This window comes from Sapajus apella, unplaced genomic scaffold (assembly GCF_009761245.1).
Source record: "Sapajus apella isolate SASKATOON/1434 unplaced genomic scaffold, GSC_monkey_1.0 scaffold34, whole genome shotgun sequence".
In the NCBI taxonomy this organism is placed as follows: Eukaryota; Metazoa; Chordata; class Mammalia; order Primates; family Cebidae; genus Sapajus; species Sapajus apella.
In genome coordinates, this window is record NW_022436974.1 from 15,154,889 (window position 1) to 15,226,977 (window position 72,089).

General features: G+C 41.6%; 1 long non-coding RNA gene and 2 other non-coding genes across 3 annotated transcripts; all 3 read right to left on the reverse strand.

The window, feature by feature from the left end:
- Window positions 1-12,741: 12,741 nt before the first annotated feature.
- LOC116563244 lies at window positions 12,742-29,335 on the reverse strand. Its single transcript, XR_004274299.1, has 3 exons — window positions 29,321-29,335; window positions 28,003-28,005; window positions 12,742-12,828 (listed from the first exon to the last, which is right to left on the reverse strand). It is a non-coding gene; the product is annotated as an uncharacterized LOC116563244 (long non-coding RNA).
- Window positions 29,301-29,407, reverse strand: LOC116563347. Its single transcript, XR_004274349.1, has one exon. It is a non-coding gene; the product is annotated as a U6 spliceosomal RNA (small nuclear RNA).
- A 40,844-nt stretch (window positions 29,408-70,251) lies between these two features.
- On the reverse strand, window positions 70,252-70,355 carry LOC116563349. The gene has a single exon (XR_004274350.1). It is a non-coding gene; the product is annotated as a U6 spliceosomal RNA (small nuclear RNA).
- Between the last annotated feature and the right edge of the window lie 1,734 nt (window positions 70,356-72,089).

The window sequence follows — 72,089 nt, forward strand, 5'->3', positions numbered from 1 at the left end:
AAGCCTTTTCCTAGAGAATAATGGTGAGCAAAACCAGATATAAGTCTCTATTTTCATAAGCCTTCTAGTGGAAACAGATGTCCATCAAAGAATTACATATACAGATACATTTACAACTATGTTAAATACTATGAATGAGAGGTATAGATGTGGTTGTTCTCAACAGAAAGATCATGACACACTTTCCTGAGGAAGCTGAAATGTGAAGAACCATAAAAGGTCAACTTGGTGAGAATATGGGAGTGAGTAAATTTAGATCTTGCATCTTGCAAAGACTTCTGGGACTGGAGTTTCTTATCTTTGCCCTCCTATCTCAGCATCCTTCTCTTGTAGATCCGCCCTTTCCCCCACAACATACAATTTCACTTCTATTAAGAGCCTCTCAGAATATACGCAGAACAGCATCAGAGGAAAACATTACAAAACATATTTTTGTCACAGATAATAGTATTAGATGCTTAATAAAGGCTCCTAGCTTCTTATAATTGAGTGCTTGTGTCCTGATCAGCTTCCTCCTCACATTCTACACTGATCCCCAACTGGGAGCACCTGGTGTTCACCCAGTGAGGGCCTCAGCGATTGTAAAAATAAGACGCTGTGCTGGGCGTGGTGGCTCATGCCTGTAATCCCAGCACTTTGAGAGGCTAAGGGGGGGTGGATCACCTGAGGCCAGGAGCTCAAGATCAGCCTGATCAACATAGCGAAACCCCATCTTACTGAAAAATAAAAAAATTAGCTTGGGATAGTGGTGGGTGCCTATAATCCCAGCTACTTGGAAGGCTAAGGCAGGAGAATTGCTTGAACTTGGGAGGCGGAGGTTGCAGTGAGCCCAGATTGCGCCATTGTACTCCAGTCTGGGTGACAGAGCAAGACTCCGTCTCAAAAAAAAAAAAAAGTGCTATGAGCCAAGACTGGTGGAGCAACTTACTTTGCTGACTGGAGTATAGTATGTCGTCACAGAGATTTAAAATAGGCTTTGAAGGGTAGAATAGGAGGGAAGATTTTCAGGAGGAGGAAACAGGACCCACGAAAGCACAGAGGAGTGAAAGAACACCATATTTTTACAGGAATGGCAGGTAGTTTAGACTTCTCTTAAATAAGTCAGAAAAACATCTTGATAAAATGGTGAAATTAAATCAGTTTTTAGAAATATAAAGAATTAAAGTTTAGTAAACACAAAAAGTTCCACAAATAGAACTCCTTGTTCCTTTAAAATCATTGATACGTAAGTTTTCCTACGCATATTAATGTGAACATCTGCAATTGTCATAGGCTCCAAAAACTTTAGTTTACTTCTCCAGAATCTGCTAATTTTCCTAACATATCTTATTTAAAGTGGTTTTTGTTTTTGATTGGCATCACCTGCTAGCTTTCTCCTTTCTCACAGTATTTAGGACAATCTTTGCCAAATGATTTTTGTGTCTTTCCAGACCATGACGTGGTTGACAAAGAATTTGTTGAAGCCTAACTATTTTTCAGTTCTTCATTTGACTCAAAAAGTAGTTTGAGGTATAATAGAAGCTTCTCCTTGAACTAGCATATGGCAAGACCTGGAGGAAAAAAAGACCCTGAAAAATTCTTCCATGAAATAAGAATAAACAAGTTGTACAATTCTTTTTTTACCATGTTATCAGACAAATATTCCTGTATATCTCCATCCTCAATGGATAAAGGTGAACTTTTCCCTTTCTTGAACTTGAGAATGTTGCAGAATATTTCCCTTATGTGTGAAGAAAAGAGGAACTAGCAATTATTAGCACACATATTATGCCAGTCTCTGTGACAGGTGCAATCTGAATGTTATCTTGTTTAATCAACTGCCACTATGCCTGAATAGAGAAATGGTCACACAATGTCAACACGGTAATAAACGTCAGAGGTCATATAACCAACTGCTTTCGTTCTTCAGAGGAAATGCTGAGGCCCAGAGAGTAGTTTAGTGATCATTTAGCTCATTAAAAACCAAATGGGAGCTGAGCTCAGTTTTCTGACACTTAGTTCAGTGCTCTTTCTATAACATACTGGTATTCTCAGGAGAGAATTTGTCGTGACCTATAGTTATATAGTCATAGTCACCATTATTTCCTGTGTCTCTGCCTGCCCCATCTCTTTTTTTCTCTCTATTTTTTTCTCCTTTATCAGTAACATTTTCTCTATGCTTAGAAAAGTGGGTGTTTGAAAACATCTTTCAACAACTTAATTCAACTTTTATCTAATGATTAGTAACTGCATACTGGATCTTAGACACCGTGCTGAGTAATTGGCTGGATACAGTAAGATAATATATAGAGAGAGAACTCAAATACAATGCAGCATATAATAAGAGCATTGTAAATAAGTTCTACATGATTTCAAAAGCAAGTGTGGGGAAGGTGGCTGGTGAACTGGGCTTTTAAAGAATGAAAAAGGTTTTCATAAGGATAAGGGCTGAAGGTAGGAAGATAATTTTACACAAACTGAAGAGCAGTAATAAGGATACAGAAGAAGGGAGCAATGCAAGTTGGAGAGATGCCAAGTAGAACTGCATGACTAACAAACTGTCTTAGAGGAGAAAATGGAGGACAAGGCTGAGAAACAAGCTGTTACTTCTGCAGCAGGGCAAGGGATGCTTCCCATTATAAAGGCTAGAATACAGAGAAGGTGGAAGCCCCAGTCAGCTATCATAAAAGTTGAAGACAGGTCACCTAGAGGCAGCACTGGAAACGGGCGAAAGTCAGCAATCCATGTAACAAAGTTACCAACGAACTGGTACAAAAGCTACTACAAACTGGTACAAGGAGAGCCACGGTGGACGGAGACGCTTACTGGCACACTCCTATCTCCAGGGGGCGCTCAAGGTTTCCGTCCTTCCAAAGAAAAAGGCTCTCGGAAGAGACTCCAGGACAAAATGGGGATTTCAGATTTAGATGGATGTTTTAGAGAAATGATTCTGCAGGGAATTCTGTTAAAGGAATAAAGTGATTATAAACAGAAGATGCCTAAGCTAAGACTTTCCCCGTCAGTGATCTCTGGCGACTCGGCTTTGATTAACTCTTGTAATGCTTTCATCTTTCCATCTCCTCCCTGCCTTGTAATTACTGTCTGGGACGTTCCTGAGTCAGAAGCGCAAAAGTGACCTCGGGGAGCCCACTTTGTTCAGTCCAGCTGCTGAGGAAAGAGACCTGATAGGGTTTGGAGCCCAGCACGAACTGGCAGCAAAGGATGGGCGTTTGTCCAGCGTCGGGTGAGAAGCTTGTGCAGCCGCATGCAGGATTCAGGATCCTGGCACATTGTTTCTGCCTCTTAATTGTACAAGATTGGCATCCGGTGTGGTCACGCGGGGGACTAGGATTTAGGAGGCAGGAAATTCATAGCAGGATTCTTGCTGCGAGGAAATCTTACCCAAACTTTAGTTAGTGATTACCAACAGGCAGAGATGGAGACCTATTTCTAGCACCAGAAAATGTACCCTTGAGAGGCTGAGACTGCAAAGGCACCTAGCTGCACCTTTGTGAGGCTCCATCCCTTATGGGAGGAACAGAATCTGGCCTTGCCAGGATTTACTTTTGGGACTAGAACAATTCTGCCAGCAAAAGTCTGGAATTTGGAGAACTGCAAAGCCAAATATGAAGCAGATACCTTCTCTACAAAATAAAGATTGTGTTCTCGGACAGAGCCAGCCCTCAGTTTAGGAGTGAGAAGCTGGAAATGCTAGGAGCGATGGTATGAATCTAGGATCCTGGAGAGGTGTTTAATTCATAGGAATGAAGCAGAACTGTGAATGACATAGGGAAGAAGGGTGCCAATATTGTAAATTCTTAGTTTTGTTAGTACACAGTGGTGTTCAGACAACTGTCTGGGAGCGAAGGCAGCATGCACAGGTGTTGAACTTACCCTAGTATGTGGATGTTAAAATGTCACAATTAAATCTTATTTTTTCTTTATACATTCAGGGAGCATTTTAAAAATTTTCTTCTATGTTCCAGTTATAGGAGTCACATTATTATTCTAGCATGCCGTCTGATATTAAAATATTTTAATATGAAGGCCTATGAATTCTAACACAATAATTTCTTATCCTGTCATTTACATGCTTCTAATTTCTAATCTTTCTTATTTTATTCTATTTATTTATTTATTTTGAGGCAGGGCCTTGCTCTGTCACACAGGCTGGAGTGCAGTAGCTATGATCATGGTTCACTGCAGCCTCGACCTCCCAGGCCCAAGTGATCTTTCCACTTCAGCCTTCCAAATAGCTAGGACTATGGACACATGCCACATGTCCAGCTAATTTTTTTTTTAATAATGTTTTTGTAGAGATGGAGTCTCACTATGTTGTCCAGGCTGGTCTCAGACTTCTGGGCTGAAGTGATCCTCCTGCCTGGGCCTGCCAAAGTGCTAGGAGTACAGGCATGAGCCACTATGCCTGGTCTCTCGTATTTTTAAAAAATAATACTTATTTTTTTATCTCATTATAAAATTCATGAGTAATTAATGTGGAAAATTTGAAAACACAAAAAATACAATGTAAAACAAAAATTAGCCATAATTCTACCAACTCAGAGGTAAGCACTGTTAACTTTTTTTTTTTTTTTTTTTTTTTTTACAGGGTCTGGCTCTGTTGCCCAGGCTGCAGTACCATGGCATAATCATGGCTCACTGTAGTGTCAACCTCCCAGGATCAAACAATCCTTCTACCTCAGCTTCCCGAGTACCTGAGACTATAGGCACACACCACCATGCCTGGCTAAATTTTTAAACTTTTTGTAGAGATAAGGTCTCCCTGTATTTCCCTGGCTGGTCTTGAATGCCTGGGCTCAAGCAGTCCTCCTGCCTCAGGCTCCCAGAGTGCTCGGATTACAGGTGTAAGCCACCATGCTAGGCCACTATTAACATTTTGATGTATGTACTTTCACTATTTTTTACTGTACGTGTGTGTGTTTTAAAACAAAAATCATCAAAATTTACATTGTTTTGTAGCTTTTTTTAAAATTTAGTGATTATGGAACTATTCCACTGCCAATAAATGGTCTACATCACATTTTTTTCCTTTATAATACCTTTTATTATACATGTATTACCTGTGCATTGCTGTGAGCTTAGAAAATGGAGGATAATTGTACAGAAAGAAATAATTTATCCAGAGATTAATTGCTTTCAATAATTTAGTCTATTTCTTTGAAAAGTTTCCCCCATCCCTGCTTACTATTAATCCACAGACCCTCCAGCTTAGCCAATGATAGCAGGTGTAGTCACCTGAGTAATGGCCACTCAAAGATATGCTTGGAGGTTGCAGGTGTTGCCTTATTTAGAAAAAAGGTCTTTGCAAATGTGATTATGTTTAAGGACCTTCCAAAGGTACCAACCTGGAAGTTGGTTTCATTTCCTGGAAAAATACTTGATAGCTAGGGTTAATACATCGGATCAGGAGATGAAAAGGGCAACTATACTGAGGGAACTGATGTGCAGATTTTGGACTTCCTGTAGGTTAAGATTTTGAATGTTCTGCATGTAAGCTGTGAGTTTCAAACTTTTTAAGTAGCTGAAAACTCAATTGAGAATGTCTGAGATGGCACAAGTGGAAGTAGAATCCACAGCAGAGGTCCAAGTCAAGCCCCAGAAGCACAAATGGATCAGAGGGGCCTGGTAGAGGCAGTAGACAGAAGCCTCAGCAGAAAGACACCTAACGTCATCATCAGTCATAAGCAAGGTAATGAAGGGCATTCAAAAGAAAGGGAGGGACTTTGGTGGCACAGGGAATTTTCAGTTTTCACAGTTCATCTGCTGATTTAATGTGTTATTGATTATATTCTACCAATTAACCTCTTTTTTTTCTTTTTATCCACTCCAGTATGCTAAGGAGGACCAATTACCCTCTTTAATAAGCTTTTTAATAACCTTTTTTTTGTTGTTGTTGAGACGGAGTCTTGCTCTGTTAACTAGGCCAGAATGCAGTGGTGCAGTCTCAGCTCACTGCAACCTCCACATCCCAGGTTCAAGCAATTCTCCTGCCTCTGCCTCTTGAGTAGCTGGGATTATAGGCACCTGCCACCATGCCTGGCTAATTTTTGTATTTTTTAGTAGAGATGGGGTTTCACCATGTTGGCCAGGTTGACCTCGAACTCCTGTCCTCAGGTGATTCCACTCACGTTAGCCTCCCAAAGTGCTGGGATTACAGGCGTGAGCTACCGCACCCAGCCAAATAACCTTGTTTTAAGTGGCGTAGTATAGGGTTGAGCCACAACCACCTTCCTCAGCAATTCACAGGAATGTGGAGGGTAAACCAGTAGAGGTGATCATCTTTAATATTGACTAGAGGACCTTATGGAAAAAGTATGAGAAATATAACTGCTCCATGTGTGAGTCTGTCATTCTGGCTAATTTGGGAGATTGTAGGCGTGGTCTTCCAAGAGGACAGAACATTTTGGAGGGTTTGAGTAGATGAGCATGAAGTGATGGTTGTGGGTGGGAACAGTCACTTCAGCCCGCGCTACCCACCCAAAGCAACCAGAGTAGAAGATCAAGCCCTGAGTTCAAAGGTCTTCAGAGATGACTGGGCTGGATTTCCCCAGCCACACCACAAGGGGAGTCCCAAGGAAGAGGAAAGAGGAAAACATTGTGGGTGACACTGAGGCTTTCTCCACATCCTCCCACTGCTCTGGGCATTTCCTCCAGTGAGGCCCTGCTCAGAGAGTGTGAGCACTGTGGGCTGTGCACCTGCTGCCCTTGATAGGGTTTAGCTATTTTCTGATTGAGATGGAGAGAGGTTGGATGATGAAGTGAAGGGGAGGGGGTTGTGCTGGAGCAGTGATGGGCCTCATGTCTGGACATTCCAGCCACAGAGTTAAGAGGAGGGGTGAGGAGAACCAGTGGGAGGGAAAAGGAGAGCGCATGAGATGTTGGGGGCAGCTTGGAAACTTGATGTAACATTAGATGCCAGAGCAAGGAGGAAGAAGGGACCTCTCATTCACCCGTCTCTTCACGTATTCTTCTACTTTCTCATCCCTAACTAGCATTGTATGTCAACACTAAATAATTCCAATGAGAAAATGCATGTGACAGTGCTTCGTGAACTTTAAAGCCCCAATAATAATAATCATCATAAAGAATCGTATTTATCAGGAGTTACTATATATAGTCACAGATCTAAGCACTTCACTTATATCCATCTTATTTAATCCTCATGATAATTTTGTGACATTTATTATTCTAATTTTAGTGATGGGAAAATTGAGTCGTAGGGAAATTAAGGTTAAGAAATTTGTCCATAGATATATAGATAGGAAATGGCAGAGTCAGAATGTGAAGTCTCCCTGCCCCAGAGTCCAAACTGTTAATCATTTTTACTCTATTGCCTTGTTAAAGGTCTGTTATTTATTTTCAATCTCACTAAATAAGAGTAAATGTAGGTAGAACACAGACACTAAGACAACTTCAGACTTGATAAAACAGCAACAGCAATAACAACCCAGTACATAATGAATGAGAATGAGTCAATGGCAAGTCACTTTAAAGAAGCGAAATGGTACCCAGGCCATTTTGAGCAGGAACACTAGTCCCTCAGGTGCCTCCTTTCTAGGCAGGTTCTAGGGTGGCTGCACATATCCCAGGTGTACATGAAGTGCCCAGAAGCTGGGAGTGCCCGTCTCTCAATTTCTGCCTCACAGGCTCTGTTCTGTTTTCCTACTGTTGCTCCCAGTGCTGGTCTCTGGCCTTGGGGTTCAACACTGTCCCATTGAGCTCCAGCTTCTTTTCTGTGACTACATTACCCTGCTTGCTGAGGCTATGCACCCTGAAGGGGTGGGGAGTACTTGGCAGGCAGAGTTAGAACTAATATTCTCCCTAGTGCACTAATCATGCGCTTGGGTTCTCAGAGTCTACCAACAGTTAAATTTTTATCAGACCCATTTCCTCAGTTTCCTGAAGAACTTTGTCAAGGACTTGGAGGAACTTCCCTACAGCTCGAGTTAGAGAACATGTGGGTTGTGCTACTCAGTGACTGACTAAAGACTACAGAGAATTCCTGTCCATTCACATGATTATGTTTAAGGATCTTCCAAAGGCACCAACCCAGAAGTTGGTTTCATTTCCTGAAAAAAAATCCACCTGCGTCAGCCTCCCAGAGTGCTGAGATTACTGTCCCAGGACTGAGCTAGAACATCTGACATCTTTCCTATCTTAAGGAGACTCCTATCTGGGTGGTTACCTAGAGGTTAGAGGAAGAGTCACTGTCCTGGACCTTCTGGTGCTTCCAGCATATCTTGTCACGGACTCCCCAAGACAGACAGTCAAGATTTCCTGCACATAGAGCCCTGGCACTAGATAGGAAATAGATCAAAGAGAAAGGATTAAAGAGTAAGGCCTGACGAAGAAGAGCCCATAAAAATTCCACATAGGGTCTGGAGTTTTGAGTCGTTTGGAGTCTGGTAGTATGGCCCAGCCAGTGCCACAGCATGGAAGTGCTCTGCATACCCTGTACAGAATAGGGTGTATCATAGGATCCTCTCATTCCTGACAAGGGTACCCTAACTAGTTCTCTATCCCATCCTCTTCCGCCCCCATATCGACCCATGATTGTGAACTACTTGGATAAATTTCTCAAGACTTTTGGCCTAGGGATGGTATGATCTAATTTTGAATTTCACCCTAGTTTACTTTCTGACGCCTTTGCCCATGCGTCATATGATCTTGGACCTTGCACCTTCTGAGTGTCGGTTCTCTTATCTATAAAAATGGTGGTGGAAGGGGGAAGATTATTTTCTGGTTGAATTTTACCCTAGTTTACTTTCCGACGCTTTTGCCCATGCGTCATATAATCTTGGACCTTGCACCTTCTGAGTGTCGGTTCTCTTATCTGTAAAAATGGTGGTGGGAGGCGGAAGATTATTTTCTGGTTGAATTTCACCCTAGTTTACTTTCTGGTTGTCAATTCAGTATTATTTTTATCCTTGCTGGATGTTCACACTGGTCAAATTAACCAGATAATTGCTAACACTCTAGTTTATGTTGTTTAGAAGTAACAGGAGTTGGAGGAAATGTCCTAAAAACAAGCAAAACCAGTTTAAAAAAAAAGTCAGCAAGAGTTATCCAGTTTTATTTAAAAACTGACAAACCTACCTTTCACTTCATACTCATAGATTCCATCATAAGTTGTATTTCCAAGACTGCTGAATTAGTGGTGAAAAGCCAATCAAGTTATGGCAATTATCTTTGGGATAATTTGCTACTTTTAAGTGAGCATTTTGATGCTGTGAGCTGTCTGGGCTCATTTTGATGAATAGTGAGTTTTTAATCATTCAGACCTGGCCTTGCTCACAGATTTAACCTAAGAGATGGCATAGTATGAGGAAAAGGACTTGGGCTTTGAAGGAGGACAAAACTAGGTCCAAACCCTTGTGCTTCTGCGGGTGCGTCATATGACCTTGGACTTTGCACCTTCTGAGTGTTGGTTCCCTTATTTGTAAAAATGGTGGTGGGAGAGGGAAGATTATTTTCAAGATTGATGTGAAGACTAAAAATTAAATGATATTTTATAGATCAGACATGGTGCTATATAAAGTACCAGACACACGGTTGGTAGTCAGAGTAAGTACAGAGGCTGAGGCATGAAAATCATATGAACCTGGGAAGTGGGGGCTACAGTGAGCCAAGATCACGCCACTGCACTTAGCCTGGGCGACAGAATGAGACTCTGTCTCAAAACAAACAAGCAAACAAAAAAAGAATAAGTACAAACTTCCCTTCTCTAATATTAACTTATAAATAATTTTTTAAAAATTATTTCATGTCACTTTGAGAACAAATATATAGAGAGGCAGGTATATAAGAGAAACTCAATAAATTCTTGTCAAATAAATGGATACATTTTGAGTATTTCTTTTCTTTTTTTGAGACAGGGTCTTGCTCTGTCACCCAGGCTTCACTGCTGTGGCATGATTACAGTTCACTGTAGCCTCAAACTTCTGGGTTCAAGCAATCCGCCCGCATCGGCCTCCCAAAGTGCTGAGATTATAGGCATGAGTCAACACGCCCAGCCTTTTTGAGTATTTCAAAACAGGGTCTCAACACAGACAAAAAAGAGGTGGTCGCTTAACCTGCTTTGCAAGTGGAATTGAAAGCTCGCGTTCAAATATCTCCTCTTTCACTTGACTTGAAATTCCCATTATTAAGAACATGACATAGTGACAATTATTCATTCCACACACATGGATTTAAAAAACTACTGTGTATCAGTTGTGGGGTTACAAATGATAAGTCACATGTGCTTCCTTTGAGAAGGTCTTAATATATAGAAGAAACTAAACATGAAAACAAATGGTTGCTGTAGTATGTGTCAACTGCACTGATGGATAAAAATAAGGGCATTTTGCTCAGAAGTTTTTAGTTAGTGTGCATAAATGTTATTCAACGATGGGTCTACTAATGCTCTTCAACTCGTATATTAGTAAAAATTATACTGATAAATTCAAAGGCCTTAGGTTTTGGCTTTATGCTTTTCCTTTTCCTAGAATGCTGTTCTTTCTCTGGAAAACCACACTTTCTTCATCATGCAATTCAGTGTCCCAACCTGAAGCTCATCCAACACCTCCTGATCCCCATGCTCTTTCTACTCGCAGCACATCCCGTAGTTCTTAACCCTGGGTGTTCAGTAAAATCCTTGAGGAAGGTTCAGAGATTTTATGTATCTGAGTCTGACCTAGATTTACTAAATTAGCTGGGATGTAAGCATTTGTAGTTTTAAAACTTTCACAGGTGGTTCTAATTCTGGGGATGCATTCACTAGTCCCAGCACTAACTGTATTATAGCATAAGCAAAACATGTGTTACTGGAGTGTAAAGATTGTAGCTCTTTCAGTTTATTTTCCCAGTTTGGAGAAGGCTGTAATCACTCAGCAAAAGTTTGTTGAATATAGTCAATGAATTAGTGAGCAGATAGGGCTGGAAAGGCAGAGTCAATTTTTTTTTTTTTTAATGAAATCTTGCTTTTGTCACCCAGGCAGGGGTGCAATGGCACGATCTTGGCTCACTGCAACCTCTGCCTCCTGGATTCAAGCAATTCTCATGCCTCAGCCTCCCGAGTAGCTGGGACTCCTGGCCTGTGCCACCATGCTTGGCTAATTTTTGTGTTTTTAGTAGAGATGGAGTTTCACCATGGTGGCCAGGCTGATCTCAAACTCCTGACCTTAGGTGATCTGCCCTCCTTGGCCTCCCAAAGTGCTGGGATTTCATGCGTGAGCCACCGTGCCCGGCCAGAGTCATTTTTAACGAGGGACTCATTCTAGGTGGACAGAAGAGTGGTGTGGGTGCATGGCACTGAGTGAGGTATGAGTCCAAAAGTGGAAGCCTAAAGTGATCCTAGTTTAAGGTTTCAGGGGCATGAAAAAGAAAGAACTGGATGTCAAAGACCACCTTGGCCTGGTCTACCTTCCTTTGGCATAAGGTTGCCCCAGAGTTGGAATGGGATGACATTTGAGTAACCTCCTAGTCAGGGCTGTAACAGGTCAGCCATGGACTAGAAGACCTGAATCGGATGGCATCTAGTCCGACAATGTATCAGGTGCCCTTAGTGGGAAGTAAAAGAGACAGATACTGACCAGAAGGAGTTTAAAATCCAGTTAAGACTCATGAAACAACAAGGAAAACATTCATAGAACAACACAGCAATTAACTTACTATTTGCTGAGTGCTTTCTACATGCCAATGTTTACATTAACCACTTTACAAACGTGACGTAATTGAAAATGATTTCTATTGCCCTTGAAGAAATGTAGCCTTGGAGAGAATGAGTAACTTGTTTAAGGTTATACAGCCAATAAGTGTTGAAAACCAGATGTGGATCCAGGTTTGGCTGACTCCAGGACTTGTGTTTTTTGTGCACTGCGCTACATAGCCTTCATCCCTGAGTTGCTTGTGTACAGTCTCTGGTCCAAGTGATTACCTAAAATCATATGGTAAATTTAACCACGTGCTCAAGGTTTAAAACCTTTCCACAGCTCTCCACTGCCTTAAAGAATGTGTTAAACACAGGAGTATCTGCAGAACCAAGTAGAGATAACTGAGATGAATGAGGTCGATGTTGGTGTCCAAAAGCAGTGAGTTTACTTAAAGTTTACCTGAAGGAAGTAAGGAATGTGGAATATGAAGGAGAAAGAACAAAGCAACAAGTAAACCTAGACCTGGAATGTTTCGGGGAAAAAACCCTAGACTGACTTACACACCCACTAAAGCCAAACCTCTGCACCCACCAAACCAAACTTCTCATGAATGCACACACACACACACACACACACCCCACAGAACCTGTGAGATTCTACTATATATACTTTTTTCCAGATAAATAGAATAGTAAAATTAGTAAGATACATTTTGCCAGAGGTAAGCTTTTTTTTACACACAACGCTTCTGACACAAACTATTTCGGTTGTTTTCTCATACCAACCGATTCTCCAACTCTCTGGAAATTGACTGGGTGTCCAACAATCCAATTCAATAGACACTAACTACTCTGAGTTGGCCTCCGACTCTTCAGGTTTAAGGGCTCAGAGTGACAAGGCTGCCCTCACTTCAGATTCCAGGTGCAATGTCAGGTCATGCATACTTCTCCACCCTCCCCTCCCTTTATTAAGCTGTAGTTGAAAAATAAAAATGGTATATATTCACAGTGTACAATGTGAGGTTTTGATATATGTATATGTGTTTAATCAAAGTAAGTAACATATCTGTCACTGCACATACAACATTTTTTGTAAAAAAAGTTTTGTTGTGAGAACATTTAAAATCTACTGTCTTAGCAATTTTCAAGAATACAATACAGTATTATTAACTACATTGCCATGCTGTACAATAGCTCTCCAGAGTTTATTCATCTTAACAGTTAGAAACTGTGTACCCTTTGACCAGTATCTTCCCATTCCTTTCTTCTAACCCCCAGGCCCTGTGAACCACAATTTTACTCCCTGTTTCTATGAGTTCTACATATAAGTGAGATCTGTAGTATCTGTAGTCTTTCAGTGCCTGGCTTATCTCACTTAGTATAATGTCCTTTAGGTTTATCCAGATTGTCATAAGTGACAGAACTTCCTTATTTTGAAAAGCTGAACAACATTACATTGTGTGTGTGTGTGTGTGTGTGTGTGTGTGCATGTGTGTGTGTGTGTGTATAAAACATTTTCTTTATCCATTCATCTATTGATGGACACTTAGGTTGATTTCCTATCTATCTTGGCTGTTGTGAATAATGCTGCAATGATCGTGGGAGTGCAGATACTTCTTCAATATAGTGATTTCCTTTCTTTTGTGTATATATTCAGAAGTGGGATTGCTGGGTCATAAGGTAGTTCTCTTTTTAATTTCTAAGGAACCTCTATATGGTCTTCCACAGTGACTATACCAATTTACATTCTGACCCACATTGTACAAGGGTTCCCCTTTCTCTACATCTGCACCAACACATATTATCATTTTTTTTGATAGCTATTCTAACATGTGTGAGGTGATATCTCACTGTGGTTTAATTTACATTTTCCTGATAATTAGTGATATTGACCATTTTTTCATATACCTGTTGGCCATTCATATGTCTTCTTTTGAGAAATGTCTATTCAGGTCTTTTGCCCATTTTTAAATCTGGTTATGTGTTTTCTTGTTACTGACTTGTTTAAATTCCTTGTACAGTCTGAATACTAACCTATTATTAGATATATGGTTTGCAAATATTTTCTTTCATTCCATAGGTTGTTTCTTGTCTCTTTTCTCCTGTCCGCAGGTTGCATTCCATAGATTGTTTCTTTTTCTGTAGAGAAGCTTTTTTGATGCACTCTCATTTGCCTATTTTTCCTTTTGCTGCTTGTGCTTTTGGGGTCATAACCAAAAAATCACTGCTGAGGACAATGTCAAGAAACTTTTTTCCTATATTTTCTTCTAGCAGTTTCACAGTTTCAGGTCTTATGTTTAAGTCTTTAATCCATTTTGAATTGATTTTTTTTGTATATGTTGTGAGATAAGGGTCCAATTTTATTTGTTTGCACATGGACATCCAATTGTCCCAATGCCATTTATTGAAGAGACTGCCTTTTCCTTATTGTGTGCTCTTGGCACCTTTGTTAAAGATCAATTAACCATAAACATGTAGATTTATTTCTGGACTCTCTTTTCTGTTCTATTGGTCTATATGTCTGTTTTTATGCCAGTACCATGCTATTTGAGATCACCTGTATTTCTATGTGACCAGCCCTAAAGATATTCCCATAACCCACTCCTAAGTTTCAATCATTTCCTAGACTGGCCAACAGAACTCAGGAAGGTACTTTACTTACATTTGTCAGTTTATTTTAAAAGATACAAATGAACAGTCAGATGAGAGGTACAGGAGTAAGACCCAGGAGAGTCCCAAGCATAACAGCTTCTGTACCATGGAGCTGGGGTGTGCCACCCTCCCAGCATGCGGATGTGTTAACCAACTGGGAAGCTCTCTGCATTCAATTGTTTATGGGTTTTTATGGAAGTTTCATTAAATATACATGATTCATTAAATCATTGGCCATTGGTGATTGAACTCAATCTCTACCCCCTCTCCCCTTCCCAGAGGTTGCAGAATGGGGGTGAAAGTTCCAAGTTTCTATCAAGGCTTGACGTTTTGGGGCTTCCAGCCCCTATCCTGAAGCAACATAGGGGCCCTCAGCCACCAGACATCTAATTAGCATGCAAAATATACTCTTACCCTTATCATTCCCAAGATTCCAAAAAGTTTCAGGAGCTGCGTACTAGGAATTTGGGACACAGATCAAACGTTTACTTCTTATAATACCATAACAAGTATCTTTACATGCTGCTTCTTGTTATCTGGTGATATTGTTAAACATGAAGAAATCATTCTAAAATCTGAGACAGAAAGTTCATATCAATAACTGAAAAAGTACAGGTTTAAATGTGTGTCGACTTTAACTTAGAAGGCACATCCATTCAGATGTTACATATGCACATTCACAAGGCACATTTGAAGCCTATGCTGTGAATGAAGAGTAGTCTAGGAGGCTCTGCGGCCCTTAGCAATTTGGTCTTCACTTGGAGTTTGTATTTTCTTTCTCACTTTTTATATTATGTGGACTTGTCTCATGATGGCACCATTGTGACATATGTACAGGCTGGCCACACTCTGTTCAACTGTTGTTTGCTTAAAGCCTTCTCTCATGATAAACTGGACCCAAAGCTTACCTATTCAGCCCCCCACCCCAACTTTAGAATGGCAGGCAAATGATGTAGCTTTCCCACAGGAAATTCTCTTTATTTCTTTTTAATATTTTATGTATGTATTTATTATTGAGAGACAGTGTCTCTCTGTCACCCCAGCTGGAATGCAGTGGCGCAATCATAGCTTACTGCAGTCTAGAATTCCTGAGCTCAAGTGATCCTCCTGCTTCAGGCTCCCAAAGTCCTGGGATTACAGATGTGAGGCACCATACCTGACCTCTGCAGGGAATTCTAAGTTTATTATCACCACCATTACTTCAATTAGTTCAACAGTTTACACATACAAGTCTTGTAAGCAGCTTTGTATTTGTTTAACTCCATCTTTTGCAATAGTCTTAGCGACTGTTGCTATATTGTTATGTAAACATATACCACTTTATTGGTAAACTGTTTGTTATTTTGTTTTTATATTTTAGTTGGTTCTACTTCTCTGGGTATCTTTTCTATTGTCTTATTCCTTAATGTGTATGTCTGAGACACTGTTGAAAAAAGAGTAATTTTACATTTGAATGGCTGGTAAATAACATAATTTTAGTGGACATTTATTAAAATAAAAGAGAAGAGTACATTTTTGTGGGTTTCTATGAAATTAGTTTTCTTGCAGCATTATACCCACATAATATGTGAATAGACTAAACAAACGCATTCCTGTGCTTAACAATTAGAAGGAAGTCCATGCCATTCACTAAATATTTATTTAGGACTTACTCTGGGCCAGACACATATGGGATAGAGCTCACAGGACATGACAAGATGCTGTGAGCCTAGAATTAAGAGAGCAACAACAGGCCCTATCACTCTTCTGCTTAAAATACTTGGATAGCCTTAGGTCCAAACCGGTTCATAATATTCCTCTCCCATGCAGACACAGGCTTAAGGAGCCCCAAAAGGGAAAAGGTGGCTTTAAGATACTGACCTGTGGTCAGGTGCAGTGGGTCCTGCCTATAATCCCAATATTTTGAGAGGCTGAGGCAGGCCGATCACCTTAGGCCAGGAGTTCAAGACCAGCCTGGCCAACATGATGAAACCCTGTCTCTACTAAAAATACAAAAAATTAGCTGGATGTGGTAGTGCACATCTATAATCCCAGCTACTCGGGAGGCTGAGACATAAGAATTTCTTGAACTCAAAAGATGAAAGTTGCAGTGAGCTGAGATTGTACCACTGCACTTTAGTCTGGGCAATAGACCAAGACTCTGCCTGAGCACAAAGCTGTGCCTCTCACCCTCCCTTTTTTTCCTCTTTGCTCTGTCTTAGTACTTTCTGATCATGCTTCATATTAATTATTTCTGGTTTCCTGTCATCTTTGAATTAATTCTAGCTTTGTCCCCTGGGCCCTCACTTTCAGATCCTCTCAGTTCTACTCCATGCATATTATGGGAAAAGTCTTACCCCACCCATAACCAGACCCAGCTTCTGGAAGTATAATCCCAGAATGGCATCCGAGACCCCACTTGCCTGGCCCAGAAGTTTGGACGTGTTCCATAGCTTTGATGTTACTCTTCCTTACTTTAAGACAAAAGACGCTTTTAGATCTGACACATGTTCATTTCACTAGCTTATCTCTTGTCGTTCCTCAACTAGTATGTTATGGATCAATCCTACGAAATTTCTTGAGCAGTTTCTGGAGAAAGTAATTTATTTTCCATCTCAATCTTTGCACATGGCACATTTCCGTCTCATAAAAACACTTTTTCCATCATCCTCAATTCTCCAGCTACCTCCTCCCCTTAGCCTCAAAGTTAGTTTCAGGGGTCCCATCTTCTAAGAACTTCCAGTCTCACTTAGATGCTTCTCCTCTAAGCCACAGTGTTTAGGGCACTGTAGCAATTGCTTTATTTATGTGGCTTCCACCTGGTCCCAGATTTTGAAAGAGGTTACCATGTTTTATTAGACTTTTTTTTTTTTTTTTTTTTTTTGAGATGGAGTCTCACCGTGTCACCCAGGCTGGAGTGCAGTGGTGCCATCTCATCTCACTGCAACCTCTGCCTCTCAGGTTCAAGTGATTCTTGTGCCTCAGACCCCGAAGTAGCGGGAATTACAGGTGGGTGCCTCCATGCTCAGCTAATTTTTGTATTTTCAGTAGAGATAGGGTTTCACCATGTTGCCCAGGCTGGTCTAGCATTCCTGAACTCAGGCATTCTGTCAGTCTCAGCCTCCCAAAGTGCTGGGACTACAGGAATGAGCCACCATGCTCAACCCTTTATTAGACTTTCTATCCTATCCCTAGACTATGATAGGGACTCATTAAGTGACTATTGAGCAAATCAGCGAAGAATGAATGAATAAGTGAATTTATTGCCTAATGCAGCTACTTAAAGCTTATTAGAAAGTAGGTGTGGTATGAATTGTAAACAAACAATAGTACTACAATCTTAGTATGGAGGGTGAGAAATAGAAAGGTCTTCAATAGATAATATTTTTTCTATTTATATATGCTTTTTTCTAGATAATTGCTGAATCAAGATTTACCCAAATGTTACCAAAATCAATGGCCAATTTAGTCAAATATAGGACTCATCAGTGAATTAACAATTTTTGAGTATCTATTATGTGCACATCACTGTTTATTCTATAATGATGTCACAATTTAGTGAGGGAGCATATATAAAAATAACCCTGAGGGAGGGCAGAATGTGATAATCAAATTAGAGACTCAAATCACATTCTGTGGGATTTAAATGGAAAAAAAGATTAATTCTGATTAGAAGTAATCAAGTCAACAATGTATGGGGTGGGCACAGGCTGTGAAAATTAGGGCAACCAGCTAATTATTGTTGCACAGAATAAACAGTGGATTGAATAACGTCTATTGCTTGTCAGCTGGTTGTTTTGCTCCACAACCGCTTTAACCTCTGAGTGACATGGAAGTGAGAAAGAAGAAGGAAGTGCAGCAGGACTCAAAGGGGAAGAACTGACTCTTGTTAAAGAAGGAAGAGCAGTGAGACCACAGGAAGGAGAGATGGAGTAAAGACTGTTTTGATTCCATTGTAGCATTTCCTTGAGTCTCTTCAGGTCTAAGAATAGGGAAAGGAAGAAAAGAAGAGACCCTATCATGGAGCCAAAGGAAGACAGCATCAAAATGAGAAAACAAGAGCAAAGAAGCAGAAATAACTTGGAATTATGCCACTGTACTGCTGCTTATAAAAAAAAAATGTTCATACTGAAAAATAAAAAGGTAGAGGAGGCATGGTTGTACATAATGGTCTAAGGAAAAAAGTGTGTTACTATGGTGATCATTCAAACTTTTCACAAATAGTCCCACTCTTTCCATTAATGTACACTGGAGGATCAAACTATCTCCTTTGAGGATTGATGTGGCTATGTGGCTTGCATTGGCCAATAAAATGTGAAGGGAAGTAACACACATGTAGAGTATATGAGAAATACCTTTCAGCCACTGAGATTTGGAGTGTTACTATAAGCTAACCTATCTTTACTAATACAGTTACCCAGAAAGAAAAGGAAAAGCTTGCTAATATTTATACAAAAAAAAAAAAAGGGTTGAGAGAGATAAATTTGTGGGACAGGTCAAAAGAGTACTGTAAGAGTTGGCTGTAGGTTAGAAATAAAATGTAAAGCTAGATAGTTAAGAATTGTAGAATGTGTAATGATTTCTTTCTTCTAATAATTTATTTGTATGTTTTTCTCTTTATAATATTCTCCTTCATACACAGCATCTGCTTTTACAGTTTCAACTACTGCCTCAGTGTGAACAATAAAAACTCATCTATCTGATTTTGACAATAATATTCACATTTCTAACTGCCTACACAAATATACCCATTTTAAAAGACTCCTAGGGCTGTCTGTAATCCCAGCACTTTGGGAGGCCGAGGCGGGCAAATCACCTGAGGTTGGGAGTTCTAGGCCTGCCTGACCAACACGGCTCTACTAAACCTGTCTCTACTAAAAATATAAAATTAGCCAGGTGTGGTGGTGCATGCCTATAATCCCAGCTACTCAGGAGGCTGAGGCAGGAGAACCTCTTGAACCCGGGAGGCAAAGGTTACAGGGAATCGAGAACGCGCCGTTTCACTCCAGCCTGGGCAACAACAGGGAAACTCCGTCTCAAAAAAAAAAAAAAAAAACAATAAACTTCCCAGTATAACTGTTCACACATATTCATGTCTAAAAATGAAACAAACTCCCCAGAAAACCAAACCTCTCCCCCCAAAATTCCTTTCCCCTTTCTGTTAACAAAATCTCCACTAAAGCCTTGCTGGTTAACTTGGATCACTTCCTCTTCTTATTCCTCCTTATTTAATCTCTGTTTCAAAATGCCTCTCAGGTTTACCACTTTCTCTACTCACATCTCAGCCACCCTAGTCCAAATGTATTTAACTCATACCTGGACCACTGTCACAAACTCCAATATATGTCAACTCTCCAATATATTCTCCCGCCCCTCCATCCTGCCCACTGTTCCCAGGCTAATCTTCCTTCCACAGTGGTCCTCTGCAACCTCTCAGTCTCTTGTCCAACAGCGTTCACCATAGCCTGCCCCTCCAGGCCTCTCCCACTGCTTACTAGCCGCTGTGATCAGGCTGGTGTGTTTGCTGTGCCTTGAACCACTCTGCTCATTCCTCCGTCCTTATTTTACTGATACTTTCACACCCAACTCTGCAAGTGCTCTCACTTTCATCTTCCCCACAAAAATATCCCACACATTTTTAAAGCTCACCTTCCATTCCTTTTTTTCTTCTCCTAGAAGACTTATTCAACAAATGCCACCCAAACAGATCTCTCCCTTTCTCCACCCACATAGTGCTTAGTCACAGAGTTTAAAGTTCCCGAGAAGTCATATAGAACAATCCTTCAATTTCATAGTTGAGAGACTTGGTCAGTCCTGCAACCAGTTAGTGACAACTAAAACTAGAATCCAGGTGTCTTGAATGCAGCTCCTTTCTCACTACATTTTACTGCCTTTTCTTTGTTAACGACAAGATGTTTTACAGTTTCATCCTATTCAACCGTATATTTTTGTTTAGTGTTTAAAAATCACGTCTCCCTGATTAGATTACAGGCAGCTTAGGTGCAATGATGTGATGCAGGGTCCATATTAGGTAAAAAGCCTTTATTCTGGGGGCATTTAAGGCTGACCCTCACAGTAAGGTTGAATGTAGGGCCAAACCATTAAAGTAAAATGTTTTGGAACAATTGGGAATCAGAGCCAGAAACACAAATCAAACCATGGAGGAAAAATAAGAGAGTAATTTAATATCAGGAGCTTAGAAAACCAGAATCAAGAGAAATGAGGCAGATTCCAAAACACAAACTCCTTGGTTGAATTCTGGATGGTTAGAGAGAGGCAGGTCAATAGGGGCATGTTCCTACCCAACTCCTAGAACAGTAGGGATAGGAAGAAAACAGATCCTTACCAGTATCTTCACAAGGCTCCTCTGTCTAGCTAGAGAAGATGACCCTAAAAAGGGACACCAAGCATGAGAAAGCATGATGTCTAATTACAGAAGGTCTTGCCAGCTAGAGAGGGGCTGAGCAGGGAAGCCAGAGTTGCTCAGATGCAAAAGGCAGTAGATGCCCTTAGTGAGCTGTTGCCACAACCCCACAGTCCTCCTGAGGCAGAAGGATTGTTTGAGCCCAGGAGATCAAACATTTGGTGCTCCCATTGCAGACTTTAGAGTGTGGGCTCATCAGAACCTACCCTTCTTGAACCCTGGCCCAGGCCCCTGGACAGAGGCCAATGCCTCTTAACTCCTGTCCCAGCTACAAGACAATGGATCTAGTCTACCAGTGATTGACTTGGCCTACCTGTGTTAACTCCCTATATTTTGTTAACATAAACAGCTCAGCAAGGAGTTTACAAGATTTGGCATGCTTTTACCTCACTCTTCCTTTCCAGTTTTATTTCCCAAGGTATCCCTTTACTTATCTTACATGATAGCCACCCAGGCAGCCACCATTCCTCACATATAATACACACTTTCAGGCCTCCTTGTGCTGTTCCCTCTGCCTAGAGTGCTCTTCCTGTTCCCTTGCCACTCTGACTGACAAGAATGTATTTGTATTTTGAGATCCAACTTATATGCTTCTGCTGTAGTGAAATATTCTTATATTCCACCTAATCAGAACAGAGGAAGTCATTCTTTTCTCCAGACTCTCATAATCAGTTACTTGTGTTTTTCTTATAGCACTTTTCAAAAAATCTGCTTTATAGAATAGTATAGTTTTATAACTTCACTGTATTATTATATTCAAGCACTTTGAGAACAGGAACTATGTCTTAATTTTCACTGTACTCTCACAGCACCTAGTCCATCCTGTTGAATAAACATGTTGGGCTAGGCTAGGCATGGTGGTTTCCATTTGTAATCCCAGAGCTGTGGGAGGCTGAGGCAGGGGGATCACTTGAGGCCAGGAGTTTCACATCAGCCTGGGCAACATAGCGAGAGCCTGTCTCCACAAAAAATAAAACTAAAAAAGCTAGCTGGGTGTGGTGGCATATACCTGTAGTGCCAGATATTTGGGAGGCTGAGGCAGAAGGATTGCTTGAGCCTATGAGTTCAATGTTACAGTGAGCTGTGATCACACCATTGCACTCCAGCCTGGGTAACAGAGCAAGACCCTGTCTCAAAAAAAAAAAAAAAAAAAAAATAATAATAATAATAATAAAATACGTTGGGCTAAGTCTTGTTTCTTTTTTCTATTTTTTAAACAAACTATTTTTTTGGGCGGTTTTACGTTCACAGCAAAATTAAGAGAGTTCCTATGTATCCTCTGCCCCTATGCACACATGGTCTCTCCCACTATCAACATCCTGCCCCAGAGTGGTACATTTATTACAATGAATGAACCTACATTGACACATTTTTACGACCCAAAGTCCATAGTTTGCATTAGGCTTTACTCTTGGTGCTTTATGTATATGGCCAGGTTTTGACAACTATATAATGACAAGTATCCACTACAGTATCATACAAAGTAGTTTAATTGCTCTAAAGATTCTCTGTGTTCTGTCTATTCACCCCTCCATTCCTGCGAACCCCTGGCAACCAGTGATCTTTTTTACTGTCTCTGTAGTTTAGTCTTTTTCAGAATGTCATATACTTGGAATCATGAAGTATGGAGCCATTTCAAGTTGTCTTCTATCAGTTGGTATAATTATATGCATTTAAGTTTCCTTTATGTCTTTTCACAGAGAATAGAGACAATGCCATTCTTTTCATGCTTAATAGCTCATTCCTTTTTAGTGCTAAAAAACATTCCATCTTCTGAATGTACCATGGTTTATTTACCAGTTCAACTACTAAAGAACATCTTGGTTGCTTCTAAGTTTTGTCAATTACGAATAAAGCTGCTTGCTATAAACATTGGTGTGCAGGGTTTTGTATAGACATGAGTTTTCAACTTATTTGGTTAAATACCAAAAACCATAATTTGGATCATATAGTAAAAAGATGTTTGGTTTTATCAGATACTGCCAAGCTATTTTCCGAGGTGGCTTTGCCATTTTGCATTCCCACTAGCAATGAATGAGCTTTCTTGTTTCTCCATTATCCTCACCAGCATTTGGTGCTATCAGTATCTTGGATTTTTTGCCATTCTAATAGGTGGTGGTATCTCATTGTTTTTTAAATTTGTAGTACACTGATGATATATGATGTTGAACATCTTTTTATGTGCTTATTTATAATCTGTTTATCTGTTGTTTTTTTTTTTGTTTTTTTTTTTTTGAGATGGAGTTTCATTCTTGCTTCCTGGGCTGGAGTGCAATGGCCCAATCTCGGCTCACTGCAACCTCTGCCACCCAGGTTCAAGCAACTCTCCTGCCTCAGCCTCCTGAGCAGCCGGGATTACAGGCATGCGCCACCATGCCATGCTAATTTTGTATTTTTAGTAGAGTTGGGGTTTCTTGGTGTTGGTCAGGCTGGTCTTAAACTCCCAACCTCAGGTGATCTGCCTGCCTCAGATTCCCAAAGTGGTGGGATTACAGGTGTGAGCCACCGTGCCTGGCCTAGTTTATCTTCTTTGGCAAGGTACTATTTTCTATTTTTTATAAAAGAATAATAAATACATGATGATTTTTCAAACAATATACTGGTTTACAAAGTAAAATGTTGAAGTTCTCTCTCTCTCTCAATCTCACTACCCAAAAGTAATCACTGTTAACATTATCTTCATTCAAGACATTTTTTCTATGCATTTACGTACCTACATTGTATATTTTATGCAGTCATATGGCTTTTCTATAATACTATTTTATGAGTTACTTTAAAAATATATGTTAAAGGTATATTACTTTTAATATATCTTGGAGACCTTTCAATGTCAGTAATGGGTGCGGAATATGCCAGAGGATGAATGTGCTATAAAGTAATCAGTTCCCTAATGGACATTTACATAGCTTTTAAAATTTTTCTTTCTTTTTTTTTAACCTTTAGGCAATTCAGTAATGAACCACCTTTTACATATGTACACATCTCTGTACAACAATGCCAGTATTTCTGTGGATACATGCTTAGAAATGGAATTGCTGAGTCAAAGATTACATAATGTAACAACATGATAGTTATTGTCCTCAAACTGCTAAACTGTGCACAAAAGAGGCTGTTCAAATTTACACTCCCATCAAGTGTTAGAGAGTAGTTCAGTATTCAGAGACGCTGTAGGAGTTCCAAATAGGTGTCTTAGGGGCTACTGGGGAAAAGAAAGGGTAAGAAAAGGGCTGGTAGTCCACACAGCAATCTCCTATCCTCTTCAGTCAGAGCCCCTCTCCTTTCATCAACATTACTCATTGGGCTTAGTTTAAAATTCCTCTTGAGGAGAAGTTTCTGGAACTAAACATTTGAAAGCCTTTGAAATAAAAAAATGTCTGTTTTTAAGTGACAAAAAATATTAATTAATAGATTACTTAGGAATGGTCTCAGGTACAAGTAACAGATGACCCAACCATAGCAGATTGAATCAGTGAGGGTACAATTTTCTCATGTAACAATAATCCAGCAGCTGCATTTGTTCAGTGATTCAGTGGCCTTTTGGGCTTTTCCTTAATAGTTACAAGATGACGCCACCTCAACTCAAGTATTATGTTCATATTCAAGACAGAATGAAAGGGAGACAGTTTTCATTAGTCACTCTGGCCCTTTTATCAGAATCACAAAAGTGCTCCTAGAAGCATTCTGCTTCTCCCTGAGATCTTTGCTCATGTCTTATTGCGCAGAACTTTTTTGGGTGCAGCGTCTAATTGTTGCAAGCAAGGTTGGGAAAAGTGGTTCATTTTTTCTGGCTTTTATAGAGGAAGCAGGCGAAAGATAAGTCGGGTGGAGTTGTTGGGTTAGCTGGCCATCATGCTCTGACCCCAAGTGCTCAGAATACGAAAAACTCAAGATGCAATGACAAATAAGGTAGTCCTTATCCTTAAGGTGTTAACAGACATACATGCAAAAAAACGCTTTTACTGGTGCAATAAAAATGTTATATGTCCCAATGCAAAAATATGTAGAGGAGACATTAGAGGCCCAAAGGAGAGAATGGTGAATTCTATCTTAAGTGGGGAGAGGTGGTAGGAGATAAAATAAGACTGTGTCCAAAAAGTGACATTTAAGCAGAGTCTTGCAAAATGAGTAGATGCTCAGTGCATGAAATGTATTCTAAGTAAAGGAATGGAGGTTCTGAGGCACAAATCCATGTGGTACATTCCAGAAGCTGTAAGCAGTTCAGTAAGACTGAGGAGGAGGTTTGGAGCTAGATGATGACCCTGTAGACCTGATGAGAGATGAAGCTGGAGACTGATGCTGGGACCAAGTCACGCAGAGGGCCTCCTGTGTTTCACTGCAAGGACTCAGGAAGCCCTTTTGACCTGAACAGTATCACTGAGATTGTGTCACCTAAGTTGTCCAGTGCAACCACAAAGTGGAAAGCATGTGGAAAAAAGTCTAAAGTACCTGACACCTTTGTTGGATTTCCCTTTCACTGGGTGCAGCTACACTTCAACACCTGAGTAGCCTGCACACCTGACAGCCCTATTGAGTACCTACAACTGAGTCCTTAATCAATCAAATTGAGTTGGACTTGCCACCAACTCCAAGGGAAATATACTGCACTTCTCTGGGCCTCAATTTTATCATCTATAGAATAAAAATTAACCTTTGTAGTATAGAATTTTACTCCCCCCACCAAATGTTTTCAGATGCATGATTCATGAACATCAGTCTGGAACAATTAAAGGGAAAACAACATCAAGAAAGGCTTTTGAGTCAGAAAGATCTGGGTTTGAATCCTGACTCTCCATGTGTTAACTTGCCCTACTACTGTATATGACAACTCCTTGAACTGTGGTTTCCTCATATGCAAAATAAGGATAATGCACCTATCAGTGCCTGAAGCATAGCTAGTACCCAATAAATAGCACTGTTTTTATATTGTTTTAAAATTTGCATCTACCCTATAAGGTAGGTAGAAGAGGTCTAATGTGGCCCTGAAGTTGAAGATACAGAGGCTTACAGATATTAATTTGCCAGAAGAGCAGCCAGCTAGGTAAGTGGTAGAACACGGCATAAATCCAAGTTCTTATTCTTTTCACTAGACAGTGCAGCTTCTTTTCTCCAAGTGGTAGGATGAGATTCAGATCTCTATGATGCCTGTCAAGCAAATGATTTCGTAAATAAATCAGATAGCCTCACACTTTCCTTAAATCTGAGCTCAGGGAACAGACAGGCCTGAGTTATCTCATGCTTTATAATCATTTCTGAATGTGTGACTGGGATACTCTAGCCCTGTGTCCAGTTTTAGCATGACTGTAACCTGCCAGGAGAGGGAGCTCATACTGACTCCATGCTAAAGTTACAGATGCCCTGGAGACTTCAAGGGCTGCAGCACAGGGCGGGAAAGGAAGGGTGGGGCTTCCCTTGTTACCGGTAACGACAGCTTTCTGGGAAGCTTGCAATAATGCATATTTTGGGAAAAACATTGACGCTATATTTTTTTTTTTATAAAAAAGGTAGGATTATGACACAGAATGAAATGACCTTTACTAGGAGGAAGTACAAAGAAAAAAAAGAGGAATTAGCTAGAGCAAAGGAAGACAAAAGGAAATTTGGCACAACAGGGTAGGTTTTGTTAATGCTGCACTTTTATTTAAATAGAAGGTAGACAAATGAAATATTTTTAGACTTGTACTGCAGGAACATAAGAATGGAATGAATGTTTTAAAAAAGTATTCTGAGAACAGAATTAGCATGTGTCCTCCTAAGAGTTATTTCCCTATTTTGCTTCAATAAATATTAACTTGCCATATGTCCAAACCCTGTGCTAGGCCCTAAAGATATGGAAATGAACAATTGAGCTCTTGATCTCAAAGAATGGTCAGTACAGCAGAACAGACTTACACATGAGCAGTAAATTACAGGAAAGCCTGCCACCTTCCATGCACTGGTTGCTAGTAGAGGACAGAGGGGAAAGCTCTTATATCACCATGGGGGAAGTTCAAGGAGTATTTATGATAATTATAGATAATTTTTTGTGGGCACTCACCATCTGACAGGCAGTCTGCCAAATGCTTTATGTGGATGTCATTTGAGCCTCACAATAATGCAGGTGCTATTCTATGATTTTCATTTTTTAGATTTGAAAATAGAGAAACAAAGAAACTTTTCCAGGATCATAAGTGGTGGAGTGAATTTTTTTCCAGGAGAAAACCTGGGCTAAGTGTTAACAACAACGACGACAAATCAGACAAAACTGAAAGAGAAGAAGGATGGTGAAAAGGGGAAATGGGGGAGAATATTCTGTGCAGAAATAACAGTATGAAAGAGCCTGGTCAGCAAGTGACAGCAGATTGCAATGGAAAAATCACATCTTGTTCAATGCATGTGGGGGAGTAGAAAGAATTGAAATTAGAATGATGGGCATGGGTCAGATCACAATGGGCTAGCCATGTCCTGAAAAAGAGTTTGAATTTTATTCTGAAACCACTGAAGCATGAAATAAGGAAAACAAAATAATAAGAAACAGAATATTATTATTGTGGTAGACTGAATAATGGTCCCCCAAAGATGTTCACATCCTGATATGTTGGGTGTTTGGTGCTCATCAAAAAAAGGAGCCCCACACTTAGTTGAATGCCCTGCTGCTGCTCTCTTAAAATTCTTAACAATTTCATTACAAGGGGCTATCCTGCATTTTCATTTTGCAATGAGCCCCACAAATCATGTGGTCAGTATTGCCTAATTCTAACATCAATTCTGAAAAACAAAAAAGTTATACTTACTTTATAAACGAAGACACTGAAAATCTCAGAGAGGGAGTATAATCCAGTAATAAATGCCTTGAGTCAACAGGTAAATTCTGCTGCTTGCCAGTCAGGGCCCCTAGGACAAGTTTACTAATTCATTCTGAGCCTCAGTTTCTTCTTTTGCACAGTAATTATAATATCTACCTTGCAGAGTGGTCATGAGCAGTAGAAATAACACATGTAAAGTACTGACACAGTGCCGGCGGATCTCAGGGACTCAGATGGTAGTTGCTATTGCTCAAATTCCCAGACTTAGTAGGAGCTGAAGAAGGATTTCATGCCTATATTTGTCGTTTTTTCTCTCAGACTTGTATTTTGGAAGATCATTCTGGCAGAATGTGAGCTTGTGAAATGTAAGACTAGAGGCAAGGAGACCAGTTCAGAAACTGTGGGAATGTCATAAACAACTTCTGCAAAGACTGTCCAGCTCTTGCCATCTCTTTTTTCTTTGATAGCTGCCTCTAATACATAGAAGTCATCCTCCAGAGCTGTGTCCCCATCACATGACTCATCTTCCTCACCTTCTTAATCTGTATTGCTCCCCCACAAGATTTCCCCAGAAATTTGGAATTTTGATCCAAGAGATACAGAGGCTGAGCATTGTTGGAACCAAGTCATGTTCATAGCAGACTCTCCAGAGAAGGTCCAGAGCAACCTGCTGCTGCTGAGGTCCACAAGGCCACTCTGAAGCCTGCCTTTCCACAACAATTGCTCAGTTTCTCCTTTCATTCCACGCATGTATACATTCAATAAGTCTTTTTCCATTCCCTTCTGAAGTGACGAGTTGCAACGAATAGAACCCTGATACATGTAACAACGCCACAGTTATTGGGAGACATAGTCAAAACATTAATCAAATTCATGTAATAGGTTTAGGGAGAAGAAGGTGCACATTTAGGAATATGTAGGGTACAGAAGAAAGACTTTGGAGTGACTTCCACATTTCTGGCTTCAGTGACTGGGTTGATGTTGCTACAATCTAAAGATAGGGCATATGGGGAAAAGAAGGAGTGATTGGAGAGGGAACTACTGGACTCGAAGTACCTAAAGGACATTCAAATGGAGATATACAGTTGGAAATTAGATATGTGCTTCTGGAATTCAAGAGAGTGGTCTAGGCTGGCAATATATATTTGAGAATTTTCAGCATTTAGATTGTCATTACAGCCATGGGGGTAAATGAGATTGCCCAGAGTATTAAGTTAAAAAAGAAGGACCCAAGAATGAAATCCTAGATTTAATACCGAAGTATAAGAAGCAGGTAGAAGAAAAGAAACTCTCAAAGGAGGTTTAGAAGGAATGGCCAGGGCAGGAGAAGCAGAACCAGGAGAAGTGCCAAATGAAAGGAGAATATGGAAAAGGACATGACGTCTAAGTCAGTTCAGCATCATTTCCAGTGTCCTTTTCATCTACAGCTGAGGGTGCAGTCACCCTACCAAACATACCTCCTGAGCTCATGCTCCCCAAACCTGGGGAATTTCTTTCTTTCTTGTTTTTTTAAGATGGAGTCTTGTTCTGTCACCTAGGCTGGAGTGCAGTGGTGCCATCTTAGCTCACTGCAGCCTCCTGGGTTCAAGTGATTCTCATGCCTCAGCCTCCTGAGTAGCTGGGATTATAGACACCTTCCACCATGCCCAGGCTAATTTTTATATTTTTACTAGAGATGAGGTTTTGCCATGTTGGGCTGGTCTTGAACTTCTGACCTCGGGTGATCTGCCCTCTTTAGCCTCCGAAAGTATTGGGACTACAGGCATGAGCTACTATGCCTAGCCCAAACCCAGGGAATTTTTTTTATTTTTTATTTCTATTATTTTTATTTTTATTTTTGGAATGCTTCACGAATTTGTGTGTCATCCTTGCACAGAGGCCATGCTAATCTTCTCTGTATTGTTCCAATTTTAGTATATGTGCTGCCGAAGCAAGCACCCAGGGAATTTTTTTAAGCTCCATCTTCTGCCCTTTGCTATGACCCTAGATTCTCCTGCACTTCTTGGCTTTTTTGGATGGATGGCTTAGAGTCACACCTGAGGGCTGTTAAAATATTCTGAGTTCACCAACAATAAAAGAAATGCAAATTGAAACAACCTAAGATTGTTAAGATTCAGGCCAGGTGCTGTGGCTCACGCCTGTAATTCTAGCAAGTTGGGAGGCAGAGGCAGGCAGATCAGCTGAGGCCAGGAGTTTGAGACAAGCCTGGCCAACATGCCGAAACCTTGTTTCTACTAAAAAATAGAAAAATTAGCTGAGTGTGGTAGTGTATGCCTGTAATTCCCAGCTGCTAAAGAGGCTGAGGCGGGAGAATCCCTTGAACCTGGAAGGGAGAGGTGCAGTGAGCCAAGATCATGCCACTGCACTCCAGCCTGGGCAACAGAGTGAGATTCTGTCTCAAGAAAAAGTAAGAAAAGATAAGGTTCAATTATGAACCTGATGTGGTTTGGCTGTGTCTCCACCTAAATCTCATCTTGAATTATAATAATCCCCGTGTGTCAAGGGCCAGGCCAGGTGGAGATAATTGAATCATGGAGACGGTTTCCCCGTACTGTTCTCGTGGTAGTGAATAAGCCCCATGAGATCTGATGGTTTTATAAACTGGAGCTTGTCTGTACAAGCTTTCTTGCCTGTTGCCATGTTAGACACGACTTTGCTTCTCCTTTGCCTTCTGCCATGATTATGAGGCTTCCCCAGCCATATGGAGCTGTGAGTTCATTAAACCTCTTTCCTTTAAAGATTATCTAGTCGTGAGTATGTTTTTATTAGCACTGTGAGAACAGACTAATACAATATCTATATCATTAATATATACGAATAAAACAACAAAACCTTATATTGGGAGATAAGCATTTGTTGCTGATAGCGTTTTAGGTACAGCCAACTTTTCTGCAAAGTAACCAGGGAAGCAGTACATGAGCTGTATGTGTCCTTTGTTTCACTCTGGAACATACCTCAATGACATAGCTAAAGGAAAAATGTAGTAAGTGGTACAGATTCTAGTCCCACTATTTCTAATGGCACAAAACTGAAAACAACCCAAGTCCTCAGCTTTAAAGTAATTTTTAAATAATGTCTGACTAACTGATTTAGAATGCTGTGTAACCATTAAAAATGACAACCAAGTGAACATGAAAATGTATCTATGAAATAATGTTAAATGAAAACAGCAAAACACACTAAGTGTTGGTGAGGGCATAGAAAAGTGAGAACCCTCAATATATTGATTGGGAATATAAAATGGTGCAGCCACTTGGGAAAACACAATCTGGAAGTTCCTCAAAAAGTTAAACATAGAGTTATTATTTGACAATGCTACTCCTAAGTATATACCCAAGAAAAATGAAAACATATGTCCACACAAAAACCTGTACACAAATATTCATAGCAGCACTGCTCATAATAGTCAAAAGGTAGAAACAACTCAAATGTCCATTGGCTGATAAAATGATAAAAGGTGCTATATTCACACAACAGAGTATTATTTGGCCATAAAAAGGATAAAGTAGTTACATGCTTCAGCATGGGCGAATCTTGAAAAACATTATGCTAAGTGAAAGAAGGCAGTTACAAAAGACCACGTGTTATATGAAACCATTTATATGAAATGTCCAGAATGGGCAAATATATAGAGATAGAAAGTAGATTAGGAGTTGCCTAGGCTTGGGAGGGGTAGGGTGGATGGGAGGATTCAGATGTGATAGTATAAGGTACATGGTTTATTTTGAAGTAATAAAAATGTCCTCAAATTGACTGTGGTTATGCAACTCTGTGAATATACCAAAAACCACTGGATGTACACTTTAAGTAGGCGGATTTTATGGTATGTGAATTACATCCCAATAAAGCTGTTACCAATTTTTTAAAAATTATTAAATGATATGTTTACAGTAGGTAAATTTTATGAAAAAATATATACGTACAAAAACTTCAATAAAGCTTTTTTTTTTTTTTTTAAAGAAAAGCACAAACTAGTCACTGCTTTGTATGCATCTATATTTTTGTAAAGTAACAAAGGCTGGAAGATACGGGGAGTCTGTGAAGGTATAACAGAAAGACACCAGATCCGCAACCTAAAGGCCTGGTTCCCGTCCTCATCCTGTTATTTACTAACCATGTGACCTTGTTCGAGCCTTAGTTCTTTCATTTGTAAAATAGAAGTATTAGTTCCTACCTCACATGCTTATTTTGAGGCATGAATGTTTAGTGGGTTCATTTTTTTGCCTTTTAGGATTGCTTAAGCAGGAGTTTAAAACAAGGTAGCAATAAAAGTGCAATAACATATGTGAAAGAGATTTGAAAGTGAAATCTCCCATGAAAGAATAAGATAGTCTGGATCCTGATTATGCTTCTGGCCTAGAAAACAACATCAGCATAGCCTCAGCCTCAAAAAAAAAAGGACCTTCCTTTTGCCTCAGTGCCTTGAAAAATGCCTTTATAACTGGCCGTGTGAAAATTAAGAAAAGCTTTCCACATTCTGAAAATGTACACTAGTTTTAAAGGTAATTTGGGGGCAACACAAAAGAGCTAAGGTGTGTTAATGCCAAGTTACCATAGCAACATGCTTGGCTGCTCTAGCCTTCCCAATCCTGGGCCTACCCCCAGATGGGATGATGAGCCCAGTAAGCACCAGAACTACGCCATTCCACATGAAATTATTTTCTTCATATGCAGACAGGAGAGACGTTCATGCTTTCCCACAAATAACGTTTGAAGGAAGAAGCGCTGAATGTCTACCAAACAATCTCCTCTCCTTTCTGCAGAATCAGAATCCGGAACCTGTACACCCATTGCAATGCCTGGCATGTGGTAAGTCTTCAACATATAGCTGTTTAATGAATGAATGGTCAGAATTTACCTAGAAGTCCAAGGTTGGAATAGAACACCATTGTTTATTAGTAAGAAGAGACTATTAAATTATATGACAGGAATTTCAGAAAGGGGATTTAAATTCATACTGCACATAATTTGGTGTCTGTTCCAAGCCACACAGCATTTTCACATCTTTATCTGCCCTGTTTGTTAAATTTATTCAGCCCATAGCTAATTCCTCTCAAATATCATGCTTGTTATTCTGAATGGACACAGTGTGACTCCACCAGTGTTATTCAACCTGTTACACGGCACACATTTTCAAAGGCTGTGTGGGAACAGTATGTGAAAACGGCTGCTTCACGAATGTGCTGTCCTCCACCCTTTGGAGTTCTTGGCTTGATCTTGCTGGAGAAGGCAGCCTGAGCCGGCCTGCATCTGGGTGAATTGTTTCCTCCTTGAAATGGGCAGAGGCAAACGTCACTAGTGCCAAGAGGGCTGTTTTTGAAATCATTCTTGTGGGATTGGAAATCCTCTCTGGACTCAGGACCAGGCTCTCAGTCCCACCACACAGTCAGGCTTTGAAAGCAGCTCATATGTGCTTCCTCCATATATTCTTACATTTTTGGTGGAACCTCTGGGTCCTTTCTCTCTTGAAACACATTACCTTCTTAGAATCTCCTTACCCACTGTATGAAACCCCTGAGGTCAAAGGGAAAGAACAGTAAGGTCTCCGCTTCATCACCAGATTTTCAGAGAACTGCTTCAAACCAACAGTGATAACTACCCGCCCTGCCGATCACTGGCACTTTGCAAACACTATCTCAGTTAATCTTCAAAAGTCCTTGGAATACTTGGAAGGCAAGTATTTTTGATTCCCATTTTATCTTTGAGAAAATCAAGGCTCAGACAGATTTTAGTCAGTGGTTGAGCCATTATTTAAACTCAGGTCTAGCTGGGCGTGGTGACTCATTCCTGTAATTCCAACATTGGGAGGTCAAGGGAGGAGGATCATTTGAGCCCAGGAGTTTGAGACCAGCCTGAGGAGCATAACAACACTGTGTCTACAAAAAAAATAAAAATAAAAAAAAGTAGCAGGGTATGGTGGCATGTGTCTGTAGTCCTAGCTTCTCTGGAGGCTGATGTGCAAGGATTGGTTGAGCCCAGGAGTTTAAGGTTACAGTGAGCTATGATTGTGCCACCGTACTCCATCCTGGGTGACAGAGTGAGAATACCATATCTAAAAAATAAGCAGACAAACCAGCTCAGGTCTGAGTATTTGCTTTCATCTAAAATAGCTAAAAACAACAAAAGCAGCAATAACTTTTGCCAGTATCACTCTGCACTAGAGAGTTTAGGGAAAGCCAAAGGAGAAAATCCTGGCTTGAACAATACCCTCACATTGCTTAGACCTTAATCATACTAATTTTAGACCTTAATTGTAGTAGCATATGTGTTGTGGTTGGTGGCAGTAGGAAAGGACTGAGCAGGAAATACCAGGACCCAGATTCTGGCTAGTTAGAAAGATTAACAGATACCAGAGGTAGCTCTGCTTCTAATGCTCTTTGGTTTCTTTCTCTTTCCATCCTTCAAGATCCATCTCTGTGAAAGCTTTCCTGACCACCCACATGATCCCTAGCATCAATCCTTTATTTTGTGCGCCTGTTGAATTTTGTTACATCTCAATTATAGCCCTTCCTTATCACATTTTGTTTTAATATACGTTTCCTAACTGGTTAGAGTACCTTGAGGCCAGTTCCTGTGTCTTAGTCCTCTGTGTACCAAGCACCTTGAACAGTTCTTGGTTAATAAAGTCTCAAGTCAATGTTGCTACTCAATAAATCATGACCTTTATCTTGGTTTTTCAGTTTTCAGCTGGTATCCTCACTTTCCCTACATTCTGACTTGGATGGAACTTATATTCTTCTTGGCTGCCCAGCATCTGAGCCCCTTTCCTGTGTCTGGGGAAACTGCCATCGCATGAGACATGCTGGGAGGTAGAATGTGTCTTCCCCTCATGGAAGTTGGAAAATAGGCCAAACAGTTGCCCTCCTGGGTCCCTGGCAGCTGGCGTACAAGCATATGACCTAATCTTGGCCCCCCTGATATTACTGCCTGAGACTCTAAGTTTGAAGCGAATGACCCAAGAAACCGGGACAGTTTAGAATTTGTGCTGGAGGCAGCACTGGTATCCACTGCTCAGTGGGAGAGGAAGCAGCTTTTTAACTAGGATGTTCTGGGGTGTCGTCTTCCCTGTGGTTCTCTCTCAGTTCCTGTCCATTTTCCAAGCTTGATTCTCTAGCCTTCTTGTCAATTCTGTGATCTTCCTACTATCTCTCTAATAAATTCTTTTTTTGACTAAGATAGTCAGAGTTAGAGCCTGTTACAACCAAGAGCCCTGACTGATGGACTTAGCGGCCTCACAGTACATGGTCCTCGGTCCTGGGACACCAAAGGCCAAAATTCTTCCAGATCCAAACTCAAGGCAGAGATACAAGATTACTTCTTAGTTTGTCACACTTCTAACTTTTCACATTCATTATCACATTTCATTCTCACAACAGCTCTAACAGTACGCAAGTGGGGTTGGTAATAAAATGAGGTTTTAGAATGAGAAAAGTGAAGCTCAATTAATCTACATGGCTTCCCTAAGGTCCCCAAACTGGTGGCAGAACTCAAACTACAATCCAAATCTTCTGATTTCCAGTGAAAGACTCTTTATACCTAAATAACACTGAATTAGTTGTGTTTTGACTTTTTAAAATATCATCCAAAAATATTCATTAAGTATCCATTATGTGTCAATCATTGAGGACAACAGACTCCCTCTATTCTAGGCTCAATACTATGGTTTCTGAAAATTACTATATCAGTATAAATATGTTTATTAATAACACTCTACATTTGGGAAAGAGTGTAATACTGTTAAAACCCAAGACAGGCTCCTTGGGACCAATCACTTGCTCCCCTCCTTACTGCTTGTGCATAGCACATACTGTCAGTGTTCTGCCCTTGATCTCTCAGCGATCCCCTGTGCACTCTGAAGTCCACTTACTGCAAACACTTGTGACTCACTGCCTGAAGAGCATGCTGGGCCCCTGTGCAAGGGAAGCTGGGAATTCCAGAGTTAACATCTGAGAAATAGTCCTCAAACAGTGACAGATGGAGATTTGGAGAGAAACACCCCAGCTTCCTTGCTTCTTAGTAGAAATACTTTGGAGGCATACTCTCACTGTCTTCCCAAATTTTCCAGTGGGATTGAGCTCCGGGTACCCTCAGTGGTAACGTCCTTGATAGCACACACCTTATCAGCTCCTTCTGTTCTTCTGCACCTTGCTTCCTACTTTCTGACTGGGGTTTCCTAGGATCACCCACACACACAAACTACCTTTGCTTGAATCCTTTTCTCAGGGTCCACTTCTGAGAGAACCCAATCCAAGACACCATGTGACCTTGGGACTATGACTCAAATAAGACCCTGTAAAATGAAGATGATATTACCTGCCTCACAGAGACACGTTCATGACACAACGTAGCCGGGCTCCTGGTTTCACATAATCAACACTCCGTGTTCACCACTGTTGTGTCTGTAGCACCTTTTGTTTTCAGAGCACTTGCCCACATGTCTTCGTTTTCAATCAGAGGAGCTTCACCTCTTGCCACCCCACCACAGCTGCCTGCTCAATGCCAGATGCTGTTCTTTACTTTGACCCTGCCCTTCCATTTGCATGTGTCTGAGATGACTAACCTCTTTCAAATATTTGTGACTCAGCATGTGGTGCTGTCCTTGCATGGGTATACTTCCCCTCCCCCACGTTTATCTCCTGCCTGTCTATCAAGTTCCCCCCGCAGGTTGACTTCCTCTAGGAAGCTTTCCCCATTCTTCTCCCTTCCTCTTCTCTTCTGTCCACACCATGCACATCCACACACTGGAAAATGCAAGGAAGGCACCTCACCCAGGTGTGCTCTCTCCATCACTAGGTGGTACCCTCAGTGGTACCATATCACCTACAACTGTAGTTATTGGCTTTCCTACCTGCCTGCTTCACTAGACTGTGAGCATCTGTCTACAAGTAGGGACTGTATCTTTTATTTCTATATTTCTATTGCATAGCCTAGTGCCCATCAAAAAAATATAAAATTTTTCAATTGAAACAGAGGCTTAAAAGTTTAATTGATCCTATTTCAGTTCATACAATTAATATATGGCAGAAAAATAACTCAAAACTGATTATGTGGCTTCTTGAACATTTTTTCTGCAGTATCACAGCTGTGAGGATTTTTGTGCTAGAGATGCACTGCATATCCTTCCCAACATCACATCTCTTCTTAGAAAATAAACTTCGTCCACAGCCTTGGAAGAAGGGCAGTTTTCCATTCAAAAAGACCCAGTATCCAGCTATAGTTGATTGGCTAGGAGTGAACATCTGACCAAGGATAGAGCCTAGTCAGATAATCTCTCCCGGGAATCTAGAGAGACAGGATTGGTCGGCTACAAGCATTGGACCTAGGTGGCAGAGAATAAGGGCAACTGAGGGTGACATTTTGGGACTTCTGTTTTGGGTCATGTCATATCATGAGCTGTGAGAGTTGAGAGTTGATCTACCAAAAGAAGTATAGACAGAACACCTGATGATGATGGTGACTGAGAGATAGAGAAACAGGGAGACCATCTTCTTCCATTTGCAGTCCTTCATGAGGTATGACAGTTGGGTTCTGTGAGATACTCTTAATCCTTTATAAATGTATTTCCTATCTCTTAAGCTAACTCAGTTGAGTTTCTCTATATTACAACCAGCCACAAGATAGCCCATTTTCTGCAGCTGAAACAAACCCTGAAGGAGCTGAAGGCTGTCTGCTGACCATATTTCCCCTGACTAAATAGCAAGTCCTTCCTAGAAGAGAAATCTAGCCAATGGGTCTCCTTGTCTATGACACCAGGTGAGGGATATGCCATGATTATGATCTGAGCAACCCAGACAGTCACTAATGTGGTCAGCTGAGGCCAGCAAATTCATGCTTTGCCACCTAGTAGTCTTTTTTTGAAAATAGAAATTTCAATTTCATCTTTTAAAAATTCGCTATGCATTAACATTACAGATTAAAATATACCTAAAAAGCAAATGAAAGATTTAATTATAAGCACAGTGATTAGTATGTACACAATTTGGTACCTATCTCAATGCCTCCTGTGATTATCTAGTGTCCTTAATATAGTCTGAGTTCTTCTATCCATCTCCCTTCAGCCGTAGATGCAACACACAGTTATAACCATACGTGAGCCCATTAAAGGGTAAGTCAGATCGTGTCACATCTCTGACCCTAAGGTGCCACACCATCTCACCATCTGTTGTGTAACTTCTCTGATCTCATCTCCTATGACTCCCTCCCATGCTACATTGGCCTCCATCTTCCTTCAACATGCCAGGCACATTCCCGTTTTATGGCTGGATTAGTTTCCTAGGGCTGCCATTGCAAAATACCACAAGCTGGCTGGCTCAAAACAACAGAAATGTATTCTCTCACAGTTCCGGAGTGAGAAGTCCAAAATCAAGGTGTTAACCCCAGCATGCTCCCACTAAAACCTGTAGGAGAGAACTCTTGCCTGCCTATTCCGAGATTCTGGCAGTGACTGTTGACCCTAGGAATTCCTTGGCTTGCGGTTGTACCACTTGCATCTCCCTTTTGTCGTCACACTGCATTCTCCCTCGGTCTCTCTGTTTCTGTGTCCTCTCATATAAGCACCAGTCATATGGGATTAGGGCCCACACTTATGATCTCATCTTAACTTGATCTGCAAATACCCTGTCCTCAAATAAGGTCATATTTCACAGGTACCAACATATCTTTGAAGTCACAGGACTTCAACATATCTTTTGGCGGGGGAAAGAATTCCACCCACAACAATGGCCCTTGCAGTTATTCTTCTGCTTAGAATACTTTTTCTCTAGATGTCTACACTGTTCACCTTCTCTTGCGCTTCTGGTCTTTACTCAAATGTTACTTCCTTGGCAAGGCCTTCCTTAGCCACCTTATCTGAAATGACAACATCTGTTCCCAGCATTTGCTAGTCCCCTTCCCTGCCTTAGTTTTTTCATTAGCACTTATAATTAGCATACTCTATGTTGTATTTCACATATTCATTTTACCTATTGTCTGTCTCCCCTGGTAGCATGTAAACTCCAGGAAAGCAGGGATTTTTGTGACTTTTGTTCATGGCTATGTTACCAGCATGACTTTTGTTCATGGCTGTGTTGCCACAGAGCCTGGCACAAAGGATAATTGTTGAATGTATACGGAAATCTCCGTGTCCAAAGCCCTATGTTCAGAGCTCTAAGACTTCTGCAGCTTCACCAAGAGTCAGACCTTCTTCTACAGCCACAAGCTTTAACTCCCTAACAGGAAGCAAATGTCTCAGTTCCCCACACAAAGGAGTTGGGAGGAAAAACTTATCTCAGCCCCAAAGATCTGGTTGTTGGAACTCTGGTCCGCCAAGCGTATTTGAAGGAAAAACAAGACAATGTCTCCCCTATCTGGTCTTTGGTTTAATTTCTGAAACAAAACAGAAGGGCCCGGAGTGGTGGCTTATCCCTATAATCCCAGCACTTTGAGATGCTGAGGCTGGCAGTTCACGAGGCCAAAAGTTTGAGGCCAGCCTGGCCAACATGATGAAACCCTGTCTCTATTAAGAATACAAAAATTAGCCAGGCAGGGTGGCAGGTGCCTGTAATCCCAGCTACTCGGGAGGCTGAGGCATGAGAATCCCTTGAACCTGGGAGGCGGAAGTTGCAGTGAGCTGAGATTGTGCCACTGCACTCCAGTCTGGGTGACAGGGCGAGACTCTGTCTCAAAACAAACAAAAAAACAAACAAAAACAGAAGGAAAGGGATTAGGGTTAGGGAATCTCTGTGTGCCAAAATGGTCTTTTCCAGTCATAACCTTTCATCTACCTGATGATTTTTCCATCTTTGCCAGACTTCCTTCTCACTCCTCTGATGTAGATCTGTGGTTTTGCGAGGTCCAGTATTCTGAACACCTTTATGTGCAGTGGCTCCCCCAGCAACTGGTACTCATCCCGCTACATCAGAATTCTAATAGGACTCTTGGGGTTGTAAAACTTTCAGCTTATGGTCTTGTGACGGTTAATTTTATGTCAACCTGGCTGAGCTACAATGCCCAGATATTGGTCAAACATTATTCTGGATGTTTCTGTGAAGGTGTTTTAGATGAAATTAACATTTAATTTAGCAGACTTTGAGGAAAGCAGATTGCTCTTCATAATGTGGGTGCACTTTATCCAATCAATTGAAGGCCTAACTAGAACAAAAGACTGACTTCCTCTGAGCAAGAGGAAACTCTTTTCTTTTTTTATTTCTTTTTTTCTTCAAGCATATCTCAGAGCAGAGGAAGTTCTTTCAGCAGGCAACCTTCAGCCTTGAGCTGCAACATTGAGTCTTTCTGGGGTCTCTAGATTGCTGCCCTGCCCTGCAGATTTTGGACTTGCCATCTGCTATGGTTTAGATACAATTTGTTTGTCTCCACCAAAGTTCATGTTAAAATGTGATCTTCAGTGTGCTGGTGTTGGGACGTGGGGCCTAGTGGAAGGCATCTGGGTCGTGGGGACAGAGACCTCATGAATAGCTTCATACTGTTCTCAAGTTAGTCAGTTCTTGCTCTCAAGCGACTGATCTGCTTCTCATAGGAATGATTAATTCCTGTGACAGTGGGTTGTTTTAAGGCCAGGACGCCCCTCAGGTTTCCCCTCTTTGCATGTGTCTGCTTTCAGTTGGACCTTCTCCACCATGTTGTGATATAGCATGAAAGCCCTCACCAGATGCCAGGGCCATGCCTTCAAATTTCTCATCCTGCAGAAGTGTGAGCCAAACAAACCTCTTTTCTTTATAAATTATCTAGTCTCAGGTTTTAGGGTTTCCTTTCTTTCTTTTTTTTTTTAAAGTACAGAATACACACTGGATCAAATATTCTTTTGAAGCAACAGAAAATAGACTAAGACATCATCCTCTATAATTGCATGGGTCAATTCTTTAACATCTCTTTAGTGCTTTTTTTACATACACACACACACACACACACACACACACACACACACACCCACCCACCCCCCTTATACACATGCATCCTATTGGTTCCATTTTTCTGGAGAACCCTGACTAATACAAATATTACCAGCATTTCTTACAGAACTATTTATTTTAAACAACAGTGAAATGGAATTTTATGATGTTTTCTGACAAAAGGTTGATAAAATCTGCTTCCACTGAAACATCAAAATCCAAGCAGCATGTTTCCCCTGGTTGTGAGAGCCTTTTAGAGAGTAGGGTTTATAAAGGATATACAGAACAGTTCCAGAGAATGAAGAAACTCTTGTTTATTACTTATAGACCATGCTTAGTCCCAGAAAAGACAGCGTAGGAAAATGTTTACTTTCTCCAACAATCAAGAAGCCTGGAAAGATTTACTGAGTTGGGACAGAAGGGAAGGAAGAGAATGACTTCCTTGGCCTCCTGAATAACTTCAGATCAGGATCTTAAGTGAAAAGTAGAACTATTATTTATCTAGTTTTGCCATGGACTAGTTGTGAGATCTAGTGAGACAATTCCCTTCTGTGGGCTTTTATTTTCTCACTGCTAAAATGAAGCATTTGAATTAGACAGTATTTTTAGTCTCTTTCAACCACGTCAGCCTATGTTGCCCTACCTGCCCCGCTTTTTTTTTTTGAGACGGAGTCTTGCTCTGTTGCCCAGGGTGGAGTGAAATGGCATGATCTCGGCTCATTGCAACCTCTGGCTCCTAGGTTCAAGCTGTTCTCTCTCTTGCCTCTGCTTCCCAAGTAGCTGAGATAAAATGCATGTGCCACCACGCCTGGTTAATTTCTGTATTTTTACTAGAGATGGGGTTTCACCATGTAGGCCAGGCTGGTCTCGAACTCCTGACCTCAAGTGATCTACCTGTCTTGGCCCCCCAGAGTGCTGGTATTACAGGCTTAAGCCACTGTGCCTGGCCTGCCCTAACCTTTACCTTCCATGAAAGTATGTTGGAATGTCCTAGCACCTAGCATAGCCTACCATATAGTAGCGACCAGCACATATTGGTAACTCAAAAATACTAGCATTGAATAAATGAATGAGGATTTTTTTTTTTTTTTTTTTTTTTTTTTTGAGGAGGGGGTTTGCTCTTGTTTTCCCGGGGGGGGTGCAATGGCGCGATCTCGGCTCACCGCAACCTCCGCCTCCTGGGTTCAGGCAATTCTCCTGCCTCAGCCTCCTGAGTAGCTGGGATTACAGGCACGCACCACCATGCCCAGCTAATTTTTTTGTAGCTTTAGTAGAGACGGGGTTTCACCATGTTGACCAGGATGGTCTCGATCTCTTGACCTTGTGATCCACCCGCCTCAGCCTCCCAAAGTGCTGGGATTACAGGCTTGAGCCACCGCGCCCGGCTCATGAATGAGGATTTTTAAAAAAACTATCTAGCTAATTCTGAGAGAGAAGGACAAGAAATCAAGGAATCCCATCATGTGGAAATATATAAAAAAATTTTTATTAGAGCATGTTTCTTTATTGGTTCATATTCCATTAGTTTTCATATGCACCTGTAAAAGGCAAATCTAAGTATACATTCTTAAAGATTCATCATAAGGTGAATGGAAGAGTTTGACAGAGAAACACCTTTGTAAGCACACATCGAGTGTGTTATTAGTGCACGATCATTGGGCCCTATGAGGCCAAGAGTAGAAATCCAGCAGTAAAAGACAAATGTAAGCATGCCTTCTTTAAGATGCATCAAAATCTGTCTTCTTTGAGTGAATGGAAGAGTTTGACAGAGAAATGAAAACATGTTTTTAACAAACTTGAAATCTTAATTGTAATCAAAAAACATTTCCTGAGACTGCTGTTTGTTTGTTTTTATAACCATAGCACTATATAGTGGGGTAGAAAGTTATTTAAACCAACTCTGTGCCCCTGAGGGTCTGACCATTTTGTTGGCGAGACAGGAAATGTGTTCTGTTTAAACACAACAGAAAGAATCCTCTGCAGAGCCAGGTTTGTGGCCAGATCTGAGAAGCGGAGGGCCAGCTGAGAAACCTCTTGTCTTCCCAACTCTTTCACTCCATCACCCTGAGGCTTTCTCTCACTCTCTCTTGAGCTGACCAAAAAGTGCAGCATCATCTTTGGCTGTCCTGTGTACCGCCTAGAGCCATAGGCAGGTAAAAAATAAACTGCCCTATGCTCTTCTTTCCTGCCCTAGATTCTCTAGTCAAGTCAGACTTCTCACAGTTCAAGTGGATAATTACTCTGTATCAGCTAACTCCCTGAAAGTCAGCTGACTAAATGGTGTTCTATCCCCATTTTAAAGCAGCCTAGAAAAATCTGAATTTATGGAAAATCCCTCTGAGTCATTGCTTAGAAAAGCCTCTACATGTCATTCTATTTGATTTTTTTTTTTTTTTTTTTTTGAGATGGAGTCTCCTTCTGTCACCCAGGCTGGAGTGCAGTGGCAAGATCTCGGCTCACTGCAATCTCTGCTTCCCAGGTTCAAGTGATTCTCCTGCCTCAGCCTTCCTAGTAGCTGGGATTATAGGTGCCTGCCACCACACATGGCTAATTTTTGTGTTTTTTGTAGAGATGGGGTTTCTCCATGTTGGTCAGGCTGGTCTTGAACTTCTGACCTCAGGTGATCTGCCTGCCTTGGACTCCCAAAGTGCTGGGATTATAGGTGTGAGCCATGAGCCATTCCGCCTGGCCATTGTATTTAATTTTTTTTTTTTTTTTGAGATGGAGTTTCACTCTTGATGCCCAGGCTATAGTGCAATGGAGAGATCTTGGCTCACTGCAACCTCCACCTCCCAGGTTCAAAGTATTCTCCTGTCTCAGCCTCCTGATTCTATTTGATTTTATGAAGGCTTTTGGCTTTTACATCGGAGGAGCTGCCTACCCATTCTGAAAAAATGTGGCTTTTGACCAGGAGACGGGCCGACTTGTCTCTGGTTCCGGTTGCATCACTTAGGGACAGTAGATGTTTGACATGTAATTTCTGCTCTCTGAGCTTTGATCACCTCTGTAAAGAGAGGTCTGTAACAACAGTGCAACACTCCCTACCTGCCCTCCACACACCCCACCCTCCACCACAGGGTTGTTCTGAGAAGTAAATGAGATCATCTATGTGACGATATTCTACACTACACGAATGTAAGTTCCCTTTATCAGATTTCAGTTTTGATGAGTCATTTCAGACAACAGTTCTTGACGTATTTCCTTCACTTAAGCCCACCACTAATTATTTCTTCTTCTTTCTTTTTCTTATTTCCTGTAGAAATTATAAAATTGGTCCTCTGCCTACCTCCTGATGAAGTCTACCACTACACCTTATCTAACATCTCTCTGGCTCCATTTCCCTGTTCCGCTTTACACCTACCAGGTCTTAATCCCTCACTGTGGAAGCAGTTGTTCAAAACTCTCCTCCCAGCCCACACTATCACCAGGCACAGCTGCATATCTGACAGTGACATACTTAATGTTCGATCTAGTTGTAGTCATGTATAGAAACTCAAATAATGATGGTCTGAGAGTTAAGTCATGTGTTCCAGAATTAGCATTATCATTGATTATCCAGTAGGCTTCAGGCCATTCAGTTAAACAAACATCTATTCAGGTCGGGGGGGAGGGGATGTTCCCTATTGTGCAGAAACTCAAAATTTTGTAAGTCACACAGATATGTAAACCTCCAATTATGAATAATGGAGTGGCAGACACGCAAAAACAATATTGGGGAAAGAACAATTTGATGTGCCTTTGAAGGCTGTAGAAAGCACCACTTCAGAAAGGAGGTGACATCTGAGCTTGGTCTTGAATGATGGGTGACTCAGATTTTAAAGTCCAAGAAGGAGACCAGGTTGAAGGAGAAACATTGACTTATGAACAGAATAAATAGATGAAGGAATGGCAAGAGTTCGGTGTGACCAGAGCACAGAATGAACAGTGGGGAGAATAGGAGATGAGGCTGGAAGGAACACAGGACTGAAGTTGTGTAAGATCTAATGTGCCCGACTCATACATTTGGTCTTTGTTCTACCCAGCCCTTCTCAACCAGGGTTCCATCAGAAAAATTAAATCCTGATGACTTAAGACATCTATCGTACAAATAGATTTTTATCCCCTATACACCTAAAATGATATTAACTATGTACCCTCCTGGAAAGACCTGAAATCGTCACTCAAATAATTTTCTAGACGGCTTGGTTCTCACATGGAAGCCCAGGAGAAAAAGGCTGCTAGGCAATGGCAAGCCATCTGACATTTATAGAAAGCAAGTGACATCTTCACATGTCATAGAAACATGGGTGGCAATGAGACGAGTGCTTTCAAAATAGTACAGGCAGAGGATAAGTGGTTAACTAAACTGCTGTTGCAGTAATTTAGGTGGGTGACAACCAGGGCTCAGGGTGGTGACAGTAGAAATGGAGGTAAGGGACACCCCAGAGACATTTGGGAGGCAGAATAGATGGTATTCTCAGCGCTGTCTTCCCCAGCTCTTTGGCTATGATATGGAGTCTCCAGCTCCCTCCAGCTTCAGGCTAGAGCTTTCCTAAAGAGGACAAAGAGTACCTGGGCACAGTGGCTCACCCCAGTAGTCCCAGCACTTTGGGAGGCCAAGGCAGGCAGATCACTTGAGGTCAGGAGTTCGAGACCAGCCTGGCCAACATGGTGAAACCCTGCCTGTACCAAAAATACAAAAATTAGCTGGACGTGGTGGCATACACCTATAGTCCTAACTACTTGGGAAGCTGAGGCAGGAGAATCACTTGAACCCCGGAGGCAGAGGTTGCAGTGAGCAGAGATCATGCTGCTACACTCCAGCCTCGGTGACAGAGCTAGACTCCATCTCAAAAAAAAAAAAAAAGAGGGCAAGAAGTGCACCAGCCACAACTCAGCATGGGGGTGGGGTGTGCTGCCATTGCTCTGCACTTTATCATGTCTCTGGTGAATTCTGCACACCTTGATAGCCTCAAGTTGTGACTATTCTTCACACCGCCTCACCCTCCTGGCCATGTTGGTCCAGTCTTCACAAGTGACCTTCTGCCTCATTCTCCTCCCCAGCCACACATTTCAGAAGTGCTATCCTGAACTCCACACTGCTTGGCTGGGTTCCTGACGCTTTGCTTCCCTAACCCGCATCATTCTTCCGAGGGGCTGGATCTACTCCCTATGCTCCGCCCCAGTCCTGGGAGTACTGCAGCTGAGGCAGCATTGCCAGCTCTGGTCCTGCTCGTCCCCAGCTTCCTCCCTATGGGCCATGTGGCAGAGGTCTCATCATGCCTTATACCTAAACTCCCCGGAATTTAGACACATCGTCACCAAGCCCTGACTGGGGCCTGTTTTCTCCTTTGTAACACGAGGGGATTGTACTAGGTGACTTCTAAAGGATCTCCCTTCCAACACTAATATCCTGTGTTTCTAAGTAGGCCAACCGTAAAAGAAGTCTGCATTGGCACAGAACAATTGAGGCTGGGAGCAAGTGAGTCAGACTCAGCAGAAATGTCAAGCTCACTGTGAAGCCAGGAGATCAGAGTGCAGCACACCACTGGGCAGACAGGAGCGGGAGCCTCGAGCCAGAGATTAGCCTACCCAGACAGCTGTGTGGACAAGATGACAGATGCCACACCCAGCTTATTAGTCACATTGGTGTTCAAGGAATTAACCACTTTATTTTGTGCCCTCTAAAGGAAAACATTCATTTATGACCTAAAGCTATTTAGCATGGTGGTTGTAATTCTACCTTTCTCACAGTTACTGGGGGTGCTTTAGGATTCAATATTATCCCATTACTATTTTGTCCATTTATTGAAATTACCATCCAACGAGCATTCCCTGAGCATCTAGTTTTACTCTCAAGACTTTCTAAGTCCCTCTCAGATGCCTCCTCAGGGTGTGTAAAAGAAAGAACACAGGCCTTTGAAGACCTATGTTTGAACCCCACAAGTACTTACTAGTCATATGGTTCTAGAAACATTAATCTCTGAAGAGTGTGTGTGTGTGTGTGTGTGTGTGTGTGTGTGTGTGAGAGAGAGAGAGAGAGAGAGAGAGAGAGAGAGAGAGAGAGAGACAAAGTCTTGCTTTGTCATCCAGGCTGGAATGCAGTGACGCAATCTTGGCTGACTGCAACCTCTGCCTCCTGGGTTCAAGCGACTCTCCTACTACAGGTGTCTGCCACCATGTCCAGCTAATTTTTGTGTTCTTAGTAGAGACGGGGTTTCACCATGTTGGCCAGGAGGTCTTGAACTCCTGATCTCAGATGATTCGCTTGCCTTAGCCTCCCAAAGTGCTGGGATTACAGGCATGAGCCACTGCACCCAGCTAATCTCTGAATTTTGGATTCCCCATGTGTGAAATGGGATGATAATACTACCTGCCTTGCAGATTTGTAGAGATTTGTAGCCCAGGTTGAGGTGTCTCCTATATGGAAGGTTCTCAGTAAAGAAGTTCTCCTTCTCAGAGACCCTGCTGTCTTGCATGTCTTGAAATCTCTGCCTTCGGGATTGTTTCTCTTAGGTTTGCCCGGCCCTTTCCTCTCTTTCCTCCTTAAGCCTGCAAGGTCCCTGCTGGTCCACACAAGTTTCTGCTCCAATTCCAGACCTGCAGCATGCTGAGTCAGCACTAGCACTTCCTAGAGTAGGGGCTTTACTCCACCCCATCATGGCTGAGCAATCACAAACCAAGAAAATCTTGATCAGAAGATGAGATCATAGCTAAAGGCTCTAAGAGCTCCATTGTCTCAGCTTCAGATGCTATTATATAGAAGATTAAAACCCCAGTGCTGTGACTCAGTGTGGGGCCTGTTAGGAGATTGCAAGAGACAGAGCTGAAGGGGTAAAGGTGATAAAGTAAGGACACCTTCAAGCTACTGAGGAATTAGCTGTGTGGCACACATCTTTGGCAGGCTAGGGACTAACCTTCCTCGTTCCTTCCTTCAAAGGGGTGCTAGTGTCAGGGACTAGTACAGACATGGGCTGTAGGGCCTTAGAGATCTTTTATGTTTACCCTCTTTTACACAGACGGAGAAACCGAGGCCCACAAGCAAGAAATAACTTGCCCAGATGTATATAAAGAGAAAAAGCCACAACTGCATTCAAGTGCAGGACTCAACTCTATGTCCCAACTGTTGCTGTTATCCTGTGACAAAATAGTGATTGTTAAGATTCAATGCATTATGGACACTCACTAAACTTGACCGTTAAATGACAAGAGAAGGAAATGTTGCTAACAGGATTTCTAGCAGGAGAGCATTCACTTTTTCATCAAGTATTTATTGAGTCCCAGAGGGGACTCAAATTCTTCTTCTTCTAGATGCTCCAGATCAGATACCATTTTAATTTCATTTGCTCTCTCTGAAAAATAAGCAGGTATAGACTATATGGTTTCTAAAGGCTCTACCAATTCTAAAATAAATACATGAATTTATTTTCTACTTCTAGTACATCTTGCATAGCTATAATAGTAAATCAAACCCCAATTATTTCTAAAGAAGCTCTAGAACCCTCCATGATTATCGAAGTTTATTTCCAAAATTCTGACTACCATCTAATATTGTGACATGTGTCCTTTATTTATCTAATGGTTTTATAGTATATATCTGACCTGGAGCATCTGGAAGGGTATTCACAGCTGACAACAGAAAACTAGAACCAGAATTTGAGTCCCCTTACACTTGCTGGCCCTTGAGAAAAAGTGACCTATTTAAATTTTAACTTTCTCGTCTGTTCATTTGTATTATCAAAGTTTTTATTTGAGAGAGGTTTTTGGTAATGAGTTGATCAGTTTGGCAACATACTGGGAATGTATTAGAAAAGACTGTCATTACTGGGCGTGGTGCTCATGCTTGTAATCCCAGCACTTTGAGAGGCCAAGGCAGGTGGATCACCTGAGGTTAGGAGTTCAAGACCAGCCTGGCCAACATAGCGAAACCCCGTCTCTACTATAAGTACAAAAATTAGCCAGGCATGGTGGTGCATGCCTGAAGTCCCAGCTACTAGCAGGGCTGAGGCAGGAGGATCACTTGAACCTGGGAGGCAGAGGTTGCAGTGAGCCAAGGTCGCGCCACTGCACTCCAGCCTGGGCAACAGAGCGAGACTCCATCTCAAAAGAAAAGAAAAGACTGTTATTATAAGCCCACCTTTCTCTCTCTCTCTCTCTTTCTTTCTTTCTTTTGCTATCTTTCCTTTCTTTGTTTCTTTTTTCAGGTGGAGTCTCACACTGTTGCCCAGGCCGGAGTGCAATGATGATATCTCGGCTCACTGCAACCTCTGCCTCCTGGGTTCAAATGATTCTTTTGCCTCAGCTTCCCGAGTAGCTGGGATTACAGGCACCTGCCACCATATCCAGCTAATTTTTTGTATTTTTAGTAAAGACAGGGTTTCACCATGTTGGGCAGACTGGTCTCGAACTCCTGGCTTCGTGATCTGCTTGCTTCGGCCTCCCAAAGTGCTGGGATTATACCTGCCACCGCACCCACCTGAGCCCACCTTTCATGCTGGCTTCAGCTTACTCTCCCAACGCTCTTTCCCATGATTTTACTTTCACTCATTCCGTTATAACCAGACGGATCTTGGCTATTTCCTTTGATCCTGTGTGTTTCCTGCATTCATATTTTACTAATGCTGCTCTCCACCTGGAAGCACTTCTTTTCTTTTGTCTGAATTCTTCCTCTAATCTCACCACCAACATTTGTATGTCCAAATCTTCCCATCCATCAAACCTTAGTGTACAAGGTAATCTTTCTTTTTAGGAGTGAATGTCTCCCTCAGTGGCGCTCCCAGGACACTTTTTGTATGTACCTCTCAGGTGGTCCCTGGTAGACTAAGTGGCACAGAGGTTAGGCACATAGGACCTTCAGTCATACCACCTGAGTTCAAATCTCCAGGGCACTTTGGCTAGGCCATGTTGGGAAAGTTAAACAAACAAAAACTTTCCATGCCTCAGTTTCCTTATCTGTAAAAGTGGAACTAATGGGAGTTCCTATCTCTTAAGGTTTCTGTTAGATTTAAATGAGGGTGTAAATATAAATTATTTATTTATTTATTTTGGAGACAGAATCTCGTTCTGTCACCTGGGCTGGAGTGCAGTGGCACAATCTTGACCCACCACATCCTCTACCTCCTGGGTTTAAGCAATTCTTGTGCCCCAGCATCCTGAGTAGCTGGGATTATAGGCCCATGCCACCAGACCCAGCTAATTTTTGTATTTTTAGTAGAGATGGCATTTCACCATGTTGGCCAGGCTGGTCTCGAACTCCTGACCTCAAGTGATCCACCCACCTTGGCCTCCCAAAATGCTGGGATTATAGGTGTGAGCCACTGCACCTGGCCCAATATAAAGCATTTAGAATAGTGCCTTGCCTGTAGTGAGTGTTTAATAAATGCTAGCTGTCATTATTGCTCCTCTCCTTCTACTTCATTTTACAGATATAACATCTCTGGGCCAGGCACAGTGGCTCACACATGTACTCCCAGCACTTTGGGAGGCTGAGGTGGGAAGATTGCTTGAGTCCAGGAGTTTAAGACCAGCCTGGCCAATCTGGCAAAACCCTATCTCTACAAAAATTAGCCGGGCATGGTGGCACATGCCTGTAGTCCCAGCTGCTTGGGAGGCTGAGGCAGGAGTATCTTTTGAGACCAGAATGTGAAGGTTGTAGTGTGCTGCGATTGTGCCATTGCATTCCAGCCTGGTGACAGAGTAAGACCCTGTCTCAAAAAATAAAATAAAAATAATAACAAATCTGTCTTATGTTCCCTCATAGACTTTATACTTTGAAGGCAGGAGAGCATGTGCCTATTCTTTTTTTTTTTTTTTTTTTTGAGATGGAGTTTCGCTCTTATTGCCCAGGCTGGAGTGCAATGGTGCAATTTTGGCTCACTGAAGCGTCCGCCTCCTGGGTTCAAGCAATTCTGCCTCAGGCTCCCAAGTAGCTGGGATTATAGGCGTGAGCCACCACGTCCAGCTAATTTTTTGTATTTTTAGTAAAGACAGGGTTTCACCGTGTTAGTCAGGCTGTTCTCGAACTCCTGACTTCAAATGATCTGCCCGCCTTGGCCTCCCAAAATGTTGGGATTATAGGTATGAGCCATCTTGCCCCGTCAAGCCTGTTCATTTTTTTGAAGCTCCTTTTGTGCCTAGAATATAGTAACTCACAAAACTAATTATTTGACAGATTTTAGAAAACTGAGGTCCAACTCTTTTCCTCCTTTTCAGATCCACAAGGTACCTTTTCATGAAATAAGTGATTCCATGAATTAAACAGACTTATTGTAAGTAAATGTCAAAATGGACATTAGATTAAACAGTCTATAGTTAATTGCATGTTAATGCATGTGATAAGGACAGACCTTTTTAAAGAATGTTACATGTGGTGTATAGCTATTTAACAGTAGAACCTGGACTCTGGCCCAGGGCTCCCAACTCCCAGCCCAGGGCCCATTCTACTGCTCCAAGTTGCTGGATTGTATTATCTTTGCTTCCCATGGCTGTGGGTCAGCCGGGCTCTGTCTGGCCATGCACAACAACCAAAGCCACCGTGAAGCACAGCTCACTCTGCAGGGAGCAGCCTCACCCGTGATCCATAGACAAATTGGTGGAGAAACATGTATTAGTGGAAAATATTACATATTTGTCCAAAGCTCCATTGTAGTCAAGTTTTCAGGTCAAATTCAGATCTATTTCTGAGATAGTTTCTACAGCTCTGTCTTACATCTTTGCAGAGACACTTTTTTGGCCTGTGTTCATGGATTTATGCCAAACAGCAGTTTACCCAACACTGTGATTGATTCATTTGTTTGTTTTCTATACACTGTTTGGCTTTTCCTATATTTGGCTTCAACTGAGGACTCTCAGCATATGCTCTGTGTGGCTACTCAGACGTTTTGGTATATTTTTTGATTTTTTGTTTTGAGATGGGGGTCTCACTAGTTTGCCCAGGTTTCTCTCAAACTCCTAGATTTAAATGATCCTCCTGCCTCAGCTTCTTAAGTAGCTGGGATTACAAGCATCTGCCACTATGCCCAGCTTATTTTTGGATCTTAATATAAAAATAAAATAAAATTAGAACAAAGGCCAGGATTTTTCTAATAATAAATCAGGGACTCGACTTTTTTTTTTTTGACTGAGTATTAACTTCAATTTAATTCTTCTCTTCAGTGAATTTCACAGCATTAATGTTAAAGCATAATTCAGGTCAAGTAGAATATCAGCTCCTGGTGTGTCATTAATAATACCTAGTTCATGAATAAGAGCCACACAAAGTAGCACAGGTCCACAGAAATGGGCCTGGAAAATTAGACCAAATAGAGTTCAAATAAATTAAGGTATAAGATGCTGTCTTCTCCCTGCTGTCAAAGCAGCATGTCTTTTCTTGTAACTAACCTAAGACACAGGCAAAGTAGGTACAAGCCTATGGCATAGAGAGGTACCAGAAGTCTCAAAAGTTGATTCTCCAACCTGCTTCTTTTTTGAAAAAAAACTTTTAAGTTCAGGGATATATGTGCAGGTTTGTTGCATAGGTAAACTTGTGTCATGGGGGTTTGTTGTACAGGTTATTTCATCACCCAGGTGTTAAGCGTAGCACCCATTAGTTATTTTTCCTGATCCTTTCCCTCCTCCCTCCTCCCCCGTCTAGTGGGCCCCAGGGTGTGTTGTTTCCTCTATGCCTCCATGTGTTCTCATCATTTAGCTCCCACTTGTAAGTGAGAACATGCCATATTTGGCTTTCTGTTCCTGCATTAGTATGCTAAGGACAGTGGCCTCCAGCTCCATTCATGTCCCTGCAAAGGACATGATCTCGTTCTTTTTCATGGCTGCAAAGTATTCCATGGTGTATATGTATCACATTTTCTTTATCCAATCTATCATTGATGAGCATATAGGTTGATTCCACATCTTTGCTATTGTGAATAGTGCTGTGATTAATATATGCATGCATGTGTCTTTATAATAGGACAATTTAAATTCCTTTGGGTATATAGCCAGGAATGGAATTGCTGGATCAAATGGTATTTCTGTCTTTAGGACTTGGAGGAATTGCCACGCTGTTTTCCACAATGGTTGAACTAATTTATACTAAGTAAGTGTTCCTTTTTCTCCAAAGCCCTGCCAACATCTGTTTTCTTTTCTTTTTTTTTTTTTTTTTTGGCTTTTTAATAATAGGCATTCTGACTGGTGTGAGATGGTACTCATTGTGGTTTGATTTGCATTTCTCTAATGATCAGTGATGTTGAGCTTTTTTTCATATGATTATTGGCCACATGTATGTCTTCTTTTGAAAAGTGTCTGTGCATGTCCTTTGCCCACTTTAAAAATATGATTTTTTTTCTACTTGTAAATTTGTTTAAGTTCCTTATAGATGCTGAATATTAGACATTTGTCAAATGCATAGTTTGCAATACTTTTCTCCCCTTCTATAAGTGGTCTGTTTACTCTGATGATAGCTTCTTTTGCTGTGCAGAAGCTCTTTAATTTAATTAGATCCCATTTGTCAATTTTTGCTTTTGTTGCAATTGCTTTTGGCATCTTTGTCATGAAATCTTTGCCTGTGCCTATGTCCTGAATGGTATTGCCTAGGTCAAACCTGCTTCTTATGCTTGGTGTTCCTACTTCTAGAGTAGTCTTCCATTGGCACTACTCCACAGACTTGTGTCCATTCCTTTGCTAATTCCTTCATTCTTCAAATGTTGAGTAGTGCCGCTATGTGCAGGAACTAGGAAGAGAAAATCGAGCAGGACACAGAACTTTTTGTCTGGGGGGAAGGCTGAAATAGGCATATAGTCTGTGTTTGATGATTATCATAATAGAGCTGTACCTATGGGGCTGCCAGTATAGGAGGTGACCCAGAGAAGGGGTCTCATAGAAAATCACAAGGAGAAAGTATGCATAGTGGAAACATGGTCCTCACAGGGGACAAATACATGAGCAAAGACAATGTTGAGTGTGAATGTCTCTGACAGGGTGAGTGCTTTAAGCTGGCTAGTGATTATTAAGAAAGTAGAATGAACAATAGCCTTCCAGTTTCGCAGAGTAAGCTGGTCAGAATTTGACCCACAAGCTAAGACTTGATAGGAAAGTGAGTGAGAACAGACAAAGACTGGAAACCTGGACCACTGCCCAGCTGGGGCTAAAGTGGGCTCTCAGTTTCTGGAGGACCAACTTAAGGCACTGGGACCAGAAATGGGGGTGCCCTGAGACAGGCACTAAAAGAGGAGGTCAGAAAATGCCAAGCCAATGTTACCTATTTGGTAATTTTGGAGAAAGTGGGCACTGGCTTGCAGCCTTGTATGCCAGAGGGAAGCCATAAATTAGATCTGAATTAATGTGGTTTATGTAATTAAAATAGGCAAAGCATGTGTTTGGCTTCAGGACTAGGAAGATTGCTGAGTTCCTGAATTATAATCACTCCCACCACTGCACTGTACCCCCAAAGAGCATATGCTCTTCCTCTTCCTTAGAATGCATCCGTGGCCTCTTCTTTGCCCTTCAAGTCTTGACACAAGTGTCCCCTCCTTCCCCGATGGCTCAGACTGTTGGGCATCCCTGTTCCAGGCTCCTGTAGCAATTAGCAAGTCCTTCCCCTTGGATCAGCACTCATCGCATTGGATTGTCCCTGTCTAATTTTCTATCTCCCTCTCCACTAGGCTGTGAGCTCTTTGAGGGCAGAAATTGCCTTTCGGTTCTGTATTCCCAGGTCCTAACCAAAGACTAAGTATATAGTAGCTGCCAATACATGTCTGTGGGTAAACTGACAGATAGATAGATGGATTGAATGGATGGGTGGATGACTGACCCAAATCAGTAAGAGTTTGCATTCTCCTTGGGAAGACAGACCTCAGAGTGAGTGCCAAGAAAAATGCTGAATATATTTTAAAGCTGTGGCAAAACATGGATTAAAAAAACAGGTGCCTTAGTCCAATTCAAACCTACTTGCAATTTTGTTGCTTTATATTCCTGTTCACACAAGCACTGTAATTTTAGATCAGGGTTTGCTTAGTAGGCAGGTTCCAAAGATATGGAAGGGGGAGCAATCTAATCAAAAAGGCTCAAACTAGGAGCCAAGAGGTCTAGCTTCTCTTCCTGATCCAGCCCCCTTCAGCTTCCCAATTATGTAACGCAGATGAGCTTCTTATCTCCATAGGCTTCCAGTCTCTGGCCTCCAGTCTTTCCCCTTTGTACCCATCCTCCACCCAGTTATTTTTTCCTGAAAACAAATTAATCATCTTGGTCATTTGCTTTAAAATCTCCTTGTTGCCTCCAGAGCAAAGTCCAGCTTCTTTGCAGTCAAGCGAGGTCATCCTTTGAGACTGGTCATCTTTTGTCAAGTTCCTTATATCCATTACTCCACGGCCCCTTTCCTCTAACCAAGCTCTTTCATGCCTCTGTGTTTTTTCTACACATGGGCTCTGATATCAGAACAACTTTCGACCTGGCACAGTGGTTCACACCTGTAATCCCAGCACATTGGGAGGCTGAGGCAGGCAGTTCGAGACCAGCCTGGCCAACGTGGTGAAACCCTGTCTTTATTAAAAATGCAAAAATTGGCCAGGCATGGTGGCAGGCACTTGAAGTTCCAGCTACTCTGGAGGCTGAGACAGGAGAATTGCTTGAGCCCAGGAGGTGGAGGTTGCAGTGAGCTGAGATCGTGCCACTGCACTCCAGCCTGGGTGACAAAGCGAAACTATGTCTAAAAAAAAAAAAACAACAATAACAACAACTTTCCACACTCAGTCCACCTGGCGAGCTCCTGTTTGTTCATCTTTTAAGACCCAGCCGGTGGAGCCCAAGAAGTTGCTTTCTCAACAAGGCCTCTTCTAACCTTTAGTGAATGTGAGCACCTCCTCCACTCTGCTTCCATAGCGTTTTCTCTTGTTTATGTCAGATCCCTTATAACTCTGATGGAAATTTGCTTACTCATCCATCTATCTCAGTTGCAAAACTCTGAGTTCCTCTAGGCCAGGGGCCATTATTAGTTGCCAGCACTTAAGAGGCTCTATGATATTTGCTGGTTGAAAAAAATCAAATGAGTTATACTGAATTTTACATGAACTGTCTCTCCAACTGTGACTGTTATTCACTTCTCTCTTTATATATAAAATCTAATACTGAGATTGGGCTTTGTGAGCTTTGATCACATAGTGGGCATTATTCTGTACCCTTTATATTTAGTAACAAAACTTAATTCTTATCTAAGCCCTGCAAAGCCCACATTACCATTACTATTACTACTATTTACTGGCCGGGTACAGTGGCTCATGTCTATAATCCCAGCACTTTGGGAGGCCACAGTGAGAGGACTGCTTGAGCCCAGGAGTTTGAGACCAGCCTGGGCAACATAGTGAAATCAAGTAACTACAAAAAAATTTTTTAAATTAATCTGGCATGCTGGCATATGTCTGTAGCCCCAGCTGCTCAGGAGGCTGCAGGGGGAGGATTGCTTGAGCCAGGGAAGTGGAGGCTACAGTGAGCTGTGATCATGCCACTGCACTCCAGCCTGGGTGACAGAGCAAGACCCTATCTCAAAACTAATTAATCAAATACTACTATTGTTATTACTTTAAAGATAAAGAAACTGAGGCCTAAAGAAGCTAAGTATCTTTCCCAAGTTATACTTAGTAGGTGGCAAAGCTACTATTCAAATTGAAATCCCTCTCTTTCAAACTTTAAAACACATGACCTTTCCACAATACCTCTCCTTCCCCAAAGGCTTGCACCTAGTAGGTTCTCATTTGGTTGTTTAATTGCTCTGAACTGCTTTGACTAGGACTCTGAGAATCAGGCTCACCCCAACTTGCAGCTGAGGCCTGGCCATTGCCATGACTCATCCATGAAAGCCTAGACAGCCACATCTGAATGCTGGCGCACATGGAGATGAGGCCCAGATCCTCTTCCTGGCAGGCAGCTGTGTCTTCTAGCACATGGAACCAGCATTCCATTTCCTGGGATCAGATGGAGCCCTCAGCAAAGAGGACCTCTCACAGTTCATGGGTTTGTCCTGATACGTAGCCCAGAAAATGTCTGCTTCCTGGCTCCCTGGAGAATGAGAAATTATTAGCTTCTGGGATGTTTTTCTAATCATTGAGCCCTCAAGGTGAAAGGTCTCTTGGATGGAAGTGAACAGACCAAGTTTACCCAACCCAGCTTGGCCTCAGACAGCCCTGAGCCATACTCCATTAGGGCCCACGCAACAGCTGGGGCTTCTTCTTGATAGACTTTCTTCAGCTCCTTGGCATACTTTCCCTCCAAGGGTAGAAGGCTTCCAGCCCCCTGTGTAACTGACATAAAGCATAAATCCCACTGCAGAGCTCCCTTCAGGCTAGAAACTGCACAGAGCACTCAGAAGTTTCCTCTTCCTCTATTTTCCATGGCTGCTGCTAACCCTTCCGCTTATGGGGAGAACAGAGGCTCACAAAAGGATGTGTGCTCTTGTCCTGAAAAATGTCCCATAGGCATATAGGAGAGAGCCCGAAGGGGAGAAGTGTATTTACATGCTTGTGAATACCTATTGTGTACCAGCCGTCTTACATACACCTACTTTCTCATTTACCATCATGGCAATTATTTTCCTCTTTTAAAGACGTGTAAACTGAAACTGACGCTAAGCACAAGGACACTTTCTTTTTTCATTAATAAAAGAGATATTGTGAAACCTTTGACCTTAGGCCTGCCAAACAGTTCCTGAAGCTCAGCACTGGAGAAGGTAGGACATAGCCCCAGGTAGGATCCTTATGTTAAGACAGTCTGCTCGCTGTCTGAGACTCCATGATATTTTGCACACATTTTCCTGCTGGAATTAGGAATTAGATGTGGAGCCCAAATCCAGCTGTCCAGCACTGTGAAAAGGAGAAGCAGTTTGGGTCTTACAAAAAGATACTTAGACTAGGAGTTTGAATATATTTGCTTGAATTCCAGCTCTATTATTTAACAGATGTGAAACCATGCCTTGGTTTTCTCATCTGTAAAGGGGGAATAAAAGCTGCCAGTCTATTTAAGAGTTTTTGTGAACATTAAACAAGATAGTGAACGTATGTGTGGAGGCCTGCAGAGGCCTGGCCTACTCAAAAGTGAACAATTTTCTTCTCCACTGCCCTTTCTTTGGAGGTCCATTCATGATTGGACTGCATCTCATTCTTCAGGTTAATTTTTCTCCCACCCCTAGCTTCACCAAGCTCAATGAAGAGCAGTTTGGTATAGAGGAAGGGGCACAGACTAGAAACTGAGTGACTTGAGTTTGAGTCCTGATTTTATGAATTACTGGCTGTGAGGTATTCAAGTGAGTTGACAAGCCTCAATTTCCTCATCTGTTAAATGGGAATAGGATATCAGTACTTACCTTCTAGGGTTGCTTGAAGACTGTGGAAGAGGATGCATACACTAGTGCTTTGTCAATTGTAATATGCTATACAAATGCAAGTTATTCATCCAGCAAATATTTTTGACCACCTGGTATGGGTCAAGCATGTGCCAGGTGATGAGGGTACAAAGACAATAAGGCTTGATCTCCTTTGAGCTTGCAGTCTAATGATGAGACAGATAAGTACAGGGGTAATTACCACACAGGGTGGCATGTGCCATTATCAGGGGAGGAGCAGGATGCCTGAAGCACAAAGGAGGGGCACAGTGTGAGTTACCTATTGCTGCAAAACAAATTACCCAAAACTTTGCAGCTTAAAACAACAAACATTTATGATTGCATATCATTTCTGAGAGCCCGCAATCTGGAAATGGCTCTCAGTTGGATAGTTCTGGCTCAGGGTCTTTCATGGAACTTTCATGGACTCAAGCTGTTGGCTGCAATCTCTCTCTCTCTCTGTCTCTCTCTCCCTCTCTTTTAAGAGATGGGGTCTCACTCTCACTTTTATGACCAGACTGGTCTCGAACTCCTGGGCTCAAGTGATCCACCCACCTCGGCCTCAATCTCCCAAAGTGCTGGGATTACAGGTGTGAGCCACCACATCTGGCCTTCTGCAATCTTTAGAGACCTGACCCTTGACTAAAGATGCCAAATCTACTTCCCAGCTCACTGACATGCCTGTTGGCAGGAGGCTACATTTCCTTGTCATGTGGGCTTCTCAGTAGGTCTGATCAAGATGGATTTTCCCCAGAGATAGGCAAGAGAGAGAGCACATCTAAGAAAGCCCCCAAGAGGAAGCTGCAGTGTCTTTTACAACCTAATCTCATAAACAGCATATGAGATCTGCCATTTTCACTTCTGCCATTTTGTGTTCCTCACGGAGACCAACCTGATACAAAGTAGGAGGAGACAACACAAGAGTGTGAAAAGCAGGAGGTGGGGCTCACGGGGAGCCACCTGGAATGCTTGCCACTGCAGGTACCCAACACACTGGGAGAGAGGAGGAGCCAGGAAAAGTTTTTTGAAGCTTAAATTCAGGTGCATTTTTATTGCTTCTCACAGTTTCTGCTGGATATTGGGCTAGTAAGAGGAAACTTCTTATTTCAATTTAGATTATTCTGCTATTTAACGGAAATGACATTGTAAATAATACAGAGTAGACTTAGAGCTCTCCAGAGTCTACTATGGCTTTGCTGGGGGTTTCCAGAGCAGCTGCTTCCTGGTGAGGTCAGGCCCCACTGGCCCCTTGTATGGCCTTTCAAGTCCATAACCCACTCAGAGATGACCACCAATAGCCACTACTTGCCCCTATTAACAGTGCACCTGACACTGTACTGCAATCATGTGCTTATGTGTCTGATATCCCTCTCGACTGCCCTGAGTGGGCAAGGAACATGTCTCTGGCACACGGTTGTGTCTACCATCCAGCGGATGCTTGGCACTGTGCCTAACTGTTGGATGAAAAAAATGAATGGAATTTGAAAAAATTCAGAGGACACTGAAAATGTCATAGGATCAATACAGGTAAATAATAATGTTTATGGAATTAGGCTAAGTGTTACCTGAGTCTCAGGCCCTGTGATATATGCTTTGCATATTTTATTTCATTTAATACTCACAATAAGCCTATGATAGGTGTACTTATCCCCATTTAACAGATGAGGAAACTAAGATCATACAATTAGAAAATGGCAGAGCCTGGATTTGACCTCAGGCCTATCAGACTCCAAAGCCTGTGCAACTATTCGTATCACATCTGGTGTAGATCTCAAACAAATGATTGCAGATTTGAGGGACTTTTGATGACTAAAAAAAGATAAGAAAATTAAACAGCCTTAGGGAACAATTTGACAAACATCTAAAAGGCAGGTATTTTCCCTTCATACACGTGCCTGTATGTGAGCGTACACACACACACACACACACACACACACACACACACACACACACACACACACACACACCTTTAACAGATGAGAGGTATTTTTCCAGGAAAGCCTACCTTAAGTCTCACCTCTTCCAGGTAGCCTTCCTTGACTCACAGTGATGTTCGTCTCCCTCAAACTCCTGCTGCCCTTGCAATGATGCCATTCAGCTGGTATTTACCCTAAGGAGTCTTGATTTGTTGTTTATCCCATTTGTAACTCAGGTTCATGGGTTTCTTCTCCATATACTGAGAAAGATGGACTGCTTCCCAAAGGACCTTTCTGTTTTGCACATGGTAGGAAGTACTTCCTGACCCCAAAGGCACAATCAGCTCCTTGCAGGAAGGTCATGTTTTTGCATGTGGCAGGCCCTCACTGACAGCAGCGCTTTTACTCAATTAGGCTGGAAGAGCCCACTCTCTGTTGTTTCCTGGCTGATGGTACATTCCTAGAGATCCCTTATCATGTTCCAGCATCTAGCAGAGGGCATGGAGTGTAGGAGGTTCTCCATAAGGAAATCCTGGATCAATACATGAGTGAGTGAATAAATGAAATGGTGGAAATGATTTTAATTTAAATGAAAACCTCTAGCATCCTTGGCATTATTCCATTAACAGTAGACATCTCTTCTACTTGTTTTGTGCTTTGTCTTTCTCCAGGTAGCATCTCCTTTGGGCCCTTTTTCTTCCCCCGGCGATTTTGCCTGCAGAACTCGGACGCAATGCTCGAAATCAGAGTAGGCGTAGTTAGAAACACATGGACAAACTTTGACTTGGCTTATTTCAGACTGCCTGCCAACCCATCACCCTTGTGTTTGGACTCATTACCACATTACCTTCCTTTATTGCAAGTTGTTTTCATAACATGAAGCAATGCCCCAGCTTACAGCTTTATTTGCACAGGTTCTATCTGTGATCAGCTTCCTCTCAGATGCCATCCCCCATCTCCTGCAGTTGGGGAGGAGGTTATTCCTTCATCTTAGCTGTGGGTCCCACTGTCAAATGAGAGATTTCTAGGATGCCATCTCCAGCAGCTGCTCCTATACAGGATCGGAGGCCTCTTAGTCTCCCTCAGTGTCTCTGCTAGGACCTTCCCTTGTTCTACCTTTTTTTTTTTTTCTATTTTCTGCCTTACTGTCAGGAAGGCATACGGTGCAGTAAAGAGCGTGGGTTTTGCAGCTAGAGCTGGATTTTCATCCTGGGTCTGCCTCTTATTAGCTATTCAGCTTGGGCAAATCACCAAACTTCTTTGAGCCTTAATTTTCTCATTTGTAAACCAAGAATAATAGTATTACCCGCTTCATAGGGTTATTATTAGGATTGAGTAATACTGCAAGAGGTTCAGAACAGAGCCTGCAAATAATACACACTTCAGTAAATGTTAGCTATCACAACTATTATATGGTATGTTGACTGCTCACACTGAGGATGACATAGGTAGCAAGAGGCTGAGGTGAGTTTTCATCATCATCAACATTATGATGGAAAAAGAAAGAAATTCAGATTTATCTGCCAGCCATGGTGACTCAGGCCTGTAATCCAAGAACTTTGGGAAGCTGAGGCAGGCGGATGACCTGAGGTCAGGAGTTCAAGACCAGCCTGGCCAATGTGGTGAAACCCTGTCTCTACCAAAAACAAAAATTAGCTGGGCATGGTGATGTAGTCCTGTAGTCCCAGCTACTTGGGAGGCTGAGGCACGAAAATTATTTGAACCCAAGAGGTGGTGGTTGCAGTGAGTGGAGATCATGCCACTGCACTTCAGGCTGGGCATCAGAGAAAGACCCTGTCTCAAAAAAAAAAAAAAAAAAAAAAAAAAAAAGGAAGAAATTCAGACTTACTGAATACTGGACTGAGAGCCTTATTTACCTGAACACATTTAATATTTAGAAGGACCCAACTTGCTGGAAAACTTCAGGGGGTAAAGGCGTTTGCTCCATGTCACACAGCCAGGGTGGGAAGCAGGTTTTTGCGACCCGTTTCTTTCCCTGTTCCCCAGCAGAACCGTCTGGGGCCCACTGGTGCTTTTCGTTTTGTCCTTCTCAGATATGAACCCACGTATTTACCTTGATCATTGATAAGGTCATTAATTGAGAATATTAAGGCCATCCTTCTCATACACAGAGCTAACACTGCTGTGTATGTTTTGCTCCTACCTTTTTCCCACTCCTTTTTAGTGGCCTCAAGATGTCCTGTGAGTCCTGCTCCAACTTCTCTTTTCCACTCAGCCCCCCTGTCTCTGGTTTCCTGGCAAACTCTTTTTGCTATCTCTGGCCCTATCACTCTCCTCCTTTCATTACCCAGAAATTCATTCCCACGGCCTCATCTTACCCTGTGTCTGGGACTGTCTGTGCTAACCTCAGCAGGATTGGTATCTGAAGCCCAGGCCAGGCCTGAGCTGGTTCAGCTGCATGCCAGGCTGGGGCTGGGGGCTGGGGAGCAGTCATAGGGAACCAGGGGAATGACAGAGACAAGAAAATAGCTTCCCTAGCAGGTGAGGGCAGACAGTGTGCCTGGAGATGCCACAGAGGCAACTGAGAAGTTAGGACTGCTCTTCCAGGGCTCCTGGGAGATCTCACAGGGAGGAAATCTACAAGACCTTGGACCTAGGGGAGTTAGAATAAGGCAGGCTGAATGCTAGGTTCTAAACTGATTTTGTGTCCGGAGGAATTCAGTTCCAACAGGATCCAAAAATGGAGTGGAAGTGAGGATTTTTGAACAAGCCCAGTTTCAGTCTATTTGTGGCAATAAATCATTAGATTGTTCCAGAAAGTCCATTATTTTGGCATCCAGACTGAACGATCGAGGCTGCCTCTCCTACACAGAAATTACACTAAAAATCCTTTGGTAGACGTTGGATTCTGATTTTTAGTTCTGAAAAATCCATTCTCTGTACCTAACCCATGTTTCATTATCTACAATATCTAGGACATGATATATGCTATCATGATATTCCATTTTTCTAACTTCCTGGGATACTTTTGCTTACCATATTATTTCTTCTGTCAAATTTAAAATGTTTTAATTATGCAAGTAAATGATTATAAATAAATGAATACATTTTTTGCAATTTGTTTTTAAGAGATGAGGGTCTCACTAGGTTTCACCATGTTGCCTAGCCTGGTCTTGAACTCCTGGGCTCAAGTGATCCTCTTGCCTCTGCCTCTGAGACTTCTGGGATTATAGGCATGAGCCACCACACCTGGCCTGCAAAATGTTTTTAAAATAAACAGGTAGAGAGTAAAAAGTAAAAATCTTACACATTCCCACTTAATCCCATCTTCTTCTGTAAATTATCGTGCTATAAGTTTCTGCTGTAAGTTTCTCTGTGCACATGCAGTGGTATATAGGGTTAGGGGTTTGGGAAAGAGAAGAGTAGACTAACTTGGAAGAGAAGGAAGTATTTTATCCCTGGCATTAACTTCTTTGCATGTAGTAACTCATTCAATTCTCAGAACAACCCTATGAAATAGATACTGCATATTGTCATCCCTAGTTGACTGCTGAAACAGTTTAGGTAATCTCACCCAAAGTTCCAGGACTAGTAAGTGGCCAAGCTGGGATTTGAACCACAGAACTGTAACTCCAGTGTCGACATGGTTTACAGGCTGTGCTATGGGAGCCTCCTGGTGTTCTCTCTCTTTACTTTTTACTTAATTTATTGTGTAAATGAACTCTTCTACGAGCTTTTCTCCAGGTTAGATAGCTAGAAATGAAAAATTTTGATACGTACTTCCAAGTGGCTCTCTAAAAACTTTGATACCAACTGATACTGCCACAGAGTTTGAGACTGTCATTTCCCCTGAAGTTTTGCTTAATGCTGGATTTTATTGTTTATTCGTTTTTGACAACCGGAAGAGTAAAAATATTCCATCCTTAGTTTAAGTTAAATTTCCTTATGTACCCATGAGATTGAACATTGTTATATGCTTATTGACCACTTACATTTCTTTCTCGGTTTAATTATCTGTCAACTCCTTGGTTCATTTTTTAATAGTTTAGTTTAATTTGTATTTTATATTCATTTGTAAGTACTCTTTATGTATTAAGGATGTTAATCCTTTGTTGTATACTTGGTAAATAATCTGCTTTTTTTGCTGTTTTTAAACTGTTGCTTATGGTATTTTCGTTGTATGAAATTCATCAATTTAAAAAATAGTAAAACTGTATATTTAACATAGTTACTTATTAATATTTTGGATATAATTATATAAAAAATGACATTTGATATTTATTTCAAAATGACTCAGTGAGGGTGGGCAGATAGATAAAGCAAAATTGACCATGAATTTGATGATTGTTACGTCTGGTGATGCATAAAGAAGGGTTCATTGCACCATTCTCTCTACTTTTGTAAAAATAAATAGTTAAAACCCTCTAGTCAAATCGGTCCCTTTTGATAATGCTCTCTGTTCTGAAATTTGCTCAAGAGGAACTTTCCCATTTCCATACTACAGAAATAGCCTCCTATATTTTGTCTTAATATTATTTTTTTTTCATTTAGCTCTTTAGTCAGGCTGAAAGTGTCCTTGTGTTTGATAAAAATCTAATTTTTATTTTATTTTATTTTTTATTTTTGAGACGGAGTTTCGCTCTTGTTACCCAGGCTGGAGTGCAATGGCGTGATCTCAGCTCACCGCAACCTCCGCCTCCTGGGTTCAGGCAATTCTCCTGCCTCAGCCTCCTGAGTAGCTGGGATTACAGGCACGCGCTACCATGCCCAGCTAATTTTTTGTATTTTTAGTAGAGACGGGGTGTCACCATGTTGACCAGGATGGTCTCGATCTCTTGACCTCGTGATCCACCCGCCTCGGCCTCCCAAAGTGCTGGGATTACAGGCTTGAGCCACCGCGCCCGGCCTAATTTTTATTTTTTTGAGACAGAGTCTCACTCTGTCACCCAGGCTGGAGTGCAGTGGTATGATCTCAGCTCACTGTAACCTCCACCTTCTGGGTTCAGGCAATTCTCCTACCTCAGCTTTCAGAGTAGCTGGGACTACAGGCTTCCACCACCATGCTCAGCTAATTTTTGTATTTTTAGTAGAGATAGGGTTTCACCATGTTGGCCAGGCTGATCTCGAACCCCTGACCTCAAATGATCTACCCGCCTCAGCCTCCCAAAGTGCTAGGATTACAGGTGTGAACCACCGTGCCCGGCCCCAAAAATCTAACTTTTATTTTGCAAGTGGAAAGCTCATTATCCAGCGTGACTTATGGGATAATTCTTTTTTTTCTTTTCTTCCAATCTTACTGTCACCTCTATTTCTAACAAATTCCCATCTATGCACATGGTTGTTTCTGGGCACTAGAATGAATTTACTGAGTCTGCTCTGTTAACTCATTGTTTTCATTACCATCTGTCTTCTGAATGAGCTTTAGAATCAGCTGAAGTTTCAGGGAAAAAAATGTTTCTGGTTTTTTAATTGAGATTTTATTAGTTCATAGATCAATTTTTTTTTTTTTTTGATACAGGGTCTCACTCTGTCACCTAGGCTGGAGTACAGTGGTGTGATCTCAGCTCACTGCAACCTCTGCCTCCCAGATTCAAGCGATTCTCATGCCTCAGCCTGCCGAGTAGCTGAGATTACAAGCATGTGCCACCATGTCCAGCTAATTTTTGTATTTTTAGTAGAGACAGGATTTCATCATGTTGGCCAGACTGATCTCAAATTCCTGATCTGCCTGCTTTGGCCTCCCAAAGTGCTGGGATTACAGGCATGAGTCACCACACTGAGCCTGATTAATCAATTTGAGGAAAATTGACACGTTTATATTATTGATCCTCCATCCGGGAAATGGTACATCTCTTCCGTTATTTTTTGTTGTTTAGTGAAATCATAAAGAATATTTCTTCCTAGATTTAAGTATTTTTAGATGCTGTTGCTTTTATGAACTAAATCTTTTTTTCCCATAATGTTATTTTCTAAAACTTCCTATTCTCCTCATTGGGGAATTAATGCGAGAGTGTTACTTTTTCAATATTGGGCATCAAATACTACTTAGACAACTGTAGGTTTGCTAATTTCTCACCTTGTCACTGTTCCTTGTATATAGATAGCATCTCCTTTTCTGAAATTTACCTTTTCTTTCATAGTAGTGCATCCTTAAGTAATTCTTCAGAATGAGTGCATAAGAGGTAAATGTTCTGAATTCTTGGAGGTTAGAAAATGTCTTCATTTCACTTTCTCATTTTAATGCTGGTTTTAAAATCTGAAGTTATTGCTTCATTGCTGCCCAGCATTTGTTACCTTTCAGGTGTCTGAAAGCCAATCTTTTTTTTTTCCTTTCTTCCTTTTTTTTTTTTTTCAAGGGCTGGCTGTGAGTGGCCAGCCAGGGTTGGGGATGAGCGTCGGGTTTCGTCCAAGCACTGTTGAAGCAGGGAACCGCAGTGACTCTTGGTGACAAAAGTCCCAGCCAATCTCATTTTTGTTTCTTTTAGCTAACCTGTCTTTCTCATAGTTTAATACTTTTAGGGTTTTCTCTTTGTCCTTTTGGCTCTGAACATCCTTAGGGTTTGTCTAAGTAAGGAGCTTTTTAAAGTTTATCTTAGCTGACACTTGGTAGGTCTTCTGTCTTAAGCCTTTCTTTAAGTTGTGGCAAAATTTTCTTTTATTATTTTTTTGTGAATCTCTTCCCCACCAATTAGTTCTCTCCTGGCACTTCTTTTGGATGAATGGAGTCACTCATGCACCAATACTTTGTGTCTCTGTATTAGTTTGCTAGGGCTGTCATAACAAACACCATAAACTGGGAGATTTAAACAATAGAAATTTATTTTCTCATGGTTCTGGAGGCTGAGAAGTCCAAAATCAAGGTGCTGGCCAATTCAGTTTCTGGCAAGGACTCTTTTCCTGGCTTGTATATTGCTGCCTTCCAGCTACATCTTCATTTGGAGAAGAAAAAACTCTGGTGTCTCTTTTTTCCTCTTATGAGGCTGTCATCCTACTAAGTTGGGACCCCCCCCAGATGACCTCATTTAACATGTATCACCTCCTCACAGGCCACATAAAGCCATATTCATGGTTAGGGCTTCAAAATATGAATTTGGGAGGGAGGCACAATTAAGTCTCTTAATTGTTCTCCCAAATTTTCCATTTGTGCTATTTTCTGTATATTCAGAGATTTCCTCAGATTTAACTTCTTGATTAGGTCTTCAATTTCTGTCATATCCATTCTATTATTCACTCATCTTTTGCTTTATTTAGTTTTACTATCATATTTTTAAATTCCCCCTTTTTTGTTGTTTTTCCTTTGTCACAACAATTATATGTTCCTTTTCATAGCAACCTGCTGCAATATATTCATATCTTTCTAAGGATGATGTATTTAAAAATTTCTTAATGTTCTTTTCTGTTTATTTGATTATCTTTCCTCTGAGATTAGTTTTCAGTTGGTTCACCATAGTCTTTTTCTTTTTTAAGGCTGTTGAATTTTCTCGAGCATCTGGGGATCCTTGGCTTTCCATCCATATCTATGATTGAAGGATAGCTTATTTAGTGGGTATGTTATTTAAGTTTTTATCTCAGTTTAGAGGTATCTGTTTCCCCTACAGGCTCCTCTGATGAATGATGGGTCAGTCAGAACTCTGTGTGTGTGAAGCAGAAAGGGAGCAAGGCTTGGAGATGACCCTTTCCCCCACTCCTTCCTTTGCTAATCTGTAATGCCAAAAATAAAGAGGACTTTACTATGATGAAGCTACAGTTGACAGTCTCCCTCTGCATCTGTGGAAGGTGGCTGGGGTTACTTCCAGTCTTGCTCTCCTTTCTCCATCTCTTACACTCTAGCAGGTACCCTCCCCAGATAGGCAATTTACTTTCTTAGAATGAAGTTATGTGTTTTATCTGGGGTCAGCCCACCACCACTACTGCCACTGCCACCACCACCACCACTACCACTACCAATTGCAACTCCCTGTAGTGAAAGAAGAAGGAAAAGAATCTGTTGTTCAGAGGGCAGTTGAAGATTGATAATTCTGATGTTTGCTTCACAACCCCTCCTATACTTTTTGTTTCCTCTGAGCTTGGAGATTCTCTGCTCCTATGATTGAAAGAATTATTTCATCAGAGTGTTTAGAAATGTGTTAATACTCTCTGCTCTGCTACTCTTCATTAGTCTGATCCTGACTGCTTTCTATCCAGATTTTTATCATAATTTATATCTCCTTTCTTGTATGTTGGTGCTAGTAGGGACTTACTGATTTTAAAAGCTAATCACTGTCTTTTAAGGAATTTATGGTGGGAGGTCAAGTGTATGTTTGTGCTCGGCTTTCCTTCTTGATTTCCTTCCTCTTCTCCCTTTCCTTATTTCTTCTTTTGGTAATGGAAGTTTCAATAGAAAAAAATAAAATAAAATGTGGCATATATACACCATGGAATACTATGCAGCCATAAAAAACGATGAGTTCGTGTACTTTGCAGGGACCTGGATGAACCTGGAAACCATCAGTCTCAGAAAACTGACACAAGAACAGAAAATCAAACACCGCATGTTCTCACTCATAGGCGGGTGTTGAACAATGAGAACACATGGACACAGGGAGGGAAGCATTACACACTGGGGTCTGTCAGGGGTAAATAGGGGAGGGACAGCAGGGGGTGGGGAGTTGGGGAGAGAGAGCATGGGGAGAAATGCCAGATATAGGTGTTGGGGAGGAAGGCAGCAAATCACACTGCCATGTGTGTACCTATGCAACAATCTTGCATGTTCTTCACACGTACCCCAAAACCTAAAATGCAATTTTTAAAAAAAAAAGCTTCCCAGTCTACTCCAGAAAAAAAATAAAATAAAATAAAAATAAATAAATAAATAAATAAATAATTTAAAAAAAGAAATTTTCAAGAGAGTATGCTGTTGGAATACAGCTTCTTTGTTAATTAAAATAATTTTACTTAGGCAGGGCGCGGTGGCTCACACCTGTAATTCCAACACTTTGGAAGGTCATGGTAGGCTGATCGCTTAAAGTCAGGAGTTTGAGACCAGCTTGGCCAATATGGTGAAAGCCTGTCTCTACTGAAAACACAAAAATTAGCCTGGCATGGTGGCGCACAACTGTCATTCCGGCTACTTGGGAGGCTCAGGCATGAGAATCGCTTGAACCCGGGAGGTGGAGGTTGCAGTGAGCCGAGATCACACCATTGCATTCCAGCCTGGGTAACAGAGTGAAACTCTGTCTCAAAAAAATAAAAAAATATTATTCAATAAAATGTTCAGACACATATAGCATGGTTTTGAATCCTCACAATAATCCTATTATGTAGGAATCAAATTCGACACTTGATTAATGAGGAAGTGAATCTCAGGAAGGTTAAGTGAAGTAACTGAGGTCACACAGCTAATAAAGAGACCCAAAGTCTGACTCCAAAGCCTGCTTTACATGGCTAGACATTGTCTACATGGTTCTGTTATATTTGTTTTCTCTAGTTTTCAGTATGTTTATTTTTACTTTCCCCATTAATATGTAAGTTCCTTGAGGGTAGGAGTCCTGACTATAGTTTCTTTTTTTATTTTTATTTTTCATTTGAGACAAGGTCTTGCTTTGTCGCCCAAGCTGGAGTGCAGTGGTGTGATCATGGCTCATTGCAGTTTTGACTTCCCAGGATTAAGTGATCCTCTCACTTTAGTCCCCCAAGTAACTGGGACTACAGGCACACGCCACCACGCCTGGCTAATTTTTTTTATTTTTGGTAGATACAGGGTTTCTCTGTGTTGCCCAGGCTGATCTCGAACTCCTGATCTCAAGTAATCTACCCTTCTCCCTCTCCCAAAGTACTGGGATTACAGATGTGAGCCGCCACCCCAGCCTAGTTTCTTACTTGTATTCTGAGGTGCCTGACTTAATGTTCTACAAGCAGCAATCAGTTTAAATTTTGTGGACCAACTAGGTAAAGCAGTTAATTATAATTATGCTATCATCATGCATGATTATACATTAGAGTGGTACAAATGCTTTATTTGAGGTCTTTAAATTTTTATGTCCACTAAATTAAAGATTGGGTTGCAAATCGAAATTAGAACTAGAGGAAAGACTGGGCATGGTGGCTTACACCTGTAATTCCAGCACTTTGAGAGGCTGAGGCGTGTGGATCATGAGATCAGGAGTTCAAGACCAGCCTGACCAAGATGGTGAAACCCTGTCTCTACTAAAAATACAAAAATTAGCGAGGCATGGTGGCAGGAGTCTGTAATCCAAGCTACTTGGGAGGCTGAGGCAGGAGAATTGCATGAACCAGAGCAGCAGAGGTGGCAGTGAGCAGGGATCAAACCACTGCACTGCAGCCTGGGAGACAGAGTGAGACTCTGTCAAAAAAAAAAAACACTAGAGGAAAAGTCAAAGTTCAGCTTCTAGCTAGAGCTGTTAAAGCAACTGAAGGAAATAAATCTGCATAGACAGAAGGGAGATCAAGAGGAAATACCTGTTGATCTCTAATATGAGTTCTTGACAATTGTTTTTCTGTTTCTTCAATACTTTCATATGTTGAGATGACTAGAATTATGATTCTTTCATGTATTCCATAACATTCTCTGTCATATTTTTCTCTTGAAGCCTGTTTCAGGAAGAGCTAACTTTCTGAAGGACATAGAATCATCATGCCTTAACATTCCTAAAGATGGGGTACCCTGGGTTTGTTCTTTCTCTGTGTATATTTTTTAATATGGAATGCTTCATGAATTTGCATGTCATTCTTGTGCAGGGGCCATGCTAACCTTCTCTGTGTCATTCTAATTTTTAGTATATGTGCTGCTGAAGCAAGCATAGGTTTTGTTCTTTCTGATCCCATTTGGTTCATTAATTCATTCACTCATTCATTGACATCTATGACACTGGTTTTTAACCTGGCTACATAATAAAACCACCCAGGAAACACTTCTAAAATACCATTACCAGGTTTCACCCATAGATTAATAAAGCCTAGGGCAGGCCTATACATTTCTAAAGCTCCTCAAGCAATTACGATGCATATGAGGGTTGAACACCCCTGCCCAATGATATTTTAGGTCCTGTGCAAACAAAAGGGGATGCAAATACAAAGAAATAATTGCTAACATTGAGAATGCATACTGTATGTTGGGCATTATTCATAGTTCCTTATGTGTTTTAACACATTTAATCCTCTCAACAACCCTAGAAGGTAAGTATTATTCACCTTTTATAGGCAAGAAAACTGAGGCACAGAAAGGCTAGGTAACTTGCCCAAGGTAAGACATATAATATAGGAAGTGGCAGAATCAGGTCCTGGAGTCCATCCTCACTTTTCTATGGCCCATCCATATATCATGGTTGAGTAAATAATGAAAAGATAGGAGATATGTATCAAGAGGAACACCTAAAGTGACAGGTGGAGGAAGGAGATAGGTTCAGGAAGGCTTCCTATAGGAGGTGGCACTTCAATTAAATAGAGGAAAAATGGACACCAGAGCGGCAAAGTGGGGAGTAGTGTTCCTCAGGTTCCTACCTCCTTTGTCTTGCTACACAACCTGCCTTCCCTAGTCCCAGGAGCTCCTTCCTCCCTCTTCTCTACAGTGAAAACACTGGAATGCCTTCAATCATCCTTAACACGCCTAACATTTCATCTGGGAAGTCTGAAGTCATACACAATTACTCATGCAATTTTTCCTCCAAACAATAGGTCCTTCTGTGTGCTTCTCATTCAAATATATAAAGCTACACTCTGTTGTTTTAAAAAAGTCTTTGTTGTAGAAACAATTCACAAATGTGTCAAACACACATTGGTTCCCCACCCCCTTCTCTGTCCCCTCACCTGATTGGGATGCTAGCTTGCCAGGGATGTGTGCCCACTTGCCAACTCTGCCCAGAATGGAAGCTAGAGCTGCATTTCACATTACTTCTAACCAAGTAGGGCCCTAAGCTTAAGTTTGAGGTTAACCTCAGGGGGCATTTAGCCACACCTGCCACCCCCTCTGCCTGGCCTCAGGGGTGGGGACAGACTTCTGCTGGAGAAAGGGAAATGCTCTGATGCTGCTAATTAACTGTGGGAGGAAAGGAAGCCCTCGCCAGACACCAAAAATACCAAAGAAGAACATTATAAAAAGCAGCCTTTGTAGCAGCCAGCCACATCATTCAGCCCAACCCAGGCTGGGGCTGGAGGGAAAAATAACAACTCTCCCAGCCACTAAGTTCCCTGCATCCCAACTGGGCACCTCAGGAGGTCATGCCCTGAATAAGTGTCTGCTGGAGAAGGGGGTTCCAGGACCGTGGCGGGATTCTGGCTGCCTTCCCAGCTGGCCTTTGGCAAACCACAGGAAGCTGCCTAAAGCTGGCATGTTTATAAGGTGACTTGTGAGACTTCCTTAGAATAGCAACAGGTCTGTTTCATAATTTAAAAGCCAAGGAGTGTGTGTCTATAGAGGTATGAGGTGGAGCTGCAGGACCTTACCTTAGAGTCTGGGTAATCTCGCTCTCGCAGGTCGCTTTACCACCCTGTGCTTATCAATTTAGGGGCTGATTCTCGTTCTGTAGATGGGA